At 31.2% G+C, this 72,089-nt stretch overlaps 2 protein-coding genes and 1 long non-coding RNA gene across 3 annotated transcripts; 1 reads left to right on the top strand and 2 right to left on the bottom strand.

Annotated features, from left to right (window-relative positions):
- Positions 1–25,072: 25,072 nt before the first annotated feature.
- Positions 25,073–42,117, bottom strand: LOC115877092 (protein obstructor-E). The gene is made up of 4 exons (XM_030893174.1): positions 41,961–42,117; positions 34,837–35,058; positions 29,439–29,633; positions 25,073–25,573 (listed from the first exon to the last, which is right to left on the bottom strand). The coding sequence occupies exons 1-4, from the start codon at positions 42,004–42,006 to the stop codon at positions 25,344–25,346; spliced, it is 693 nt and encodes a 230-aa protein (XP_030749034.1). The 5' UTR covers positions 42,007–42,117; the 3' UTR covers positions 25,073–25,343.
- Positions 42,118–52,819: 10,702 nt separating this feature from the next.
- LOC115877077 (protein obstructor-E-like) lies at positions 52,820–68,828 on the bottom strand. Its single transcript, XM_030893155.1, has 8 exons — positions 68,490–68,828; positions 57,807–57,960; positions 57,704–57,750; positions 54,454–54,579; positions 54,157–54,267; positions 53,742–53,826; positions 53,026–53,121; positions 52,820–52,970 (listed from the first exon to the last, which is right to left on the bottom strand). Exons 1-8 carry the CDS (start codon positions 68,539–68,541, stop codon positions 52,943–52,945), a joined length of 699 nt encoding a protein of 232 aa, XP_030749015.1. The 5' UTR covers positions 68,542–68,828; the 3' UTR covers positions 52,820–52,942.
- Positions 62,087–62,886, top strand: LOC115877085. Its single transcript, XR_004049280.1, has 3 exons — positions 62,087–62,186; positions 62,236–62,492; positions 62,547–62,886. It is a non-coding gene; the product is annotated as an uncharacterized LOC115877085 (long non-coding RNA).
- Positions 68,829–72,089: the final 3,261 nt, after the last annotated feature.

Raw genomic sequence — 72,089 nt, 5'->3', positions numbered from 1 at the left:
TAAACACAGTAAACAGCTTTGGGGATATCGCGTCTAATAAAAACTACATAAAGCATCTTATTTCTCACATTTAATTTTCCTTTGATAATAATAATTTGTTACCAATATACAGAAATGTGTTTCTAAAGAGATTATAGTTTTGTTACTATTCTACCGCCAGAAGTACAAAAAATATAAATATTACTACATGAATACCAAAAGTTTCAGTTTTACCTAATGTTTATTTTATCAACACTTGAACTTTTGATATATCGCGTTGTTATGAAATGTTTAAGAGACAGTAAGTATCGTCTTAAATGTTCTTCCTCTATATAAACTACTTCTATATAAATTGGATGTTTTTGACATCATTTCTGCCTGCGGTGAGTATGATTCTGTCATATGTAATAAAACTAGGTAGCAAACTAGTCTTAGGCAGAGATCGCTGTTTTACCCGTCACATCGCATTATATGGGCCTGAACATCAAATCACGAGTAGATAAATTGGTAGATTTTCGAATTAAGTGAGGATAAAGACTTATTTATTTGGTAACTTTGCTAATAGAGATGTTTCTATTTTTAAATTATTATTTATCAAACCAGTTAAAAAATAGGAGTCATATTGACATCAAAATCAAATTTCTCATGTCAAAAATCTCCCACACAAAATTTTTATACAAATATTGACGTTACTTCGGAAATTATTTCGAAAAAATCGTAATAAAAATGAAACTTCTACAACCTGTATTTCCAAAACTAAGCATTTTAGGACGTACATTTATACGAACATTTTTACTTATTTTTATCTGTAGAATATGCTGCCGAAGTTTCCGGAACACTGTACAGGGTGGGTCAAATTCGACGCTTTTAAATGGAAACACCCTTTTCTATAGGTTTCTACGAAAACTAATATAGGTGTCTGGAGCTCAATTTTCATCAAAAACATGATGGTGAAAACAGCACATCAATATCTGTTACCGTTTCGGAGTTACGGGGTGTTTCTCAAAAATGTGCATTTTTAACTAATCGCTGTAACTTTTTTGCTATGGAAATTTTGTATTTCTATGAAAACATTTCCAAAGCACCTTTTTACGTAGAATTTAATGGTTTAAGTATAATTTTTTTAAAATTAATAATTTAAGAGTTATCAACAGAAAAATTGATTTTTTATTTGGGACACCCTCTATATTTTTAATTAACTGAAAAGAATTTAAAATTACCTTTCCAAAAACATAGCACACTTGATATTTTGTTATAATCCCCTTCGAAATACAGAATTTTTAAATGTTCGCCACTTTTAACTAGTAGGCTTTGGGCCCTTTATTGATGATATGCCCTTAATGGAAATCATATTTTTCCAGCAAGACGACGCACCGCCTCTAAACGCTGAAGTTATCAGTAAATTTTTGCAGCCAATTTCAAGAATAACTAGATAGCTAACCAAGATCCTAGCTGTTGGCAGTCGAGGCCGCCTGACTTAGTGCCCATGGATCTAATCCTATGGATATATTTGCGAAAGAATAAAGGTTCCTTATTCGTTCGTACATTTCTTCTGTATAATCTAGACAAAATTAAAAATACTTAGCAGTTATGAGAGGGTATCTTTCACCCCCACTGAGTTAATGAATTCCGCGAGAAATGTCCAAAAACTGCCCCGTCTGTCCATAACAGAAGACGGTCGATATGTCGAACACTTGTAGCAAAATCTCATGTCTTGGTTTGCTATTTATTTTTATTGTTATTAGATATAGTTTAAATGTGTTGATGTTAGTTAAATATATTTTAAATTGTTATAAAATTCTGCATCTCTCATAGCAAATATTATTTTCGTTTTAATTCATGGTCACAGCTTGGATTTTTTTTGCATTACAGCCGGTGCCGTTCAAAGCCTACTTATTTAAAGCGGGCGGACTTTTCTATACTCTATATCTCGAAGAGGAATCGAGCAAAATATCAAGTATGTTATATTTTTGGAAAGGTAATTTTAAATTATTTTCAATAAATTAAAAATATACAGGGTGTCCCAAATAAAAAATCAATTTTTCTGTTGATAACTCTTAAATTATTAATTTTAAAAAAATTATACTTAAACCATTAAATTCTACGTAAAAAGGTGCTTTGGAAATGTTTTCATAGAAATACAAAATTTTCCATAGCAAAAAAGTTACAGCGATTAGTTAAAAATGCACATTTTTGAAAAACACCCCGTAACTCCGAAACGGTAACAGATATCGATATACGGTTTTCACCATCATGTTTTTGACAAAAATTGAGCTCCAGACACCAGTATTAGTTTTTGTTTATCTCCTATAGAAAAGGGTGTTTCCATTTAAAAGCGTCGAATTTGACCCACCCTGTACAGACCACCCTGTATAAATACTTGAATTTTGTCAACCATTATAAATACGTCACTCAATCTTTACGAAATGTGCATTAGAAGTATATCATTATCTGAACAGACCGGTGGCCAGATTTAGCTTTGCCGCCCCGGGTCCCCGACAAGCTTAGTCCGCCACTGTCTTTGCCTTCACTACCTAAGTCCATTTCTTTTTGGCTATAAATATTAAATAATTACACAAAATTTATAAATTAAATTAAAATTTCACCCAAACTTCCAATTTTTGCTTCAATTCTCCCACATAAATGACACTGATTGACAAGTTAAAGCAGAAGAAAACAGCCTTCCCGCGCTGGGTAGTTCGGTGTCAATTATGATAGATATTTTGCACAGGAACCGTGTTCAGTAATAATAAAACTTTCAGAAAAATCTAAATATTTTGATTTCGAAGTGTGTTTAAATGGTGTTATTCCTAGAGGATTAGAAAAGATAATATCAATCCCGAGTTCATAAATATTGTTTTGTCATATGCGGAGAGTATACTCGTAATAGTCTATATTTGCATAAAGGGTAAATTAGGATCAATATAAGGAGCATATGGCAGATGTTGTTCGGGAATATCCAGTGTATAACGATCTATATTAAGGTTTTCATTATTTATCAGCTTTAAGTCTATGCAGGACACGGGACGAACATACTAAAAATGACAGTGACCGCTACCCCCTCTCATATGAAAATGGTTTAAAGAGATGTTTTAAGAATTCAGGTAATTCCGAATTATACGAATATTATTCTGAATATCCAAAATCTACTATCAAAAAATAAGTGTAATAATACTTTTTTTTTTAATACGAAAACAAGTATTAAGAAAAATTAAACTAACTCTTTTATCATTATCCAACAAAATTGATTGAAAAAATTTTTAAACAGAGAATTCATAAATTTTATGACACATTAACAACAAAAAAAAAAGAGAGACACCACCTAACACAAAATTTATAGCTATGCCTTATAGAGAAGGGTTATCAAAAAAAACAATACACTTTAAAAAAATACAACATCCAAATGGCCCACAAATCACATAGAACATTATCAAGCGTATTTACACCATTAAAAAGTAAAATACCTAACAACAAACGATCTAATATAGTCTATGGAATTCCATGTCTAAATTGCGAAAAAATATATATTGGGAAAACATCCCAATATATTCGAATAAAATTAATGGACACAGATACAACAAAAACGCCCCTACAGCCCTACACAAACACCAACCACGAGTTCGACTTTAAAAATTTCAAAATATTAGATCAAGAAAGGCATCATAACAAATTAAACATCAAGGAAATTATTCATATAGAAAGAAACAAAAACGCAGTAAATGACAGACAGGACATTCAAAACCTGAGTAAAATATACGTAAACTTTATAAACTAGCGCAACATTCATAAATCCAATATTTTTCAACCGACCCTCATGTCGCAATGCAAAAAGAAACGAATACAGACAAAAAATAAAATATAACACAAAAAACCACAATACCACGATTAATATAAGAATTCACCGGCCGAAACAACATCTGGTACGTGCTCTGCTACAATAATTTTTAATAGATTTTATAACTTCAAATTTTCCCATATTTTCCATATTTATATTTTTAATTTTTATGTATTGTTTTGTAAGTTTTTTTAACTGACTATGTTTTTATGTATTAATATTGACTCTATATACACATGTTGGTCATATATTTAAAAAAAATTGTATTCGTATTTTAATGTTTTTTTAAATATTTTAGATGTCTTGAAAAAGATTTACAAAAAAATATCGAAACGTCGGCAATAGGCAATAAATGACTTAAAACACCCAGAAATAATTTAATTTAAAAAAAAACTCTATCCAATAAAATCGCAATTAAAATATTATTCTGAATTACAAAATTTAGAATATTTGAATTCTATATAATAGCATATTTAGTAGGTTTCGTCTTATTTCCTTAAATATAGCATAGAACAACAAACCAAAATATACAAACTTGCTCTATTATTTATTATTAGAGCAGCAATTGTCTATATCTGCAAAATTGGTATAAAATCCAGATCAAAATTCCAAATTTACCTTTACATTATTCGAGTGCTTCAAGCTACAGAGCTATATAACTCGTAAAACAAATATTGTGATTTCAGCTGCTAGAGATTATAATTGTTAATAATTAAAATGCTTGATTTAACCCGTTGCAAGTTCATTGCAGTTTTTAACAATACATAATTAACAATTTGGTATTATTTTACTATGTAGCAGAATTAAAAAAAAAACAATGTTTTTTTAAACACAATTTTCTTTGGGCTCAATAGTTTTCGTTCCATAAACAGTTGTAAAAATAAAATGCCAAGAAATGTCACTGGATACATTTGTGCTGGGTAATAAAATCAGATTTTATTAATATTTTTCAAATTTTATTTTTAGAAATGTGGTAGGTGTTTAATAGGTCGAATGGAAATAAATCACCTCTTTCAATAACATACATTTTCTTCTTCATCAATGGTTTACAAAGTGTCCATTTTATTTATGAATAGATACAAACTGAAAAAATTATAAGTAATTTTACAAAAAAATATAGATACATTATAGTATTTTTAACCAAAAACTTATGAAAATTATATATTTTAGCGTATTTTCACAAAAAAAATGTAATTTTGCAAAACGGTTTTTTAATGATTATTACTAAACGATATTAACCCTTTATAGGTTGATGGTTGCTATCACGGCTAGGACACGACGCCAAAGGCGGAGTGTCCCATCACTTCGAACAAAATAAAATCACTTTTAGCACACATATCATACACTATTTTTTCTACAAACAAGTTTATGCTCGTATATATCAAGGTATTATTACTTTTTACGTTAATGAATAATTCATAATATGTCATTCTAAAATCAAATTAATTATGAAGTTTATGGTTGCTAGGGTAATTGAAAGATTATAAACATTCGATCATTTGTTGTCAACTAATGTCAAATTTGTGCCTCAACCATAGACAAACAAATAAAAAGAGACTCACAAATCCCATGGTAAAGAGTGGGACCGCGTTCCCGTAGCGCAACTCAGAATAACAATTTTGAAACCAATTAGCAGGACCATGGCAGGATGTACGTCTTTATTGCTATCTTTCTTTATTATGGGTACTTTATATGAAAAAGAAAGAGATAGGTATAAAACTTATCGTAAGACATTATCGCACATTCTGGCTGGCGGAAAATTTAAATTAGCCATTATTAGTAGTATTCTTTCATTCTGAAACTGAACATTTTCACTTAAACTGATTTATTCCCAATACCACGTAAAAGGAACGTGGTGTAGGGAATAAATCAGTTTAAGTGAAAATTTGCAGTTTGTTTCAGAACGAAAGAATACTACTATTATAAGGGAAATTATAAAAAAAAGCAAAAATTGTACTGTTTTGTAAACATATTTATTTATACATAAAAATAAATAAACTTTTTATAATAGAATAACAAAAAATAACAGTGTTTATTCCACCCACCTACCAACTTTAAATGCAGAAGAACTGACTGTTGCAGGAAACGATCGGCCAATTTTTTTAAAGGGCATTAAAAATCTCATTTTCGAAAAAACTGCCTAATTGCAATAACAAAGTGAATATCCAAGCAAAGAAGACTTTACGAGAATCATGATCCTGAACCATTTTCAAGTCCAGTTTTAATCCTAAAACAAAAGTAAAATAGGTATATTAATAAAGTTTGGTTTGGTTTGGTTACTATAAACCAGCTTAAACTACCTACTCAAAAAATGAAAAAAATTAATTGTATTAATTTGTTATGTTAAGAGAGGTTCGAAATATTTTTGACACTACTACTTCTACTTTTTTCTTAATAAGATGATAAATATAACTACTTACGTTTATTTTACCGGATGTCTTTAACATATCTCTCAGAGAAAGGGGGCACCAATACATACAGAAAATAGATGATACTGGCTCCTGCAGCAAATAAAATAACAAATAGTATAACCTAAAATTATAAGTAACAAAATATAAATACCTATATGGAACAAAGGAATTTGTTCCCTATCCATATTCATAAGTCAATAAAATGGATAGTTAGTTATAGAAAAAAAGGTAAATCACCAAAAGAAAAATTAACAAACATGACGAATTGTCATGATGTTGTCATCTTGGTTGTCATGATGACGAAAACGGAAGACGATTGTTCTAATTTATATTTAGAAATTACGTTTTATATGGCTGCTTCTTTCTCTCTTGTTATATTAGAATGAGATAGTGGACCCAATAAACGCAATGCGCAGATCAACATAAATAGAATTTTGAATAATAAAATTTTGCGTTCTGAGTTGCGCTACGGGAACGTTGTCCCTCTCTTTGCCATTTAATTTGCCAGTCTCTTTTTATTTGTTTGTCTATGGCCTCAACTCTTGCAAAATGATGGAAAGTGATCAAGAAACTGAGTGTTTCCCAGCAGAAATTGAAGAAGCGGCTAATATAATTACTTTTGATTTATTACCCAGCAAGTCCAAGGATCAGTACGAGTTTTCATATAATCGACATAGAATAACTTATTCCAATTGTAATTTCACTAATTGTACATTTAATTTGAGTAAATAATTATTTTACGTTGACTTGACTTTTTTCCTTTTTTTTCAATTATCGCTTCAGTGTTAAAAGTAAATCACGTGACTTACTTCTAGCACCAGTGCTAAAAGTAAATGACTTATACCATCAGTGACATAATGTCACATTTTAGGCACTGACAGCATGCGTTAAAAATTACATTTTTACTGACGTTTGTAAAAAAACAAAATTTTAATTTACTACTTTTTCAATATTTTAAACTACACTTTTGCAAGCATGTTCTTCAAAAAGGGATTTCGAAAAAAAACCTTATTAAACTCTCATTTCAAAAAATGGAATTAAATGTTTGAATCAGCTCGTAGAAAGCTTAAAAATCCTAGAACGCCTATTATTTCAATTCGAAAGCTTTTCAAAGGATTTTCTTTCAAAACAAGGAAGAAAAGGAAAAAAAAACAAAAAAATATGTTACCTTCCCGTTAGAATTTTCCGGAATTTCGTTTTAATTTCTGCGATTGGTTTGTCGAAAACACCGGAAATAAATAAAAATGGCTTCTTCCGTTTTAACCGTTTTTGATACCTTTGTGTAAAAAAGTTGGTACTGAATAATGGCATGGAAAAGGACAAAAAAAAAACAATTTCTAGTAAGCAGGAAGCAGAATTGATACTTTTTACGTTTTATTGGAGAGAAACGTTAAATTTCAAAAATTACTATACACAATCAAATCGAAAATACTCGGATATACTCGGAAATGACATTTCCTTTTGTAGATATATAAATAGCATTAATTAAAATGTCTATATTAAATATCCGATTTCCTTTAGCGCTCCAATTTATAATTAATATGTAATTATAAATAATTATTATATATTTGCATAAAATGATGTTAATTTATAGAGATAAGTTTCTTATGCATATTAAAAAATAGTATATTGCTTTATTAAGAGTAAAAAATGACACTTTTTGTGGCGCGGCTCAAAAAGTCATTTTTACTCCGAATAGAACATGCTATTTTTTTCAAACGCCACAAATAATTTTTTAAATAATTTCAAACGTCCCAAATAACATAAAAAGATTTAAAATTAATACATTGTAAGTCATTATATATCGAGAAACTATGGTTACGCTCGTTGAATCTGACACTTAATAGTTATTTTTCTACAAACGTCAGTAAAAATGCGATTTTTAACGCATGCTGTCAGTGCCTAAAATGTGACATTATGTCACTGATGGTAAATGACTGATGGCATTATGACTGATGGTAAAAGTTATTTACTTCTAACACTGGTGCTAAAAGTAAGTCACGTGATTTACTTTTAAGACTGAAGCGATAATATTACCATAGCAACCATAAACTTCATAATTAATTTGATTTCAGAATGACATATTATGAATTATTCATTAACATCAAAGATTAACATAAAAAGTAATAATACCTTGATATATACGAGCATAAACTTGTTTGTAAAAAAAATAGTGTATGATGTGTTCGAAGGAATGGGCGTTACATGTCCTTATATTCTTTAGTCATTGATAATATATCTTCCATGGTAGCCAACCGATTTGCTTAATTTAAATAAAGCCACTGATACCAGGTGTTACGCAAAAGTGGTAAATATACAGGGTGGTCCGAACTGTATTCCGGAAAATTCGGCGGCATATTCTGCAGATAAAAATAATTAAAAAAGTTCATATAAATTTATGTCCTAAAATGCTGAGTTTTGGAGATACAGGGTGTAGAAGTTTCATTTTTATTTCGATTTTTTTCAAATAATTACTGAAGTAACGTTAATATTTAGGTGAAAATTGGTATCTGGGAGTTTTTTGACCTGAGAAATTTGACTTTGGATGTCAATATGACTCCTATTTGTAGGGGGCGCCACCTACATGTGTTTTAACTGTTTTGAAGAGTAATAACTTTTCGTCCGTACCTGTATAAAATTACTAAATGAAAAAATATTCATTTTCGTGATTTTTTATGTAAAAAATGTCTCTTGGTAGAAATCTCTACAACCATTCTCAAGATATTTAGAATGAAAATAGTCAATACATGTCATTATTGACAAAATATAAACATGTCGAGTAAATAGTTATTTGACTGAAATTAGAAATTTGGGAACTTTTTATTTTTTTTTAATTAATCATTCTTCGATGATTAATAGGGAAGTGTCCCATCACTTCGAACAAAATAAAATCACTTTTAGCACACATATCATACACTATTTTTTCTACAAACAAGTTTATGCTCGTATATATCAAGGTCGAGATCAAGGTATTATTAGTTTTTACGTTAATGAATAATTCATAATATGTCATTCTGAAATCAAATTAATAATGAATTTTATGGTTGCTAGGGTAATTGAAAGATTCCAAACATTCGATCATTTGTTCAGTGTTAAAAGTAAATCACGTGGCTTACTTTTACCATCAGTGACATAATGTCACATTTTAGGCACTGACAGCATGGGTTAAAAATTACATTTTTACTGACGTTTGTAGAAAATAATATATATTTATATATAATATAAATAATAATACATTTTATATGTCAGTTTAATAATATATTTTCGAACTTTTATGGTTAAGCGTAAAAATGCTTTACTTTTAATCCTAGACGTTAAAATAACTTTCTTTCCATAGCAACTGTTAAAATTGCCTTATATCTATCAAAAATAGTAGATAAAATAGTACTTTAACCGCAAAGGTAGATTAAATAATGATACTTTAAAAGCGAGGATAGGTTAAAAACTTTATTTCTTCTGGCACGTTTTTTTAATTGCTTCCATTTTTGAAAATTTTTGTATTCTTTTCATAAGTTATTCGGGATTTAAATGGAAGTAGTTTGGATATGGCGTTTGTCGCCTCAGTCTGAATATCTGTTGGTAATTTACTTATTTTGTTTTGAGCCATTTCTGACCCCAATTCAATCAGCAATCGACACGAAAGAGAATTAAAAAATTTTGACTCAAAACTGACAACTAAAGAGACAGCTTTATTTATTTGTCAAATTACATAGAAACCAAGGCCAACCCAGCACAATATTTTTTCTACTCGTAATAAATTCCTTGAAACAATAATTTCTGAATATTTTTTAAAACGTAACTCGTTATGGAAAAAAATATTGTTTTATACACGACAATAAAATTGCATTATCGTCTCCCGAAATTAATTCACTCACGATTTCATCGCTCGTGAATTAATCTTTCCGGTCGACGATAAAATACCATTTTATCGTCTTGTATAAAAAATAACTATTTTATATTCATGTCGCAAAAACTAATACGTTTGTGACGTCTGAAAAACAAAAGTTTTTAAACAATTTCAAACGTCCCAAAAAATACTTAATATAAAAATATTGAAAAGTAATTTCTTGGTAAGTATTTATATATCGAGAAACTATGGTTATGCTCGTTGAATTTGACACTTTATGTCAGTTTAATCAGAGATTTAAGAATATACCATATGATCGAGAAAAAACGGCGTCAGCGATGGCTATGAAATGAAGATCGCTGTTATTTTATATGTAAAATTATATGGGGAATGTCATCGATGTTCATTTCCAAGCCAACTGGACGCCGTTTTTATTCGATCATACGGTATTTTCGTACTTTTATGTCTAGGCCTACGTGTTAAAATTACTCTTTTATATCATGCTTTTATATTGTCAATCACGTCGTAAAAATTAATACTTTTGTGACATTTGAAAAAAAAACACGTTTTATACTATAAGTAATTTAATTATTATAGTTCAATATACTATTATACTTCAATATTGTAAATATAATATTATGTAGTATTTTTCTATTCAAAATTGTACTCTTTCGGATGGATTATAACATTTTTTTTTCAATTGACTCTTAAAAATTATACTATTGTCTAAGAGACTCCTGCTAAAATTACTCTTACTTATTTTTCGAACATCTCTCGTTTAATCCCTACCATTCACCATCTATCTTTACGGTCAATCAAAATGTGCTTGCCCCTTGTCGGACGGTGTCACTAAGATGGTGATGATGGTGATATCGCAGTTTAAATCTCGAAAAGAGTCTGGCAGACTCAATTACAGTGGAAGTGTAAATATTTCGATTTTTCCGGAATTGTAAATTGTCGTTTTTGTTCTAGATTTTTTATTGCTTAAAATATTCTTAAAATGATTTACGAAGTACATCAAAAACTATTAATATTTATGACAAAAATTAGGAGGAAATTATTTTGCAATGTTATAACGATCAAGATAACGTGAGTGATATTGATGATGCTCAGATATTGATGATGCTCAGTAGTAATGGTGCTACTGAACAGCGCCACTTTTATGGTGACAATTTTAAAAGGGCTGTAACTCCCACATTTAAAAATCAACTTAAGTTGGGTTTGCAGTTCTTACTATACAGTATGTCTCCGGATTGTCTTTACAAGAAGAAAAACTTTTTTAATGTTTACATTTTAAGAAAAATGCATTCTTCATTTCTTTCAATTCTTTTATGCTTTTTTTAGAGACAATTTAAAAAAACATATAAACATAAAAATAGAATATCCGAGAGAATATCCTAGCAACAGCTTGCAATAGTAGGTTGTATCCATAGAGAAAGTATCAACTTTTGATTTGACTAACAACAATTTCTTTTGGCGGATGATAATCAATGGCCAAAATGAAATTCCTCGCAAATTTTGAAGTATAATTAGTAGAAAAGTTAAAAGATTGTTAACTTTTTCCACTAATTATAGATTACTACATGATTACTACCACTAATTTTGACGTTGTGAATGCTTACATTGATATTAGAGGAACAATCTTCTACGCTAATTGAAACCATTGATTCATTCCACTAATTTTAAGAAAAAATTCAACTATATTTTCATGTTTCTTTTAAATTTTCTCTAAAACGATATGGAAATTTGGAGAAGTATAAACGGAATTAACCATTTTGAAACAAGCAATTTTTTTATGAAGAATGCATTTTTCTAAAAATGTCAATAATGAAAAAGTTTTCCCTCTTGTAAAGAAAATCCGGGGACATACTGTATATTAAATTATAATATTTTTTACTACTTCTTGTGTTAAATAGTATGTATAGTTAATTATTTTTAAGACATTTTTTGTATTAATTTACCTTCTTACTTTGACAATAAGAAACAATAGCAACAATGCGAATTTTTTTTTCAATAAATAGTTATATTTTAAATATTTAAGTTGTATTATTGTTAATTATGTTTCATGACGCCATGAACATAATCAATAAATATTTAAATAAAAAATTAGGTACCAGTTGTTTTTCTTTCAATACGGCTTTTTTGAAAATGGAGTACAGTAGACCCACTATAGTAATAATGTAAAAACGAACGATTTTAAGTGATTCAGAGTGATTTTTTCCTATTACTTATTAAATATAAATCAGTTATTTTTATTCATTATGTATCAATATTTTTCTTTCAGAACTTTATCGCCAACCAAAAAAATAAGAACCACATTAACTTCTATAACCTTCGCTCATCCCATTTAAGACGAACTTATACCGAAAAATTACATATTTATATTTTCACCACGAGACAAGATAAAAAGCAAACACCTGTTACACTATTTTCACATATTCTTCACACACCACATATACATCAAATCAGTTTATCGATAAATTTACCGACCATACACCATTAAATTTTCATATATCCACATTTATTTTAACCGGCTCTATAAATTTAAAAATTCGAATTTTTTCGCCACGCACGCTCTCCTCTTCGATCATCCGAGTTCGCGTCGTCGTCGGAGCACACCCTGTATATAGGACGGCGGCATGTTAGCGTCGCGACGCCGAGCGGCAGACTGAATTTTCAGCTGATTTTCCGGAAAACGCGCGCGTCTGTCGTGCCTCGGCCAGCTCAGATCGGACGGGCCGCTTTTTCGGGGGGATGCCCTCCGGGGGAAGAATCTGTTGCTTCCCAGTTCGAGGTCGGACGTTGCCCGAAAATGGTCGTTTTTGGGGTTGTAGCTCGAGGAGTATTAGTCAAGCATCCCCAATTTTTTAGGTGTTTTAGATTATCCTTACATGCATTCATATAAAAGAAATATTATATAGGACATTGATGAGGTTATTAGTTAAAATCAGTATTTGTAGCGACTTTCAAATATAATATATGTAGAATGTAGAATGTTTAGGAGGGGAGTTAATCACCGCGACCTTATAGATCTATTGTGTGTTCCCCTTTCTTGAGTTATAACGAGTTATAACTCATCATACAGTCTCAGGGCTTTAAGAAAAGCCAGTATCTGAGACGGCTCCACAGAGGCCAGCTCTCCATCCTCGACATCAGACGTACCAAGGTTCATGGCACGAATGGTCGTCGTCTCAGCGCACTAAGTTCTAAGGAACTTTTTCGAGTGTCTTAGACCGTTGGAGGACACCCATTCCAAGTTACGGATGGAGTCTTCCAGATTCTTCAGTTTCGCTTTCAGTTGGTTCCCGTTTGGAAAACAGAACGGTTCTGGTCCAGTTAGTGGAGTGTTCGCTCCTTTTCTAGCTAAATTATTTGCTTTTTCATTGCCTTCTATCCCTTAGTGAGCAGGCACCCAGGGTAGGAGGACTTTATTTTCTTTGCCTAATTTGTTGAGCTTCTCTAGGCATTCTTTGACCAACTTCGAATTGATGGTTACTGAGTTGATCGCGTTAAGTGCTGCTTGACTATCGGATAGGATGGCAATTTCCTGTTTTCGATAGTTCCTATCTAAGATAAATTGTACGCATCTTTCGATAGCACAAATTTCTGCCTGAAGGATACTGGGGTAGGTGCCCACTGGTTCGGAGTATTCAGTTTTCGGCCCAAATACTCCTATCTCTGTCCCTGCTTTGGTTTTGGAAGCATCAGTATACCACGTGATGGTATGGTCTTTTATATGCTGAGTAAGCGTTTCTTTCTTCCCAATCCTTTTTATTACTCAATACTACAGTTAGGTGTTTCTCAAAGTTGTAAATTCTTGGTATGTCATCCACTGGGAGTTGGAGAAGTGGAATTTTCTTTTTGAGGGTGTTACAAGCCCCTGACCTGAAAATTCTCCCAGTACTGTTTCCGTCAGTAACCATTCTAATCATTGTCGCATTGGCACAACTACCGACGACAATGTGCAGTGGTGTTAGGTCTAGAATGACCTCCATTGCTGCTGCTGGACATGTTCTAATGGCACCTGTGACGCAGATACATGCCAGTCTCTGTACTTTGCACATATAACATATAATATAATATATACCGGATGCGTCTAAAAAGTGGCTCACCCCTATAACTTTCGTTATTTTTTAGGATAATAAAACGAGATTTGGAATGTCAATATATGACATAAATTAGGACTGATTGACGTATTCAATTCTTTTCGGTCACTTCCTGTTTCACCGGAAATTACTACAACTTTTGACTTTCAAATGACACCCTCGATATTTTTTACTGTATTCGTCAGAAAATGACTCTCTAAATAGAATGACATACGATATGTCAACTTTTGACATTTTCGTATATGGTTAATTTGAAATTGTAACATGCGGTTCCTAACGAAAATTTGACTCGAAGTAACAAGTGTGTGATACCAAATTATTCGTAAAAAAAATATTTTTCCAAATATGCTGACACACCCATATTCCATTGGAAAAAAATAATTAAAGACGAGCGAGGTTCCCGACTACCATATCTGTACCAAGACATAAAGGAGGAACTATAATTCTGGGGAGGTATCATGCTGGATGCTATCTCTTCTGGGGAGGTATCATGCTGCAAGCAAAAACTCCATTGTCACCACTTCAACAAAGTTTAACGGGTCGGAGGTATGTTGATTTAATGCTAGAACAAATCATTAGGCTTTGTAGAGCTGCAATTGGGGATAAATTTAACTTCATGCACGATAGTACACCTCCCCATACCAGCAGAGTGGTTAGAGAATGTCTTGAAACCGAAGGTATCATATTTTTGGACCGGCCTGCATGTTCACCAGATCTAAACCCTATCAAACACTTGTGGGACCTGCTCAAAAGAATAAAGCTCGTCAAAACAATCCAGGAAATATCGTACCACTTATTAATACAACATTAGCAGAATGGGAATACATACGCCAAGACAACGTTGATCATGTAATAAGAAGCATGCTGGCGCGGATAGCAGCTTGCATAAGGGCTAGAGATGGGGCAACACGGATTATTAAAAATATCAATTTCCTTTTTGTTTTTGCTTTTTGATGCATTAAAAATTTAAATCTCATTTTGTTTCAGAAACAAAAAAAATATCATTGTGTTTATTTTGGGAAATTATTTCTATTGCTATATGGATTATTTTTCGTTAAAATTCTTTGGTATGGACTGAGTTTTATTCATAAACACAAAATTTTGATACGTCTCAAAAATTATGAAAAATAATAGATGATTCCATATAAGTTTGGTTGTGTTTATACCCATCAGGGTAGTATTTAAAAATCAAAACTTGTAGTCATTTCCGGTGAAATAGGAAGTGACCAATCCTAATTTATGTCATATACTAATATACCATTTTTTTTTATTTGTAAAAATAAAAAATATAAAGGTGAGCCAATTTCGAGAGGAACCCGGTATATAATATAATATACAGGGTGGTCCGAACTGTATTCCGGAAACTTCGGCAGCATATTCTGCAGATCAAAATAAGTAAAAAAGTTCGTATAAATGTATGTCCTAAAATGCTTAGTTTCGGATACACAGGGTGTAGAAATTTCATTTTTATTTCGATTTTTTCTAAATAATTTCTGCAGTAACGTCAATATGTCGATGAAAATTGGTATCTGGGAGTTTTTTGACATGAGAAATTTGATTTTGATGTCAATATGACTCCTACTAGTAGAGTGCGCCACCTACATATTTTTTAACTGGTTTGAAGAGTAATAACTTTTCGCCCGTACCTGTATAAAACTACTGAGCAAAAAAATATACATTTACGACGTTTTTTACGTAAAAAATGTCTCTTGGTAAAAATCGCTACGAGTATTGATTTTCGAGATATTTGGAATCGAAATTATCAATATCTGTCATAATTGACATATATTAAACATGTTGATTAAATAGTTATTAGACTGAGATCATAAATTTGAAAGTTTTTGTGTCAAAAATTCAACTAAAACTGTTTTATCATCATTTTTTTGAAGAAAAATTTTTTTGAAGAAAAATTAATTTAAAAAAATTAAAATTTCCCAAATTTATTATTTCAGCGAAATAACTATTTACTCAACGTGTTCGTTTTTCGTCAATAGTGACATGTACTGACTATTTCCATTCTAAATATCTTGAGAACGGTTGCTCGTAGCGATTTTTACAAAGAGATATTTTTTGCGTAAAAAGTCGCAGAGATGTATATGTTTACCCTCTGTAGTTTTATACAGGTACGAACAAAAAGGTATTACGCTTCATAACAGTTAAAACATATGTAGGTGGCGCCCTCTACCAGTAGGAGTCATATTGACATCAAAATCAAGTTTCTCATGTCAAAAAACTCCTAGACACCAATTTTCATCCAAATATTGACGTTACTTCAGAAATTATTTGGAAAAAATCGAAATAAAAATGAAACTTCTACACCCTGTATTTCCGAGACTAAGCATTTTAGGACACACATTTATACGAACTTTTTTACTTGTTTTTATGTGCAGAATATGCTGCCGAAGTTTCCGGAATACAATTCGGACTACCCTGTATATGGCAATGAAATATTGTTTTATATAGAAAAAACTCGTAACAGTTAAAAACCAGAAGCAAGTTAGAAAATGTTAGAAGTGCACATGATCATGCAGTTGACATAAAAATGGTGTTTTCTTTTAATTCGGGTGACTGATATAATGCTGCAAAATTAATAAAAGATCACTTAGATCCTCTACTGCTTACTTCAGAATCTAGACAAATCAGATATTGTTGTGTTTTGTAACCAGAAAATAAGATAATGGTTATATTATCAATCACAATAGCAGGAAAAAAATATATTTTAAATAGTGTGTTAAAAATTTAGGTTTTGCACATCGACTCTAATCTTATTATAAAACTAATTATACTAACTAATTTAAAAGTCACGTTTCTCAAACAGAAAACAATAATGTCTTAAATTTGGTAATTTAAAAAAGCGTCCATTATTCCCACAGAGACCTGGTTTATTAATCCAAAAGAAGCAAAGAGCAGCGAGACCGAGACTTTGAGGTTTTTTGCTTCTTTTGGATTTTTTGCTTCTTTTGGTAAAATTTAGTATACGAATATCTTCAAACTTATTTACTTGATTTTAGAATGCGTATTCTCATTTTGAGCAAAAATTATCCAATTACAAATGTTTCTAAATTTAAACGCAATGTTCCATTTTCGCAAGAAATATATTTATTTTAAGTTAATAATTTTAGTTTGATGAAATTATAAGTTTCCATTTAAAAATTGTATTACTTCCGATTGATTAGAACAGGAAATTTTTCTTTTAATATTAACTTAGTTTGGCATAAAATTATGGAATCTTAAAATCAAATAATGATTTACTCATTTGTACTCGTATACAGTGGTGTATACGTTTACGAGTTTGTTAAGGGCTATGCCGATAATTTTTCCTTCTTTTTTTGTATATTTTCCCTCGCTATGTCAATCTTTATTTTGTATTGTACTTTGTAAAAAATTATTGCCCTAAGCTATCTCCTAAGCTGTCCTGGACGAAGCCCACTATCCTGAGTGACTCTGAATCTAGGCTGCAAATTGGGGCTTTAGGCTCCCGTTTGCTTTTTTTTCTTTTTTTTTCTTCATCCCCTAGATTGTAAACGGTGCCTCATGCATCATATGCTTCCCGGTTTCTGTTTTTAGGATCGACTTATATTACCCTACTGATGAAGCTGGAAAACAGTTACACTAGTGTACAGGGTGGTCGCAATTGGTCTGTTTTAACAGAGAAAACTTATTTCCTGACTAGATAGAGCAAAACCGACATTTAATTTTTTAAAAACCGACACGTTTAATGGCGTAAACCGCCGTTGATATTTTCACTGCCAACTGAGATACGGGGTCTTTTTAAATTTTTTACCATAGCACTTAAATTTCGGAACACTTAAATTTCGGAACTGCCCATAACTTTTGTATTTCGCGGAATAATAAAATGCTGTAAAAACGTTCTTAAGGCACTTTTTAAGCACAATCCAGTGGCGTAGTCAGTTTTTTTATACATGCTCTTTTTGTCAGAAATAATAAAAAATATAATTTTTTAAATGGAAATCATGTAGCATTTTCATTTTCCAAATGCTACTTTGTTTTATTATAGACGGTATTTTATTATTGTATCGATATCCTTTTTACATTCCTACAACACTTAAATTTCGGAACGCTCTCTATCGAAAATATTGGATCGTACCCTCGGATTTGGCCGTTTTCACCGTGCCATTTTTGAGAAAATTTTATTTGACTGGTATTTTTCACAATATGGGAAAAATATTGTTATTTTGTTGGTCCATAGATGGATGTAGATCCCATATAGTTTTTGATTGTTGAGATATTAATGGATCTATAGTTTTGGTAAGATGTTCTTTGACATTCCATTCGGTAGAAGAAACCTTCACATGCCTTTCTTTTAGATTCCAGTTTTTTTTTATGAGAAGTGTCCAGCCCTTATTTGAGAAGGAATGTTAAATAATTATTGATTGTGTGCCTTCACAATGAGGTAAATTAATACTGTCGTAAATTTTTCAAGTTTTTTAAATGTAAGGTTAACTTATACCGTGCATTTCTTTTTAGTTTTTTCTACAGATTTTTCTCAACGTTTTTCTACGTATTTTTCTCAGCATTTTTCCACGTATTTTTCTTCAAGTATTTCTAGACGTTTTTCTGCAAGTTGTTCTGCATATTTTTCTAGAAGTTTGTGCCAAGTTTTTCGACAAGTTTTTTTTCGAGTTTTTCAATCACCGAGGTAATCAGTAGCAGCCTGTTGGTATACAAGGCCAGTATATTTTTTTATAGTAAACTAAAATTTTATTAATTTGATTTTAAATAATCATTAGTGTGTTAAGAAATTAACTATTCTTAACATTTTACATTTAACCGGTTAAGTACTTGCCTTCAGCATTGCTTAAATTTTACTTGTATGTGATTATTAAAGTAACCATGTTATATTGATTGATTATTCGGATTTAACATCTATTTATATCATTACGATCTTTGACCTGTAAAGGCAATCTTGAGTACAGATTTTAAACTTTTCCCCTTAACTATATATAATTTTTTTTTTATTTTTAGAATTTAGAATGAGTGGGAGGGGGGTTAATTACTTCGACCTTACAGATCCATTGTGTCCCCCTTTCTTGAATCATAACTCATCATACAGTCCCAGGGCTTTGACAAAAGCCAGTATCTGGGACGGTTTTATAGAGGGTAGTTCTCCATCTCCAATATCAGTCGTACCAAAATTCATGGCACGAATGGTTGTCGTCTCGGCGCACTCAGTGATGAGGTGTACTGGTGTTTCCCCATCTTCCCCACAGAATCTGCATTCGCCGTTTCTTCTTAGTTTCAATCTACTGAGGTATTCATTGAGGAGACAGTGTCCTGTTAAAAACCCCGTGACAATCCGAAGATTGTTCTTACTCAGACCCAGGAAGATCTGTGATTTTTCTTGATCATAAGCCCTCAGAAACTTCTTCGAGTGTCTTAGACCATTGCAAGATTTCCATTCCAGGTTGCGGATGGAATCTTCCAAGTTCTTGAGTTCCGCCTTGAGTTGGTTACCACTTGGATAACTATATATAAACAAAAAGGTTCATGAATCTTCGTAATAAGTCAAGTCAAATTTAAATAGTTATTATTTGAATATAACCAAGACCGTCTCTAAAAGTATTCTTTTTATATTATAATCGTTTAAATAATATTTGAAAATATATAATTTGATTTTAAACAAGTTTTAAGATACAGTTTCTTAAATATAATTCTTGTATATTAATGTATATAACTGCTGTGCCGAATAGGTACCGAATAATTTCTAACAAGAAATAAATCTTATTTTTTGGGCAGTTGAATTGTTTCATTGGTTGATCCATTCTCTCAAAATATTTAATAGCTATACTAATTTTAGTTCCTATTCAATTAATACACTTGTACAAATTTTCTTATTTCAGTTTGTACTATCCTTTGTAAGTATTAGCATCTTTTTGAAATAAGTGGCGCCCTTTGGTATGCAGTGTAAGATATAGGTGGGTATCATATTTTTAGTCAAGTGCAGAAGTGAAAGCTTGTTCCCACTGCCTCCGATATAAGAATAGCCGTTCGCAATATTTTGACTTAAATTTTCAATAAAAGGAAAGTTTTTTGTCACAATCATAGTTGGCTATGAACTTAAAAAATGCTAGCCTTTCCAACGATATAAAGTTATGTGTATTTATTTCTAAGAATGAGAAAAATATTAGGTTTTTATCTTTGTATCGAAGCGGGCCTTGATTTTATGTTGACCTAGTTGCCTAATTATTTTTTATCACAATTTAATATTCTATATTATTATTTATCTGCATAATTAGAAACTTTTGAAAAGGTTGATTTACCTTCTATATTAGTATTACCAATTACAATTAAAACGCTAGGGTTTCAAGTGAACTATTAAACGGAGAATTTAAAGAGTATTGTGTTAAAACAAGTGGCCCATATCTTGGCCTGCTAGATTCTGTGATTTAACTCCTTTCGGCTTTTTTATGGGTTAAATTAAAAGACCTTATATATAAGGGAAGAAACATTGGGACGACAGGAGAATTGCAGAGGGCTACTATGCAAGCTTTTAGATTTATTATTAAACCAGTTCGCCTAATAAATCGTTGTAACTCTGTGCGCAAAAGATGTTGGAGGCACACAAGGAGGTGCTCAATTTGAGCATCTTTGATTTTTTTAGAAAACTACCGTATGATCGAAAAAAAAACGGCGTTCAGTTGTCTGGGAAATGAACATCAATGATATTTCCCATATAAATTTACATATAAAATGACAGCGATCTTCATTCCATAGCCATCGCTGACGCCGTTTTTTCTCGATCATACGGTATATTGGTCACTCATAAAATACGTTTTTTAGTTTTGTTCTTTGTTTATTGTATCGATTTCAGTTGTAATTACTAAAACTAATAATTACTATTACTAATAATAATAGAATGTTAATTTACCTTTTCAAAAGTCTTTAATTATGCAGATAAATAATAATATAGAATATTAAATTGTGATAAAAAATAATTAGGCAAATAGGTCAACTCAAAATCCAAAGCCCGCTTCGATATAAAGATAAAAACCCTAATATTTCTCTCATTCTTAGAAATAGATACCCATAACTTTATATCGTTGGATAGGGTTAAACGCCAGCATTTTTTAAGTTCATAGCCAACTACGATTTCCATTTAAAAATCATATTTTTTATTATTTCTGACAAAAAGAGCAAGCATAAAAAAAAACTGACTACGCCACTGGATTGTACTTCAAAAAGTGCCTTAAGAACGTTTCTACAGAATTTTATTATTCTGAGAAATAAAAAAGTTATAATTATCAACAGGCGGTTTTGCCATTAAACTTATCTCAGATATCGAGCCCATGACATCTATATCGGTTTTGCTCTATCTAGTCAGGAAATAGGTTTTCTCTGTTAAAACAGACTAATTTCGACCACCCTGTACACTGGTGTAGCAGTTAACACTAACAGCTTTCATATTTGTTTGATATTTTTTATAATTGAATTTTTAATAAAGTCTTATTTTTACAATTTTTTTGTATTCTTATTATACTTGATATACTTATTAGGGCTTATAGTTACATTTATAATACCACATCATGTTAACAGCGAAGCTTCCATTTATGCGGGTGATGCGCCGCATCTCTTCAAAATATTGTAATACGTTTTTATTGGAAAAAGTCACTGAGATCTCCTATAATAAATTTAAATTTGCAGTAAATTTATTCAAATAATTAAATTCAATTTCAATTATGCAATGTGTGTATTTGTCGAGCAAAATAAAAGTATTTCGACAGCGTGATGAGCCGAGGTTAGCGAACTTTCCGGCTGCGATTACCTCTCCCGTTTGCTGTTTTAGTCGGTGGATGATGCGGTTTCTGAAACACATCGCGGTATAAAATAAAAACGCGATAACCGATTCTGAATGCGGCTGTAAAATAGATATAAATTTGGAATCATCCTTCAGTTCTATTGTGAATTCAGACAAAATAAAAACTATTGAAGAAGGACCTCCAAAGCATATTTTAAAAATTAATACTAAATTAAAATCGTGTATTCGTCATTTTAGTGAAAATGTTTATAATAGTGAAAACTGGTTATGTGGGTGTAAGGCACTCAACTTTTTTGTTGGCCTTGTCTACTATTTTTCTAGGAGAAAAATGTATGGAATACTACCGGCTACGATAATTTATGATGAACATTGAAAGTTCATTATTAGGGAGTATGCGTTATTCTCCTTTTATTCGAAGAACATGTAATAAAAGTTTCGCAAATATGCATACTAGAAGAATTAATCTTAATTTAAAAGTTAACAGATATATTTTATTTTTGTAACTTCAAAATTAAAGACTTTAATAAAAAAAAATATGTTGTTGGTAAAATGTTAATTGCAGTTATTTATTACATCCCCTTGTATTGGCGCTACGCTACGCCGTTGCATTATATTGTCCTAACAATTTTTTTAGCGGCGCAACTTCACTTTTAAAATAAAATATAAAACAAATTATCTTGCAGTATTAATCTTTGCATTCCAATAAAATATCAATACGGTGCTACATTGATTAAACTCTTTTAAGGTTTCTCATTGCTAATTTTAATGTATTATTTACACGATATTAGTAAAGAAAGAAATTCAGTTGTAAATAATTTTACAGAATATTAAACACGTGTAGTTTTTTACAGCATTTAATAATATTCCAACTTTTAATTGCTACACGCTTATTTTTCCGTAAATATCCACATGTTCACTTTTAATTGAAAAAGTTTTAATGAAAATCCTGTATTACTATACTCGGATATTTTGATTATACTCCTAGTGCCATCTATGGGAAAGAAACAAAACAGTCTGCTCCTGCAGTTTACTATTACATTTATGTAAATTTATCAAAACAATCGAAGTAATAAAGGGTAATACTTCAATAGTATAAAGGTAGCTTTCAATATAAGAAAGTATTTATTTTCATCAAATACCTAATAGGTTCAATTTCATCAAAAGAAGTTTTTAAAGAATCTACATAAAATATACATAAGCTAAATATCTGTTTTATACCAAGACAAATTTGTAGTATCCAATTTGTTTTGTTTATAATATATAAAGTTATTACAACTAAGTGTTATCAATACAAAATTTGCCCCAAGAAATATACAGGGTCAGGCAAAAGTGCGTCGGGCTTCATTAGCTCCTAGAATAAAAAATCTTGGGAATTTTGTGTAAGTGCAAAACTAAAGTACCTACTAGAATGTATTTCAGAAAAATATTTTAACTTCTATAGAGTGGCTCAAAAAAGTGTGAGTGGATCAGGATAACTTTTTTTAAATGAAACACCTCGTATATTATTGCATTTTTGGCTTCCTTTCAGATCACTTTACATAATCCTAAGATATGAGTTAATATATTTCGATAGTTTGAGAGATATTAATAAATAAATAAAAAATATATAGGTTCCAGGTTTTCTTAAAGAAAATAGTAAAAATACCTGTCCTGAAATCAAAACTATATTAGGTATTTACTTTAGATGGTCTGTACTTAAATATGCTATAAATATGGTAATCGTACGACGGTAAAATCTACGACAAACTTTTTAAAATGTAAAATATGTTTTCTTTGTTTTTTTTAATGGATCAACCTGTATGTGATTTTTTCAATAGATGGAAAATTAAACAATGAATACTCTGTTTTATGTTTAGAGTATTTCAAAATTTTTAACGGTTTCGCAGATATTCGCGTTTTTCTATTTCATATGGCATTTTCTACAGTAAATCTTTATCAAATCCACCCAATGTATTTTTCTCGTGTATTTTGCCAGGGTTGCCAACCGTCCTCTATTTCAGAGGACAATCCTCTTTTTGATCGTACTGTCCTCTTTTCTCTAGCGCTTCGAAAAAGTCCTCTTTATTACACACCAAACTCAAAATCTAGAAATTATCGTTTATCGCAACAATACTTAATAAAATTGCTAATTTGACAACAGCATGTCTTTTGGTAGCTCCACTCCTTCATACAGAAAAGAAATATTTATTTACATACAAGATATATTGGTTTGGATGCGTTAAGAAAATAGAAAAGACCATTATCCTTATAACGTTTACATAACTTTTGAATAAATTCTTGACATTTAAGCGAGGTTTAAACATTTTTTCGCCTGTCCCGTTTCTTTTTGCACTCGCGTCCTCTATTTTTAATTTTGAAAGTTGGCAACCCTAATTTTACCGTTAAGGGCCATATGAAATAATTCTGCGTATCTGCGTAACCATTAGAAATGTTGAAATACCTTAAATACAAAAAATGTTTATTTTTTAATTTTCCATCTTTGAAAAAATAATATACAGGATGTTCCATTTAAAAAATGAAGAAAAATGATTTTATAATTTCGAAAGTCTGGCGTAGAATTTTGAACACCCTGTATGATTTAAGGTTACGATATTTATAGCAAAGTAAGTATAGACCATTTAAAGTACGAGTCGTATATACCTAATATCCGGTCTAATATAGTGTTGATTTCAGGACAGTTCATGTATTTGTAATATTTTATTTAAGTAAGATTAAAAAATCTATATTTTTTTTATTTATTTATTAACATCTCTGAAATTATCGAAATATATTTACTTATATCTTAGGATTATATAAAGTGATCTGAAAGGAAGCCAAAAATGCAATAATATACAGGGTGTTCCACTAAAAATCATCCCGATCCACTCACACTTTTTTGAGCGACCCTATAGAAGTTTTATTAGAAGTTTTCAAATATTTTCCTGAAGTACATCCTCGTACATACTTTAGGTTTGCACTTAAACAAAATTCCTAGGGTTTTTATTTTAGGAGCTACAGATGCGCAAGGCAGTACTGCCGTAAAATATATTTTACATAGTGCAATAATTGTTTTAAATACCAGATGTTCTCTAGTTTATAAATGGCAAAAAGGTCAAAATAATTAAATAAAGTAATTGGATTTAAGTAATTTTTATATTTTATTTTACAAATAGTATTCTGTACAAAAGCGTTTATTATTACAATGAACTTTAATATCTATTTACAAAATGATTCATGACAATTGCCTAATTTTGAGATACGAAGATGTTATTAAAAGAGATATTATGTTGAACTAAAAACTAAAATTGGTAACATTAAATTCAAAGTTATTTATAAGTTATAACAAATTTAAACAATTTATTTTGAAATTCATAATGTGTATGATGTTGAAAAATGAACGTTCAATTTTTTATTTTCTCAAAGCATTGGCACAGTGAGGTACGTGCTCTGGCTCCTCACAGGTGAGGGTACTCTCATCTAAAACTTTTCCGTCTCCGCAAGAGATCAATCTTGGATGACCGTTCACGCAGGTGATCAATCTGTGACAATCTCCAGGTACAGCAAATCTGGGGTAGGGCCAGAATCTAGCAGCTGGGCTACCGGAAGGTACTTTGGTAGGGCATTTGAAACCTACCACAGCTGAAAAAGGAATAAATATGTTACGATTAAAATGAATACTTGGCTAGTTTTAAAACTAACCAGCTATTTTACAAAGTAACTAAAAGAGCTGTTATTTTAAAAGAATCCTGTTTTTGCAAAAACAAACTAGTTTACAAGCTAGATGGTTAGTTTGCAAATGTGCGTTATTGTTGTTTTAATATTAACCAGTTATTTTAGTTAATTTGTATAATAGCCATTTTAGGCCAGTAAGCGAGGATAAAAATAGGGTATTACCTCCGAACTCTTGACACCCTTACCGATTGTCGTGAAATTTTAACGTAAATAGAGATATATGTAAGAAACAAAATTTACCTAGTAGTGATGTGCGCTTTCACCCTGGGAGTAAGTGCCACCGTTTCTCGGAAGTGAAAAATAAATCACCAATTTTAATTGCAAAAATCAATAAAGGGATGAATTCTAAGCAAAAAATGTTCTTTAATATTTTTTCAGTAAATTAATATTTTCCGAGTTATTTAGGATTGAAAATGTTGATTTTTCATCTAAAAACTGCATATTTTTCTGCCATTTTTATAAATAACTCGAAAACCTTGCGTTTTATCGCAAAACTCAGCAAAAATGAAGCTTTTGGAATAACGAATCGATTTATTTTCTGTTGATTACCGTAGGTGCAGTAATAGCCGAGTTATCACTCTGTAAATGTGATTTCTTATTTTTCGAAAAACACATTTTTCGAAGAAAATGAATATGACCGTTTTTAAAGTGATTGAAAATACCTTTTAAATGCTTTTTTAAAAGGTCTTTCCATGCAAGTTCGTAGCTCGAAAACTCGCGGAGTTATACAAATAAAATGGTTACCTCATTTTTTCCGAAAAAAATTAACAAAAAAATCTATAACTAAAATTACAAAAATAAAAACTATCAATCTGTTTGAAATTACACGAGCTACGAATTAACCTCTATAGTTGAACAGTCTTAAACTCTTCATTTTTACGAGATTTTTGGGTTTTAAGAGCTCAAAGAAGGTGGTCCTTACACGCAAGTCAAACTAAAAAACGTAATATCTACGAAATAAAGACATCTATAGAAAAATTGAAAAAAGCCAAAAAATGGCAAAAAGACCTTCAATTTTGCTCTGTTCCATTTTTTACATATCTTGCTTAGTTTTTGAGATATGTTAAAAAAATTAAAATTTAAAAATTATTTTTTTCGTTATTTACAATTTTTTTCCAAATTTAGACATTCTAAACCATTCTAAACTTGCAAAGCCCAATGTTAGTACCTAAACATAGCCAACTGTACATGTATTAGGCTTAGTTTTTATAATATTGGTAATTTTCAATATTGGTAAACTCTGTCACAAATAGTAGGAAACCGGATAGTAAATAATTATTCAATTATTCAGGCTAATCTTCGTATGGAAGAGTTTAATAAGTTGACATGTGTTTTAAAAATTGAGTTTTAAAATGACACAAACAGGTTTATTTCATCGGCGTGACCATTATAAGTATTATTGAGTTGTAGAAATTTCAATGTTACTCATACATAGTTGTTTCATTAATTTCGATGTAGAAGGTGCACGTTAAATTGATACATTAAAATAAAAATATCAGTTCCTTATAAATCAAATTATAGATGTTAAGTTAGTCTCTTTAACTAGGTTAAACTATTTATTGTTATAAAAAATAACTAGTTTACAGGCAAGTTCTAGAAAAAAAAATTACACAACATTTAAGATATATACAGGGTTGTTCACCACATACGACACGGAATATTGTAGCTAAACGATTAGATTTTTACAAATTGTAAGTTTTGGGTTCGTTGAAGGACTATTAAAGCTACAATTTAAAAATATTTTTACAAGATACAGAGTGTCCCAAATAAGTAAAAAATATCAAAGTTGTATTTTTTTAAACGGAACGCCCTGTATATTATTACATTTTTAGTTTCTACGATTAAAATAAAGGTAAATTTGATTAAGATTTATTATACTTAAACCTTACCGTTTTTGAAATATTTTCAATTTTGTGAAATTGCAGTAAAAATTTTAAGGCTTCATTTCTCCAAGGGTATCAAAGTTTTTAATACTAAATATTTACTGAAGTTTATTTACTGATCAGTTATTGTGAACCTTATACAGAGTGTCTAAAAATTTATTTTAAATAATTATTAGCTTCAAACGGCAATAACTTGTTTAATTTAAATGGAACACCCTGTATATTTTACGAGAATCAGATGCACAATTTAATTGTCTATCAAATTATATCATACCATTTTTTACCTATCTCTTTAAGTTTCCGTAGAAAATGTATTTTCTTGTAATTTAGAACTTATTTATCAATATACCCATGGACTATTGACATTTTAGATTATTTTTAAAGATGAACCAAATTTTTAAAGAGTACAGATACTAATATTGTCGATATAATTAGTTTATTTCATTAAAAAATAAGAAAAATTGTTTAAATATTTATTAAAGAGGATCAATTAATATGATTCCAGTATTCAAACTACATTAACAGACTATTTGCGTTGATTAATAATAATTGCTCCAAATACTAAAAAACTGAATTTTGTATGGGCATTAGACAGTGTGATAAAAAGTAACACCTTAAAAATGATATTTCATTTTTTAATAAATGCTTATTTATAACTACAGAGACTTTAATTTGATAACTTATTATTATATTGATTTCTGACTCAAATCCACATTTATTTATAATAATTTAATAACGAACACAATTAAGTATGTAATTAATTAGTATATGGGCGCAAATAATGGTGTTATATTTAATTAATGGTATACTCTTTTATAAAGATTTAAATAGTTTTCTTTTTGCATACAAATGGGCTAGTAATATTATCGTTTTGCTAAAAACGATAATATTACTAGTCTGTACATTTTGTACATTTGTTGCTTTAAAAACAATCTAAAATGTCAATATTCCATAGATATATTGATAAATGAGGTCTAAATTATAAGAAAATGCATTTTCTACGAAAACTTGAAGGGATAAGTAAAAAATGGTATAATACAATTTGATAGACAATTTAATTGTGCATCTGATTCTCCTAAAATATACAGGGCATTCCATTTAAATTAAAGAAGTTATTGCCGTTTGAAGCTAATAATTATTTAAAATAAATTTTTAGACACTCTCTATAAGATAGTATTATTTTTATTATTGCAACACAATAACCGATCAATAAATAAACTTCATTAAATATTTAGTATTAAAAACATTGATACCCTTGGAGAAATGAAGCTTTAAAATTTTTACTGCAATTTCACAAAATTGAAAATATTTCAATAACGGTAAGGTTTAAGTATAATAAACCTTAATCAAATTTACCTTTATTTTAATCGTAGAAACTAAAAATGTAATAATATACAGGGTGTTCCATTTAAAAAAATACAACTTTGATATTTTTTATTTATTTGGGACACTCTGTATCTTGTAAAAATATTTTTAAATTGTAGCTCTAATAGTCCTTCAACGAACCCCAAACTTATAATTTGTAAAAATCTCATCGTTTAGCTACAATACTCCGTGACGTATGTGGTGAACAACCCTGTATATAGCAAGTTTTCTACTGCACCTAATACACGTTATGTTTATCACTGAAATGCGTTTTGCTAACCATGTTCAGGAGATGATTAACAGTGTTTTACTTATCTGTTGATGCTGCTAACATAGTGTACGTATTGTGTTGAACTAGTGTGTTATTGTGCTAAGGTTCCAATTTCTACTGTATTGCAACTAATATTGTACAATAAAAGTGATGAAATATTTTTATGGGGATTATTTAGTATTTATACCAAAATTGCCCATTAATAAATTTATTCAAATTTATTGTAAAATATACAAATGATATCAATATTTACCTTCAGGATTACATGTTTCCAAAAGAAGATCAGGCCAGTTGCAACTATGGATCTTCTCATCGTAAACAAGTCCAGGTTCGCAAGCTTCGGGATGAGGTTCTCCGTGAACGCACTTGATGTAGTTAGTTGAGCAAGTGTGGGCTTCTGGATAAATGCCAAACTGATATTCACATCCAGGAGTACTGATAGGTGTCACTAAAAGAGTTTTATTGTTTATAATTTATTACATACTTTTTTTTCGTTCCAACCAACTACTTTAACGTGCAAGAACGGCACTTTTCCATCTTTGAAAATAAAAAAGTACCATTCTTGCATATTAAGGTAAGCTAAATTCCAAATATGATGCACCAGAAATCCCAAAAAAGCAGGGCCGGATCTACCTAAGGGCTCTTTGGACTGCAGCCCGGGGCCCCGAGGTTACAAGGGGCCCCCAGACCCCGCTAAAAACAATACGCGATAATTTGAATTAAAAAAAACTACAATAAGGTTGGCAATAATGGCAATTTTGAGATCAATCAACCAATGTATGTACGCGTCTATGGAACGGAACGGGGATTTCTCTGTAGTTAGTTTTTGATCTGTATATTTATCTACTCTTAAGGCAGGCGGCCACTGCGAGCGTAATTAAACTAAGCTAAGAATATGAAAACAAACAGTAATTAAATGGGAACTCCACTGGGAACGATTTTCGCTCAGTAGCCAGCTAAGTTAGCTGCGTTTTCGTATTGTATCTCTGCTATCATAGAACTAATCGCTGCGAAAAATTCGCTGGAACCTGTCACGAACTAAAACGAGCGAAACTAAACTGCGATTCGAATCTTCGTTCATATATTTTCGTTTTGTTTCGGTCAAGTAGCCGCTGACGCATTAAAAAGTATGGAAGCTGATTTTTACAAATCTTATCTTCGCTTAGTTTAGTTTCGCTTGCAGTGGCCGCCTGCCCTTACTAGGGACTTTCCGCTGCGCTGCTTAACGTAACGTCTGATATGATTTTGTTTTTTTTTCGCACTTCTGTTCTCGTCATGAAAGTGACACACTGACTGTGTTAATTGTTAGAACTGTGTTTAATGAGTGAGTTTACTAATAAGTGATAACTTAAAAGTTATATCTAAATAAGTAAAATTTATTATAGAGACGCATTACTCCAAAATTATCAGATAAGTCTACAGGTGAATTGTCAGTATACGGCGCAAAAAGATTTAAAAGAGACACGTTAAACATTGCGTTGGATAAGCTGATTATGGATTTAAATAAAAGAAGCTAAGTCTATGAGCCATATAGCAAAAAATTCAAATTTTTAATGGATTTGCAAGGCAAAAATATCGAAAACATAGATTTGGAAAGTGCACGTCATATTATTGATTACTATCCAGATGACGTAGACGAACATTTAATGAATGAGTGCATTCAATTAAAACCCAACTTACTCCAATCTAAGCCAGACTCTTACACCTCTTGCAGTGACATTTTTATGATGTAATTTTTTCCATGTATGAAAATAAACTTATTGATGTGTTCCCTAACTGCTATACCATTTTAAAGATCTTTTTAACTTTGCCAATCACTAGCTGTGAAGCAGAACGCTTTTTCTCCAAGATGTCCTATGTAAAAAATAAATATAGGACAACAATGTGGAACCATCTACTAAATAATTTATCATTTCTTTTCATAAATTGTGATCTAACAAAAGACTTGCAATGTGACCAAATAAAAGAATTTGCAGCACAAAAATGCAGAAAGGTTGATTTATAAATTATAATTTATATAACATAATTGTCACACACATAACCTGTCAATTTCTTTTCCTCCTCCTCCTCCTAGATTCTCTGTTGAGGTTGGCGATTAATATGGCGTATGACCCTCTGTCCAGAGCTTGGTGAATAAGAGTGTTTCCGTCGGTGTGGGTCCGATCTCTTATATTACGTAGCCATGATTTCTTTTTCCTCCCTATGCTACGTTTTCCATCGATTTTTGCTTCTATTATGAGCTGTATTTCTTCATATTCTGAGTGCCGCATTATATGTCCAAGGTAGGAAGTCTTTTTGATTTTAATTGTGCCTGTTAGGTGTGGACGAGTTTTCATTCTGTCTAAAACTTCACAATTGGTTGTTCTGGAGGTCCAACTTATCCTCAGCATCCGACGATACATCCACATTTCAAAAGCATTAAGGCGTTTGATGTCTTCTTGTTTTAGCGTCCAAGTTTCGCATCCATATTGAAGTAGGGGCCATATATAACATTTTAATGTTCTTAGCCTCGTTGGTATACCTATTCTGGGATGACACAAAAACTTCCGCATGTTGAGGAAACCAGCCCTAGCTATTTCTATTCTTCTTCTGATTTCTTTAGAGTTGTCTAGCTGGCTGTTTAATTTCCTGCCCAAGTAAATATAACTCCGCGTGGTTTCTAGATGGACGCCGTTTACCAATATGTCGGTATTTTCATTGTCTTGCGGATGTCTGTCGAAAATCATAGTTTTTGTCTTGACGGTGTTAATCTCTAAATTCATCCTGATACTTTCTTCTGTCAGTTTGTCCATTAGGGTTTGCAGCTGGTCTTCGGATTCTGCTAATACCACGGTGTCGTCTGCATATCTTATATTGTTTATAATTTTTCCATTTATTTTAGCCCCTTCTTGACAATTTTGAAGAGATTTTCGGATTATATATTCCGCATAAACGTTAAACAATAATGGTGACAATATGCATCCCTGTCTAACACCTCTTTGTATGTCTACGTATCTTGTATTTCCTTTTTCTGTTCTGACACAATCTTTGTGATTCCAGTATGTGTTCCTTATAATGATAATATCTCTCTCATCCAAGCCTACTTCAGTGAGAACTTCTACTAATTTTTCGTGCTGTATTCGATCGAAGGCTTTTTTGTAGTAAACGTAACAAACGTACAGCTTCCTTTGGACTTCCATGTACCTCTCTGCAATTAACGTTAAACTCAGGATTGTTTCTCTTGTTCCTGTCCCCCTTCTAAAACCGTATTTTGATCTAGTAAGGAAATCATCACATTTGCTGTATACTCTATTGAATATTATTCTCATAAAGATTTTCGCTGCGTGGCTCATCAGACATATTGTTCTGTGCATTTCTCCGCTTTATTCTTTTTGGGTAAGGCTATGAAGGTAGATGTTACCCAGTCTTCGGGGATTGTTCCAGTTTCATATACTTTATTGAAAAATTGGGTCAGAATTTTGATGGCATTATCGCTTATGTTTGAAGTGCTCTATTTGATCTTCGCCTTTCCCGGTGCCTTATTGCTTTTCGTTTCTCTGATTGCTTTGATGACTTCATCTTTCAATATGGGTAGATGGTCTGCTTTCTCTATTTTTGGATATTCCTGTTTTCTTCTCGCATCTCCGAACAATTCTTTCAAATAGTTCTCCCATATAACCTGTTGTTTACTGGGGTTTAATTTCTCTTACTAATTCATAATAAATAAATAAAATTATTTTATTGTTTTTTTTTATATTCTTACATATAGCACTATTTCGGTTTCTCTCTCACGCAAAAGTTGTCTGGAAGAGATTGCTTGTTACAGCAACACGGTCGTTTTTTGTACAACTAATATTTGCGTAGATTTAAGTAACATTTATGTTTTTATTTTTTGCGTAGATTTAAGTAACATTTTTATTTTTTTTGTGCAATAAAGAATATATAATAATAATATATCATTATAGAAACAGTTTTTTGACATGGCTATTAGTTGAGTACTTAGGTAGGCCCCTAAGTAGTTTCAGCCCAGGGCCCCACAAATTCACGATCCGCCCCTGCAAAAAAGCAGTTTTTTGAGTTGTACCGATATTACATAAGAACATCGGTATATCAATGTAAGGCATTCATAACATAAAAATTAGTGGAAGTACCTATTTACATATATATAAGCTTAGTAAAAAAATGTATAACTGTTTCTACTAATTATAATTGAAAAGGCTTTATTAGGGGGCCTTTTTTGTGATTCTAAATAATTTTTAAGGCGTTAACGTTGAAATTAAGCGTGGAAGTCATTTCGAAAATTTTGGCGTTTGGTCGCCACATTAAATTATGCCATCAGAAAAGAAAATAAAGGTGAATAAAGAATGCAGAAAATAAAAAAATCCCAAGTTTGGAAAATGGTTTTAAATGATTTCTCTACTCTTGGGCTGATATGTGTCAAAAGATAGACGATGAGCTCGAGGAGAGGGGAGGGGTTAAATGTCACTTTTATCACTTTTTAGCTTATATCTGGGAAAATATGATACCTATGAAAAAATACCGAATACAGAAAATTGAAGTTCAAAAAATTCTCTACAAAATTGGTCGAATGCATTTATTTTTCATAGGTCTAACCTTTTAAGAGTACAGGGTTGAGACAAAATTAACACTATTTCTCGTATTGTAGTTTCGCATTTAAAATCCAATTATAGTCTAAATTTCACCTTTTTTCACAACCTGTCATGTTTTTATTGCATCGTGACTTTTTGTCTTCCGTTGGAGAGCACTAGTGCAGACAGGACTTAACAATAACGGTAAATTAAAAATTAAAGCATGCCGGCTTTACGGTAAAAAAGTATACTACAGCATTTAGCAAATGTAAATACCGCTACTAATGTACAAAGTATACGAAAACCAAGAATTATGGTTTTATGGTTCTTGATTGCTCAGAGTTGAAGATTTCTATCCCCGCTTGCAGTGGATTTTTCTAAGCAGCACGAAGCATATGAGGCATGAGACATTAGCATTTGAGGTCTGGTTTAATTCTTTTAAATACACAAAAATATACAGCAAAATAAATGAACAGAAACCACTATTCATGTTAACAAATAACTTGCGCAGTCAAGGAGTGATTTGTGTGAACGCATCACGCATCTAAAATTTAAAAATCACAGTTTTTATTAAAACTTATACTTAATACTTAAAAAAAATCATGATATGGTTCTTCTTCACTCCTTTGAACAAAAAACATGCAATAAAAAGAAGTGGATTTGTACGGATTTGAAATATGCTAATTTGATTTAGTATCCAAATTTATGAAGGGCATAGTTCAGAAAGCATAAGTCCGGGAACAAGAAGTATAGAGTCATTTTTATAGAGAATTTTGTCAGCTTTATTTTTATATAGAGAAAGTTTTTTGGTAGATGTCTTAGTTTTTTCCGAGATATAAGCAAAAAAGTGAAAAAATTGACATTTAACTCTTCCCCACTCCTCGAGTTCATCGCCTATCTTCGCGGACTTTTGACACATATCAGTTTAAGTCTAGAGGAATCGTTTAAAACATTTTCAAAACTGTGGGAATTTTTCCCACCGATGGACCTTTTTTAAGTAATTTTTAATTTGTACTTAACAATCATATCTCTTTTTACATATCAATAAATGTCTTCAAATAGTATCCAAATAGAATTACTTACAGTCAGCTTTTCTTTCGCCACAGTGCACAGCCCAGTTATAATTGCAGTGGTTGTGAACGGCTCCTTTTCCGTCAAAAAGCAATCCATTCTCGCAAGTTTCTACGGTCAAGGTGCCGTTGGTGCAAAGGAAGAATATGTTACAGGATTCTGGATGGGCGTAAGCCTGGACACCGTGTTGTTCTGGACATTGTGGGGCGTCTTGAACCAGGATGCCTGCCTGGGCTGTAGGAAAATAAAAAAAAACATCAATATAAATTAAAACTACTTAAAGTCTTATCTAAATTACATTTCTATGGCTTTTATACTGAAACTTTTGAATCTCGTTCTTAATAAAGTCTTATAGTCTAAGATCCGGCTGCAGTCTAACGACCAGTTCTATATTATAAAAAATACTTAAATTTTTATTCAGACATTTTTCAAATAGATTTTTTTTATTCAAACAGATTTGATTGTCTAATGTTCTTCGTGTCTTGGCCGGTTAAAAGATGCCCAAATCGTATTTTAAATCATATATCTCATTTTTTTCAAATGGAACGAGGGTGGCTCATTAACATATTTGGTAAAATCATTTTTTACGAATAATTTGGTACGACACAGTTGGTATTTCGGGTCAATTTGTTGTTACATTTATGGCCATGGCACTCTAAATTAAAATTAAAAATGCTATTTTTTTTATTTCTAAATGTCAAAAGTCCACATATGCAATGTCATTCTATTCAGAATGTTATTTTCTATCAAATAATGTAAAAAAATACCAAGGGTGTCATTTAAAAATCAAAAGTTGTAGTCATTTCTGGTAAAACAGGAAGTGATCGAAAATAATTGAATACGTCAATCAATCCTAATTTATGTCGTATACTAAGATACCAAATCTCGTTTTTTTATCTGAAAAAGCAAAAAAGTGGGTGAGCCACTTTTGAGACCCGGTAATACTTATTAATTTAATTTTTGCACCCTGTTATCGATTTAAATTAATTGTTGTGAAATACAGGGTGTCCCAGAAATAAGTGCAAGTATTTTAAGGAGTGGTAGATCTCGATAAAAGAAACATATTTTCTCTTCATCGCCAAAAGTCGATGCTTTTATGTTGGCTGCTTTTATAAATACAAATTCCCAATCTATTGGTGCTGAATTACGAGGAAAAAAACAGAGAGGTATGTAACATTTATTCTTTGTAGTACTGAGGCATATTTAAGTATAAGTAAGTACCTATACTGTTACTAACTTTTATATAGTTATAAATATTAATGTTATAAACTTATTTTTCAGGTCAGGTAGGGAGACGTATGGAGATAATGCTGTAGGTTATATAGAAATGAAAAGAGACAAAAATATTTGTTTAGTACGTGTAAAAGTAACTCCAGAGCATAGCGTGAAAAAGAAAGTTTTTTTTTATATATTGACACCCCCTTACCTTTGTTATTTTTAAAGATTGTTTTTTTAAGAAATTATAGGAAATAAATTGTTTATCAGTAATGAAAATATTATACAAGGTGTCCCATAAGCAAACGCCAAAATTAAGTTACTTTTTTAAGTGAAACACCCTATATATTTTTGGATTCTTCGGAAGTTTCTAGATATTCTAGATATATTTCATGTATAATATCCTATACCTATCTTCAAATGTTTACGAAATATTGACAGTTGAAAAGCGAAAAATACCTACAATTTTCTGAACCACCTTTTTTGAGACACCCTGTATATCTAGAATTAATTTTAAAAGAGAGTATATGAAAAACCATGCAACTTTTTTATTTAATGTTTTCTTCTAAAACTTGCAGTTAAGGCTATATGTGGGTGTCAAAATATAATGAATAACCCTGTACATTCAAATTTCATATACCTATGTAAGACAATATACATAAATATATGAACTTACATCAAAATGATCTTCACAACAATAAATCGTAAAAATAGAGGATAATTTAACGTTTTTCTTTTCATCTCTTCTCATGACCTTGGACCATTTTTTTCTGTTTTCGCTCATCCATTACTATTTATAAATATCACTAATTACTAATTATGTATTAATTACCTTAAATAACTAAAATTTTGACTCGGATTCAACAGCGTTTAAAAGCAAACTGTGTAAAATAAACACGCGTCTGGCTCCACTCAACCAGAAGAACGGCGGGTGACGTCACAGCGGCAAGGTTTGCCAGGTCATTTAAATTAACAATATTTAATTATTTTATATTAGAGGTATTTCTTAACCGATATCAACGACTTTTTTTGTTCAATTTGTAATAATTATATAAACTATTTTTTAAAACCATTACTTAAAAACATGCATTTTCCTCATTGAATATCCGTTTTGTATGTGGATTGTAAATGCAACTTTAAATACATTTACTTTTCATATAATTCTTAAGTAACTTTTTTAGAAAGTCAGGCTAGTTTATTAAATCTTGAAAACTTAGGTAGCTATCTTGTACAGATAACATTGTACCTGTATTTTGACTAGTATTTGTAGAACACATTTTTAATTGATATTATGCAACAAGATTTTGAAGTTGTAGATGAAAAAAATACTCCCTTTTTGGTAATAATAATATTGTGTATCAATATATACAGGGTGTTTCAGAAAACATTTGTTTGAAAATCGTGGGGCGATCCTTATCTACACAATATAAAATGCTAATGTTTATATGTGTCGTCTCTACTGAAGTAACGACTTACTCTAGAAAGTTGCCTTTTTTACTAAAAGATAGGTAATTGGCTTTTCTAAAAACTGTCGTCGCCGGATTTTTTGTTTTTCATTTAATTAAAAAAAAATAAAAAGTATTTTTTTTTCTTGATGTCGTGGGGGATGCGCCAGGCTTCAACTAGTTTAAAATAAGATTTAGGGCTATTTTTTAGGGCTATCTAATTTCAATTCATAGTTGTATCTTGATATTTTGTCCTCCTCAAAGGGATAAACGCAATATTATTAATCACAATTTTATTAATAAAATTAAATTAAGTTATTTATTTAATTTAACTTATTACTTAATGTTTTTAAAATATATAACACTAATGTTACAGCAGTGGTACCTACAGCAAATTCCCCCAAAAAATAATGGTATTAAAAATAATAAAATTTGGACGTAGTTTTAATACGGCGTATTTTTAAAAAACAATGCATTTCCGCACCCATGTTTATAGGAACTTTTTTTCATATTTTTTTGATAAGGAATCAATGTACTTATTTAACATTTTGGCAAGTTAATTATATTAACGTTTTTTTTAAAGTTGCTATTAGAATTGGATAAAGGCAAATTAATTAAATTGCGTTTATCTCATCAAGGAGACGGAAATCGACAAAATATCAAGAGACAACTTCTAATCAGCATTTAATGGTCTACACAATTTTGCAAAAAAAAGGAAAAAAAGAGGTTTTTGGCGCACATATTTTTATATTTTGAAAAAAAAATTTCAGTGATAACCCACATGCGCGTCACTGAATATGTCAACACTATTTTAGCATTAAAATGTGGCGCACTTATAGTAACTTTTACTTATACTACTTTACTATATATAGTACCAAACCAAATCAAAATTTCATTCGAATCGTTAAAATCACTTGGAAGAAAATTATAATATATCGAAAATGGATGAAGACTTTAACCCCCTGTAGCTAAGAAACAAAACAGAATCGGACCTATGTTAATATGAAAAATAAATCTTATTTTTACGAGAGGAAACTCCCCACGAGAGATGGAACATGCTTTTGGAAACAACCTCTATAATAATTGGTTATAGAGAGATGTTTTAAGAGAATAAATAATAATAACCACAATTTGCCAACAAATCATTCACGGTTCATTAAATAAATTGTTAGAGGTATGAATATTTAATTATAGCTTTCGATAAAGAAAGATCTTTGTTTGTCTTTGATATTATGAAACGAAGTGTAAGAAAAATCCATGCGACACAGAAAATTAACTTTCAAATATTTGCAGAATAAACAAAAACTGTTAATAAACTGCTTTCCAATGTTTTATAAAATATAATGCGTAAACAATGTGAAAAATACTTAATTTATGTAGTCCTGTTTCTATTCAATATTCTTTTTTACTAGTTTTTTTTTAATTTACTAATTTCAACTTTTGGTTAAAAAGTGAAATTTTGTTATTTGTTCTATATTTCTGTTCCAGCTTACCTATAGAGTGATTTTTATATTTATTTTAAATACCGGTTTTTCTCCTTTTAGTTTCAACAATTCCGAATTTGCATTGAAATTGTTATACAAGCTGCAGAATAGATTTGAATATTAAACAGATTAAAAAGAGAAAAATGTTAAATTTAAATGGTATACAAATGCCATTATATTTGATTGTTTTAGGAAGTAATTACAGAACTAATATACGAGGTTTTTTAAAAATAATTAAAAAAAAAATAACCCTTTTCTGTATAATGCTTATAATAATTATATTCTTAATTTATGTTTATATAAAGTGTTGTAGCAATGATAAAATAATATTAATCTTTAAGAAAATTATTTTATTCACACTTTTTAATTTATGCAATCCATATGTAAAACACAGCATTTCAAAATAAAGTTTTGTGATCTTTATTTATAAAGAGTTACCCAATGTTACAATAAACTCCATTTTAAGTTTCATATTAATTTGTGATTCTCAATCAGTTTTTTTAATTTGCTGCCAAATAGTTACATTTTTTTATATACAGGGTGACTCAAAGTCATTTTACGAACAGGTTAGAATTTATTTAAACATAAATATTACTTTGTTCCTTTAATTATTACATTTACTATTAAAGTATGTTTCTAAAAATTTTGTCATATTAGTCAAGTGGTTTTTGAAGTGTATAACTATTTTAAAACTAAATCTTCAGCGCACATTTAGGATATTCGAATTAAAATTATTTTAAAATATAATTATCTTCTTAACTATGATTACACTAATAGTTTTGATATACCGGGTGCGTCTAAAAGTGGCGCATGCCTATAACTTTTTTATTTAATCAGATAAAAAAAACAGATTTGGTATGTTATTTATGATATAAATTAGGATTGATTGACGTATTCAATTGTTTTCGGTCACTTCCTGTTTCACCGGAAATGAAAAAAAATATATTTTAAATTTCAATCTAGGAGTCTTGGAATAATAGATTTGATCATCTAATGTTTTTAGTGTCTTGTCCTGGCCAGTGATGCGCAAATCGTATTTTTAATCATATCTCAATTTTTTTCAAATGGAACGAGAGTGGCTTATTAGCATATTTGAAAAAAGCATTTTTTACGAATAATTTGGTACCAGACACTTGACAGTTCGAGTCAAATTATTGTCGTTATGAACGGCATGTTACAATTTCAAATAAACCATATGCGAAAATGTCAAAAGTTGACATGATATGCCATTCTATTCAGAGTGTCCTTTTCTATCGAATAAATTGAAAAAAAAATACCAAGAGTGCCATTTAAAAATTAAAAGTTTTAGTCATTTCCGGTGAAACAGGAAGTTACCAGAAACAACTGAATACGTCAATCAATCCTCATTTATGTCATATGCTATATACTAACTATATACTGAATCTTTCAATTTTTTATGTGAAAAAATTAAAAAGTTATGAGGGTGAACCACTTTTGAGACGCACACGGTATACATGATGAGTCAAAACTAGATATATCAGTTTTTTAGTATTTTAATCGGAACATCCTGTATTTTATATTATCAATAAACAAAATTTTGATTGCATTATGCTGAACCAAAAATTATGTAGTAGGTACATACTAAACACAATATACCATATGATCGAATAAAAACGGCGTCAGCGATGGCTATGAAATGAAGATCGCTGTCATTTTATATGTAAATTTATATGGGAAATGTCATCGATCGTCATTTCCAAGCCAACTGGACGCCGTTTTTATTCGATCATACGGTATGTTTAAAGCATACATCAAATTTTTATCAGCATGAGTAATAAAATATTTCAAATCGCTTCATACATTTTTGGTAACCATATTAGCATCATCAGTAGATGAATAAAACTAGTTTTTTTTCAGTTTAGCATGGTTAGCGAACATTGGCGTAACTACAGGGGTGCCCGGGGGCCGGGCCCCCCTAGGTACTCCTGGGCACCCCCAGAGAAATCCTGAATTATGGCTCTTGGCTACGTATTAATTTTTATTTGCTAGTGATAAAAATGACATTTTCTAGTTTTCTTTAGTTAATATTATTTTGTTGTGTTCAAAAAATGTGTTAATTTTTATTTTTTTTAGAAAATTTGTAGGTATTTAAGTAATCTACGGGAACACGGTCTGGTACCAAGTCTATGAAATTTATTGATAGAGAAATTCATGTAAACGTTTTATCAAAAATATATGTATTTTAACACTTTTCTTCATTTTTTAAAAAAACAAAAGCCCTTAAGCCCCCCTGGCTCATCCTCAGCCCCCCCTCAGGATTCCTAGTTACGCTAATGTTAGCGAACCTAAATTATAGGCTAATTAATACGTATGCAGTATTTGGCGCCAGTGTCACTGGTGGTTGGCGCCAGCTCTGATATGGTGGTAGCAATATAAAAACACTTTTCTGTGCTAATCACTGATACGAAAATTGTGGATCTACACAGAAAGATTTTGTATGAATTTCACTCTATAGTCTATCTAGCAATCAAACGTATCTATGATTTTCACAAATGACATTCATGAAATTTAAGAAGAAACGATTTATGTGTATTTATTATTCTTATGTGACAGATAACTGTCACTAATGTCTTATATTTTAAACACATACATTCCAGCCTTAAATTAGCTTCCTTGTATATTGAATATGTAATGAGCAATTTCAATGACAAATAAGGAACTTTTACTTCTATCAATCAATCAGGTTTATATACGTAACTGTGTAGTATGTAAGACACTTATTTTTTCTCTCGTAATAAAATATATTCGAATATTTTTTTTAAAGTATATCCAACTATACAAAATATACCATATTTTTTTAGGTCAACACATCAAATAGATACCTAAATAAAATAATTATTTTAATATAGTCAACAAAAAATAGTTTATGGTCTAGTTATATGGTATCGGTTAATTTAATTCCAAGTGACTTGAATATTAATCAATCTCTGAAATAAGAAGGAGTTTTAGCTGAATTTTTTCTAGTACTCACCTGTGGCTAAAACGGCCAAACAAATCACAGTCACTTTCGCGTCCATATTGCGAACTGTACCGATGTTTTTCCTTGGGAACGAATTGTCGTGGTGGACACTTTCTACTTCTCTGGGACCGACAAAAGAGTAACTGGCATAACACACGGTCGATATACGTACGAGATTTTGTGGTTTCAATTTGCCGTGTTTACCATTCACCGTTGCAAGTGAGGGCCTTTACGAGGGGTATACGAAAATTATTTTATATTATCCTCAATTGGACGATAATTTAAGCTAATTAAAAACAATAATAAAATAAATCTTTTTAAAAAATACTGAATGAAGCAAATACAAGAGTTGTAATAATACTTATAGTAGAGGATCCGGCTGCAGGATTATTACGCTCATCGATTTTTGAATCAAAACCTAATTTTTACGTATATTTATGAATAGGAAACAGGGCGCCTATCAAAAAGTTGCCGCAGATAGGGGTTGCCACGGTTAATAGTTTTTCCTACGGGCCCGGCAACAATGCGTCAGGCATCTGTAACTGCTATAATAAAACACCTAGGAATTTTGTATAAGTGCCAATCTAAAATACTTTAGATTGGCAGAAGTTAATCACCAGACAGATCCTAATATATACATAAAGTAAGTATTTATTTATTATTATTTTATTTATATTTGTAAAGTGCCAACCTAGAGTATGTGTTAAATGTATTTTAGGAAAATATTTTAACTTCAACAGGTTGGCTCAAAAAGTGTGATTGAATCGGGATAATTTTTTTAAATGTAACACCCTGTATTGCATTTATGGCTTTCTTTCTGATCACTTTACATAATCCTAAGATATTATTAAATGTTTCGATAATTTCTAAAATATTAAGAAATAAATAAAAAAAGAAGTGTTTTCAGCGTTTTGTCTTGAAATCAAAACTCTACAATTTTTTTTCTATTGCTGGTCTGTCTGCACTTACTTGGCTGAAAATAAAGTAATATCGTTTTTAAATAGAAAACCCTTTGTATTGTTCCTTTGCTAGAGGAAGAATTAAAAAAATAAATTTGGAATTTAAAGTATTTCAAAATTTTTAACGGTTTTGCAAATATTCACGTTTTTATTACATATGGTTTTAAAAAAATAATCCCGATTCACTCACACTTTTTTGAGCCACCCTGTTGAAGTATTTTCCTGAAATACATCCTAATATATACTTTACATTGGCAGTTATACAAAATTCCTAGGTGTTTTATTATAGGAGAGCTACAGATGCCTGACGCACTGTTGCCGGGCCCGTAGAAAAAACTTTGAACCGTGGCAACCTCTATTTGCGGCAACTTTTTGATAGGCACCCTTATAACATCTTCTACAGAATAAAAATAGTTTTTATTTTACATGCAAATGATCAATAAAGTTTATGAGCGTAATGTCGTTTCCAAAAAATCACTTATTATTATTATTAATTACCCATAATTGCGGCAATTTTTTGATAGGCACCCTGTTGAAAATGTATTCTCCTATACAGGGTATCCCAGAAATAAGTGCAAATATTTTAACTGGTAGTATAGTTTAACCCCAGAAACACGCCTATGAGGTTTTCTTCGCGAAAAAAAAATTTTGAAAATTTTTTTGAAATTTTTTTAGTTTTTAGTTAAAAAACATAATTTCTTGATAATATGGCAACATAGGTATTAGATTAAATTTACATTAAAGAAAATCCAGAAAAGATCCAGTGGTTTTCAAAATTTTAGCAAAAAATCATTTTTTTTGGAAATTTTCAAAGTAAAATAACTCCGTTATTTTGGACTTATTTGAAAAACGATAAAGAGAAAATATGTTTCTTTTATCGAGATCTATCACCCCTTAAAATATTTGCACTTATTTCTGGGACACCCTGTATATACATAAATATACGTAAAAATTAAGTTTTGATTAAAAATACGATAAGCGAAAAACAATCCTGCAGCCAGATCTTAGTCTATTAAGTATGCTTCCAACCATATGTAGAGAGATGTAGGTTGTATGGGAGGAGAGAAGTTAATCACCACAACCTCATAGATCTGTTGTGTCCCCTTTTCTTGAGTTATAACGCATCATGCAATCTTAGAGTTTTGACAAAAACCAGTATCTGAGATCTGAGTTCTCCATCTTCGATTTCAGTGTATGTTACAGTGCCGTAATGCTCATGAAATGTTGCAGCCACGAGAGCGAATTCCGAAAATTTACACCTAGAAGAGAGTCTCTTCGGAGTCTCCCGTATCAATAGAATATCCGCAAGTTTAATCAGATAGACGATTTTAGCTCTGCAAGTTTAACCAGATAATCACTTTCCTGCCAAACAACTGATTTCACTAGAGGCGAAAATATTCTGTCAGTTGACTTGCAGAGATTATATGAAGACTAAAGTTTCCTGCTTTAATCTTTTTCATACAAGTCAAGTATCTACCGTAAGTATTTGGGGATCAACTGGTAAAATACAACTCTCACCCAAAATACTTTTGAGTAACATTGTATCGGTTCACTTTCAAACCAAGACGGCTGCAAAAATAAATACTAGAAATTTCATACTGCACAAGATCGCAGATAGCGGTTGAAGAGCAAACCCAGGATACTTAAAACGACTGCAATGCCCACACATATTCAGAGGCAGAGTATTGCTGTCCTGTCTGGATAAACAGAAATCATACTCGCCTTAACAGAGAATTATAACGAGCACTATCAGAAGTGCTCCGATGGCTCCCTTTATTTAAGAAGACAGGCGGCCCTAGTCAGGGAGTGGAAAAAGTGCACCAGCGATGTTCATCTTTCCATCCATGATGGTTGCAAAATTTTTCTTGCATCGCAAGTCCAGAAAACCGCCATGATTATTAGGCCAGCAGCTACTAAACTCAAACTTGCGAGTTGAAGACTGTTGGCGAGACGAATGGTCACAACAATCCTGACCTTTATCACTAGTTAACTGGCCCTAACAAGAAATACTCAATCTGTTCAGAACTATGGCAGAACCCGCTACTGGAGGCACAAATGGGAACTAACCGGCAGCCTTAACTGCGATTGCGGACATCCTGAATACGCTCCTTTTCATATCGCAACAAAGTGCCCATTAACAAAAGCGCATATAACGCTTAAGAAAGTACAATCATATATTATCACATTCCTTTAAAAATACTGGTTATTAGTTAAATTTGCAGAAAAGATCACATCACCTCTCTTTTATATAGGGAGGACCTTTAGGAAGGACTGTTTAATATGTAAAATTAAAAATATGAAAAATAATAAAAAAATAATTTCCAGATCTGTGAAACACGCAATTAATCTTCGACATCAAAAATTGTATAAAATTCCTAAACTCACATTTAATAAATTATATTAATTAAACAGTCAGGTTTCGAAGCTCTTTTACATACACACACAGTGCTGTAAATTTATATTACTCAATTCCATCTGCAATAAACTACTTTGTGTCAACATTGATGACACCCCGTATACTATCAGAAATTTGCTTATTAATATCCCGAGTAAGTTTCATTAAGCTATTTTACTGTTCATCTTAGTATTATTAATATTTCTTTACAACTTTCAATCGTCATAATTAAAATTGTTCTTCTTAATTTTCTAGTTGTTAATTAAACTGCTGTTAATATAATTAACTAATTTCTTTTATATTCTACAGGGTCCGGCAATAGTGCGTCGGGCATCTGTAGCTCCTAAAATAATAAACTTGGGAATTTTGTTTAAGTGCAAACCTAAAGTATGTACTAGGATGTATTTCAGGAAAATATTTTGACTTCTATAGAGTGGCTCAAAAAAGTGTGAGTGGATCGGGGTGCATTTTTTTAAATGGAACACCCTGTATATTATTGCATTTTTGGCTTCCTTTCAGATCACTTTACATAAACCTAAGACATGAGTAAATATTTCGATAATTTCAGATAATAAATAAATAAAAATTATATATTTTCAAAAAATTAATAATAATACATGTTATATATATATATTAATCTGTACTTTGCTATAAATATGAAATCGTAAATCATGCAGGATGTTTAAAATTCTACGCCAAACTTTCTTAAATATAAAATAATTTTTCTTTGTTTTTTTTTTAAATAGAAACACCTGTATATTATTTTTTCAATAGATGGAAAATTAAAAAATTAACATTTTTTGCAGTTAGAGTATTTCAAAATTTTTAACGGTTTCACAGATATTCCCGGTTTTGCATTTCATATGGCCATTTTCCACAGCAAATTTTTATCAAAGCCACCCAATGATTTTTCTCTCGTATTTTACCATTGAAAGCACCATATGAAATAATACTGCGTGTATCCGGAAAACTACTAAAAATTTTGAAATACTTTAAATACAAAAAATGTTCATTTTTTAATTCTCCATCAAATAAGAAAATAATATAGAGGGTGTTCCATTTAAAAAAACGAAGAAAAATTATTTTATATTTCTAGTAATAGTAATATAAAAAAACTTATAATAGTAATATAAAGTTTGGCGTAAAATATTGAACATCCTGTATGATTTACGATTACCATATTTATAGCAAAGTAAGAACAGGCCATCTAAAGTAAATATCTAATATAGTTTTGATTTCAGAACAGTTCTTGTATTTTTAATATTTTTTTTAAGAAGGGTTGAAGAATATATATTTATGATTTATTTTTTAATATCTCTGAAACTATCGAAATAGATATACTGATATCTTAAAATTATGTAAAGTGATCTGAAAGGAAGTCAAATATGCAATAATATACCGGGTGTTCCATTTAAAAAAAATCATCCGGATCCACTCACACTTTTTTGAGCCACCCTACAGAAGTTAAAATATTTTCCGGAAATACATCCTAGTACATACTTTAAGTTTTCACTTAAACAAAATTCTCAAGTTTTTTATTCTAGGAGCTACAGATGCCCGACGAACTATTGCCGGACCCTGTATATGATTATAATTTAACTTATAATAATTAAAGTTTTTCTCATTTTTCGATTTTTAATTTTTTTAAAAAATGTGGCGGATTCGTCTCTCCAAAAAAATCCTTTATGGGTATTTCGCCACTGCACTGCAAGAAAATGCTAATTTTAATAATTTTAATTTTTTTGTTGTAATAACTTTTATTGCCGCCATTGATATAAACTTTTTAAAGCATATAGGTACCAGAAGGTCTTAAATCCTGATATATTATCTTTCAGATAAAATAATAATAATTATTTTACCTGAAGAAGGTCTGACTTTTTAAATTTTGCTAAAACCTTTATTCGTATCTCGGGATTAAAATTAGGTATTTATTCAGATATTATGTTAATGCATAAATAAAATTATCTTTTTTATGTTCTTTTAAAACGCAATTGAAATCGCATGTCCCAAACATTTCAGATTATTTATTGTTTAGTTAAAAACAATAGTATTTTGATAAAGTAAATTGACAGATAATTCAGAAATGTTGTTGCTGAAAATGTGGTTTATTGTTAAATTGCTTATTTTAGAATTTGTAAATGGAGGCAGAGAAAGAATTTTACAACAAATGTAAAAAATAATTTTCATTGAATGAAATTGGGATTAACTAACATATTTTCTTACACATATATTATTAATTCTTCTGGTTTTAATTATTTTATCATGCTTAAACAAACTAATTTTAAACTGTGAAAAATGTATTTTAGCCTATATTTATCAAATGGAATTATTTACTAAATATAAACCGAGATATAAACAATTTAATTTTTGGAGACATCAACAGCTGAGTAAGAAATGAACCCTTTGATTTGTCGAATATTAAAGCAAAACACTCACTAGAGAGCACGTTGAGCAACAAGCTTTGCCAACATGTTAGCAAATTAAAAAAACCAACATATTGCCTAACAAATACACAGCTTATTCGACTTGTAAAGAAAATCAAAAATTACCTGTATTAAACTTTTAATTTTTGTAAGATGCGTCAAATCCAAATAATGTCACTGTTTTGATACCGTGAGAGATACAGTCTTGGTAGGTAGGTTCTTTGGTTACAGCATTTTGTGAGATAAAACTTGTAACTGTGGGGAAGTCTCAGGTGGCATAACTCATTTTTTTATTTTTCAGTTTTTTATCTATGCACTAATGTATTTATCAAAATACGACTTAACAGTACCCTGACTTTACAAAATCTCTAGAGCGATTCTTTTTCAGATATGTAAATACCGACCCAAAACCCTCTATTGCCGATCATGTATATAAAAAAAATCGTATTATTGAGTAATTAAGACAGGCAGATATTTAATGAAAGACGATTATTTATAACAGTACAACTCTGTTAACATGTGAACACACTTGTTAAAACTGTCTGTACAAATGTATTAATGTTTATTATACTACTTTTAATAACTCTTATTTTATCACTAGTCCTCGTATAACACATAGCATATCCTATCAACAATAATTATTATCCGTAGCAAATTACAAGTTGCAAGACAAAAAATATTAGCAGCTCGATTAGGTAATATCAACAAGAAACACATTTAAATCTAGAGCAGTAGCATAGAATACAGAGTGTACAATTCAAACAATTTCAATAGTATATTACTTTGAAAGACATATCAATGTCACTTATCAATTCCATCTACTTATACAGATTTTATTTTATAGATTTTTTGATATAAGCTTATGTGTTTTGCAATTTTGTGTACTTTTTTATCTTGTTCGACGTTAATTTGGGATTTATTGACCTGCGACCTACTATTAAGACCGACCGCTACCGAAATATCGCCACAATTGATCTGAAGTGAAAGTACCAGACTGTTCATGGTAAGTCTGGTACAATACTGCTTTTTAAAATGGCGATCTTTTGATAAAACCTTGTAGGGGGTCCGGCAAGGTCCAGTTGATATCTAATCTACAAATATATAATTAAAAAATAACGTGTTTAATTTTCTTGGCTCTAATTTTACATACCATTCATCTAAAAATTTATTTCTTTTACGTATACAGACTGATCAAATTAAAATATCTAAGTGTAAGCCATAAATAAAAATTCAGTTCGTTTTTACGTTATTTATCTCTGAATTTATATTCAGTGACAACTATTCGGGAGCTTTTGTTACAACACTAAAACTATAATATAAAAATATATAATTTATCTAACAAGAGAATGTATGTTCTATCAATTCTCTGCAATTTTAGTACAAAATAAATTGTATATTTCTGTCAATTTTTGGATGTTGTCTGTCGAAATTATCCTCTGTGTAGCTACATGGTCAAACTTCCAATAAATCCGAGAATCAAGCGATCAAAAAATTGTCAAAGTAGCCATTGAAATAACAATCCATAAAATAGTCTGTCCAACGACAAAATCCTTGACAGTGATAGATATGTCTGTCATTTTAAATTCAAGGTAGTTTATTTTATTCTATAATGAAATAGGATGGTACAATTGGAACGCATAGCAAGAAATTGATATATTTAAAATTTGAGTGAGAAAATATAGTATTTTATTTTATTTTTTTACTTAATGATTACTTCAAAATATTGTGAAAAAAACTGTATGACACTGAAAAAATCTAATCGAGTTATTTTATTTCAAAAAAATACGGCATGTGCTAATGCAAAAGAAACATGGTTGTATTTTAAACAAAACATTATATACCAAAAAACATAAAAAAGAATTATTTCTTACTTTAAAGCGTCAAGAAACTTCCTGCACTTATTATTATATTTATCAATATAACTTATGTACAAATAAAAAAACTTTAATATTAAACAGGAATGAATAAAACACAACATAAATAAAACGAAATAATTTATTAATTATAACACTTACTGAATTTTATACCTTAAAAGTTGATCAACTAACTTTAATCTTAATTTTTGCAGTACTAGAATCTATTATTTACCTATCGTGTGATGCCTTTATTTTACAGCTACTCCTGTTTTTAGTATCATATACGAGATGGTATACAAACTTTACTGATAGTAACAACTTTCTTGGTGTATAAAGCTGTGTTTGGGCATCGAATACTAATTATAAACTCTGCTCTGGGTCTAGAGTCCATTTTTCCTCAATTTTTTCTCCACTTAACTTCAAAAAACACAAAACACACGTAATAACACGAACCAAAATGCAAAAATAATTCGCAAATGTTTATAATCTTCTAAAACGCAAGTTACTTCACATGATTTGACATTGTTTGACACAAATTTATAACCTTTAATTTAGCACGACTTTGATAAGCCCCAAAAATTTTGCGTTCATCGTTGCGTCACTCCAATAATATTGAAATATGATCTGTCATTTTTGAAATAAGCCAATAAAACTGGTTAAAACAACAAGAGACGAGGCACGACTGATTTATATAAATGTAAAGAAGAATAGAAATAAATAGATTAGTATGGACCTCATCTGCTTTTTTTCTGTCATCGTCTGTCGAAATCTTACCTGAGAGAAAAACAGAGTATAGGTAAGCTTTTATGTCATTCATTTAAAATAATGTATTGACACAGCTATCACTATCATGCACCTTCTTGTTGGAGAGACTATAGCATATTAGATTGATTATATTATCTGTTATCCTCTCTCAAACCAAATATTTTCTAGCATAATATCATAATCAATATTCTTACTATAAATAAAAATAATTTAAAACACTAACTATTAATAATAGATAAGAAGGCACGTCAAACAAATGATATTTTAAATTTAAACGATTTAAAAAATATATTTAGTTGTTAAAAATATGAAAGAAATAAAATAACAAAGCAACTAAGTAAAAGTATTTATTTATTAAATTGAAAGTCTAAGTTATTAAGGAAGAAAAAGGTGTGTATTTATTTATGTTAAATAATTAATTACACAATTGATACAAGAAGTAATAATGTTGCAAATGTAATTGAACAAGTAAGTATCTGTACTATTTGTATGAATTATGTTTGGTGAAAATACAAAAGAAACAAAATGATGTTAAATACAACTGCAAAACAAAGATGCTTTAATTGTTTATAATATAATATATATAATTTAATATTTTTAAGTCTGAGATTACTCTAAGAAGTGTCCTAAACTTTTAACTTTTTCAACTAATTACACTTTAAAATTTGGGAGTAATGTTATTTTGGCCTTTGATTATCATCCGACAAGCTTCCTCTAGGAGATGCAAGACCTTGTCGTTAGTGGGGAAGCTCCTGGTCAGGTGCTGGGGGGAATCCCCCCTAGCACTTGGCTTGGTCTAAGAAGCATCTCACTCATCGTCTTGTCCCTGACTGTAGTATCGTGGCCAGGGAATTGCACCAAGACATATAACGATACCGGGCGGGGCTACGGACAGCCTCAACCTTGGGGCACCGAGGGGCACCCCAATTTATTTTACCCCTTACTTCTACATGCGGGGCTCTGTAGAAGTGGACCGACTGTCCCTAGCGACTCATAGGAACACTATGAGATCTGGTAATAACAGTAATAAAAACATCACCAGTGAAGCTGTGGGGAAACCCCCTAGCGACACTGAGAACAGTAACAATGAAAGATCCAAGGGGCCAAACCCCAAGAGAACTACAGGAGAGGTGGCTGACACTTGCGTGAGACCATCCTCCGCAAGTGGCATACAAGCTACCACCTCCTCCAAGGGTCGGGAGCCTACCTCCTACCTCTAAACCCAACAGGCGACACAAGCTACCGTTTCGACTACCCGACCTGGGTCGTAGCTCCTCGACTGTGAGGGACACGGGTCTCCGTAGGAAGTCGTGGGACTGTATGATGAGTTATAACTCAAGAAAGGGGGACACAATAGATCTCTAAGGTTGCAGAGATTAACCCCCCCCCTCCCACTTATTCTAAAAGTCTATCATCCGACAAGAGCAAATTATTGTAGTTAGAACGAAGAAAAATATTGTTTTATAAGCTAATTTGAGCTAAATTAATTAGGCTTTTTAAGAGCTAAGTTAATTAGGCTAATTATATTAGGCTTTCTCTATGGCTACAACTGAGCTTCCGGTAGAGCTGTTGCTAGGATATTCTATTAATTTTGATGTATTTTTAGACATTTAAAATTAATAGAATATCTTAACGACAGCTTGTGGTAGTCAGCGAAAAAAGCTAATAATTAGCTTGAAACAATAAACTTTTCATTTCTAACAACAATTTCTCAGTCACAAGTATAAGTAGAAAAAATCAAAGTTTTTAACATTTATCTGCCAATTGAAAATTACTTCATTTAATTGTGACGTCGTGAATGCTTACATTAAAATTGGAGAAACAAACTTCGACGCTAATTGAAACAACTAATTTATTTCACTAATTTTTAGCTTCTGTGTAAAACTTTACGTATAATCGAAACCACTAATTTATTTCACTAATTTGGAGGTTCTGAATGAAGCTTAACTCCTGTTTATTAAAGTAACAAGCTTCAAAAAATGGATTTATTTTACTTTAAGAAATATGAAATGTGAAGGACATAATTAATGTTTTAATGATTTAAAAAAATGTATAAGCACAAACAAGAATTTTTCTTATAAACATTTTTTGCATTTTTTAAAGCAATTCGGAACTCATTTTTCTCGAGAATAATAAGAAACTACGAAAAAATTCAGACTAAAGTTTAAAGAATAATCTGATTGATTTTGCAACTTATTTTCTTTGTTCTAATAATAAATTCTCGGCATTTGTTTTTACTTCATTATTCTCGTTACTTCTCGGGGAATGTTCTCCAAAAATAAATTCTCGAGCATTTTACACTAGATATAACACAGGAAAATTTATTAAATTAACAAATAATCAATCTATTAGATTATTTTAATCAAAAAGTGTAATGTGAATGTGTGAGAAATAATTAAAATACTTATGACATAACTATTATTTATTTATTTCTACTACAGATACTTACAAAACTTTACTAAATTTAATTATTTAAATAATTATTTGTTTCAAATTTAAATTTACTTAAAAATAAATATATATATAGTTAAAAAATATATATTTAAAGCAATACTTTCTGATAAATACTTCTCACTGAAAATATAAGGTTTTGTTCCTAGCTCTTTCCATTGAAGAAATTTTCACTAAAAATAAACATATATCATTTAAAAATAATTCATTTTTTATTTCTAGTATTACCAGCCCGGTACATTTGCTGGATCGTCACACATAAAGGATTCTTCATTGTAAACTTTTTTAGGTGGACATGATCCCTTCTGTGGTTGAACGCCATTCCTATAATAAAATTGTAAAAAAGTATATATATAATAAGAAAATAAATAAAAAATATTAAAAAAAATGAGAAAATATAAAGAAAAAAAATGATAAAATGTAAGTAACTAATTCCTGATTTCGCTAATGCTAAAATCGAAATCAATGCATCGGAACTTTTAAACAATATCTTGGCGTTTAAAAAAACGTCCATTGTTTTGAACTAAACGACGATCACCTTTTTTACATAAAAAAAAGTCCTAGCTGTAATTTTCATTTAGTGAAATTACTATATCTACAAGGATAAAAGAATTACCATCAGTGGTACTAAATCTAATCTAATTCTTTTATCCTTGTAGAGTACATTCGCTTTTAAAGTACCAAAAGTAAGAGTACCAAATTTCAAGAAAAACAGTTTACCAATGTTCTTAAAAATAAACAAAATAGATTAATTTAATTTAACCTTTCTAGGGCTGTAATTTCTTCGGGAAGAATTTTAGGGCATATATTCATTGGAACTTTTTGTTTTATTTTTATTTGTAGAATCATCCACCGAAGTTATATACACTATTTTTTGACAGCCCGTATACTCAATAATTTTTATTTATTTTTTTATTTAAATTTTTGAAATTGATTATTCTTACCTGCATATATAAAATTTCTGGCAATCTTCTGGATGAGCGAATGTAGGATGAGGTAGAGTCCGACCACCTGGCCCTTGGACGTTCCCTATAATAATTATAAATAGTTCTTAAGGTAGTATTACTTACAAATTAGCTTATATATTAATTATCAATTATAATATACCATATGATCGAAATAAATGTTTTGGAAATTATGATTAATGACATTCCCTATAAAATTTTACATATAAAAAGAAAGATTTCTTCTTTCCAAGCCAACTCTGACTGATTTTTCTCAGTTGGTATGGTATTTTTTTTTATTTTGTTGATTTGTAATCTAATATTATTTTTTACTTTTTTTGGTTTTGATTTTTAATACAGATATATATTTAAAAGTTTTAGTTTTATTTATTTTCGTTTAACATTTTGTTTGTACCTTCTGGACAAGAAAACCCATCATCAAGTACATCTCTCTTTGAGTTGGTACATTTTCTTTTACTAGCTTCTGGCCATGCACATGTACTGCTAATATCATCGTAAATAAGACCTGTAAAAAATTATAATTTATTAACCTCCACCATCTAGTCAAGAAAATGTGTACAAAATAGATAAATAATATTCCTTATTATAGAGTCATGACGCAAAGTGTCGTTATTACTGTAGTTATAAGTTTAATTTTAGAAGTAGTATTATAAATAACGTTTAGTTTAATAGCTACAGTATATATTTATACCTGGAGGACATGGTAATTCAATTGGAACACCATCTACACAGTTGTAGAATTTATCACAGACTTGTTCATCTTCGTGCCTATAATATCCGTTTGCTCTTGGACAACCTTTGCTTGGTTTTGGTTCCTCTGAAATTATTTGTATTTAGTAAAAATTATATTATGTTGAAGATTTCCACAATTATTTTTTGCAAAAGGGCCAAAAAGTGAAATAATTTAGCTTCAAATTGCTTAAAAATCATCAAAACTACTAACCACGAAATATCATACATCATACTAACCACAAAATATGTGATTCGAACTGTATTCCGGAAACTTTGACAGCATATTTTGAGACAAAAATAAATAAAAAAGTTCGCATAAATGTATGTCCTAAAATGCGTAGTTTTTGAGATACAGGGTGTCAAAGTTTTATTTTTATTTCGATTTTTTCAAAATCATTTTTGTAAGTAACATCAATATTTGGATGAAGATTGGTGTCTGGAAGTTTTTTGACATGGGAAATTGCATTTTGATGCCAATATGACTCCTACTTGTAGAGGGCGCCACCTATATATTTTTCAACGGGTTTGAAGTGTAATTACTTTTTGTCCGTACCTATATAGAACTGCTGTGTAAAAAAATATACATTTATATATACGTTTTTTGCGTAAAAAATGTCTTTTGGTAAAAAACGCTACGAGTAATGGTTCTCGAGATATTTGGAATTGAAATTATCAATACCTGTCATCATTGACATAAATAAAACATACATGTTGACTAAATAGATATTAGACTGAAATCGTAAATTTGAAATGTTTTTGTGTCAAAAGTTCAACAGAAACTATTTTATCATCATTTTTTCGAAGAAAAATTTATAACTAATATAAAAAAATAAAAAGTTCTCAAATTTATAATTTCAGTCTAATAAACTATCTACTCAACATGTTTATTTCTTGTCAATAATGACATGTATTGACTATTTCCATTCTAAATATCTTGAGAACGGTGGCTCGTAGCGATTTTTACCAAGAGACATTTATTACTTAAAAAATCACGGAAATGTATATTTTTTCACTCAGTAATTTTATACAGGTACGGACGAAAAGTTATTAACCTTCAAAACAGTTAAAACACATATAGGGGGCGCCACCTACAAATAGTTGTATTGAAATAAAAATAAAACTTCTACACCCTGTATCTCCAAAACTAAGCATTTTAGGACATATATTTATACGAAGTTTGCTTATTTTTATCTGCAGAATATGCTGCCGAAATTTCCGGAATAAAGTTTAGACCACCCTGTATTGGATTTTAAAATGGTAATGAACACTGACATTTTAGGTTTTTTAATTTTTTTTTCAATTTTTTACTTTCGAAAAATTAATTTATTGGTTTTCAAAAAACTATCTATTGAACGAGACAATTTTCACAGTTTGCAAAATTGTAACCCATATAGCACGTCCAAATGAAATTACGTTTCTACAAGGGAGACACATGAGAAACAACATATGTTAAAGTGAACCTAAGTGTTCATCTAGTTCTAACATATACATATGAGATACACGCAGGTTTATATTGATATAATTGTGTGATACAGTGTTTACTAGTTGTATACCGTATGCACTCAAGATTCTAAAGAGTTTTTTGTAACGTAACAAATAATTATTAAAATGATGAAATCTGACGTCGGTATATTATGAGACATACAATGTATAAGTCATATGTATGTGTGATACTTCGTATCATAGTTGTGCCTATAGTACACACCTTGTAAAAACGTGACGTATACACATACTATAAATATCTATATAGACACTTTGTAATAGTGTACTGTTGTGTCTACATTCTAGCATGAAATGAAGGTGTGCACATGCGCGGATAGCCTCAGCGTAGATACACCGACCAAGTGTATCTTATGTGTCCCTCTCCTTTCTCCTTTTTAGGAGTGGTATGTGTTAGCAGCCATTATTGTTTTATCATTCGAAAGCTTTATATAAATGTTCTGTTTGTGTATAGTTTAAAAGAGATTTGACGGTAAGTACAAGTTTTTAATTACCTTGTTACACCTTCCTAAGAGTATTATTAATATTATAGGAGCGACTCTTCCCTTGCTCAATACCCAATTTACCAAATTTTGACTCCAATGAATGAAAACTCCAAATATTCTCGTATAATGATAAAGAGGTTAGCTGAGTTAGCTCTGCAATATATTTTTTTTAATTTGGAAATAATAAAAATCTAAATGGACCAGAGAAAGAAAGATTTAAACACTTCAAAGAACTTCTTACACTGATATTCGGTAAGTTATTGATGGATCGATATACAGATATGTTTAATATTCAATAATCAGTTTCATATAAAATTTAAGGGTGAGACTGTTAATCTGGAAATAAAATACAACAAAGTCCAACAGAGTGCTCGATGAATGAGTATGCTAATAAACCAACTGCTTGGAGGGAAAAGAGGAGGAAAAAATTACTAAACGAGGTCCACCAAATCGTGGCGATATAACAGTGTTTACCATTTTAGTATGTTGTTATACTAGGTACTTATATTTTTAATACATTTTGCTACAATTCTGTTTTAAAGTGTTTTCTTACTTCTGGTTTCTGCAGTGTAAATAATAATTATTATTGTGTTATTTGCGCTATTGCGTTCCGTGGTATAAAGAAATATAAGAATTATATTTTTTAACCACTTAATCCATTTTATGGAAGAAAAATGGTACATTTAATACAAAACAAAAATGGAACAATTTTAAGGTTACTTCTCTTGAACTTACGATCGAGATACTTTTGGAAAATAAAAAGTTTTGCATTCCTAATTTTCGTTCTAAAAAGATATAATTGGTATCATTGAATAAATATTTCTTAAAAAGAATGAAAAGTTAGGCATCAAAACTTGTATTATTTCCTAAATTCGTTCATTAGAAGCAGTTTTATCTAGCACAAGATGTATATACGAAGCAAAATACATACGTATACACGCGGTAGTCACAACTGCAATGTGTAAACATAGTTTAAACGTAATACACAAGCACTGTGTATCCTACGGCACACTGTGTATCCCTTACTTTGTGTATACGTAAATGCTATACTGTGGCTACATTGTGAGGCGGACGTTTAACCTTTGTGCATACGTGTTGAACTACAATGTGTAAACGTAGCATATTTACATCGGGGGAATTGTGTCACCCTGTGTCTACATCTAATAATGTAAACAATTCGTAAATGTGATTTGATATGCTGTATGGGAAGTTTTTAGTACTTACGTAGAGCAGTCCTTTGGCCACACTCCACATTTGCAGGAATATCACATCTAAAACATAGTGAGATTAATATTAAAAAGCCTTTAATCGGTAACGGTATCCATGCCTTTCGTGGTTCGGATCAGAATCGTCAAACACTAGGCCGTCAGGACACAATTTCTCTTCATATTGTCCTTTGGAACATTCGTAGTAAAAATCGCACTGTTGGGCATCTGGAAAGTAACCGGTTCCTTGAGGACACTTAAACTGAGCTGTTACTCCTGAAAAAAAAACATATTTTATTTATTTTTTGAAAAATAAACATACAGGATTCTACAACTATGTCTCGGGCATGCAAAAAAACTTAGGAATTGTATCTAATTGCAGGCTAGAAAAGACGAAATAGTGTGACGGATAAGGGTATTTTTTTCAGGTTTATTTCCTGATCATCCTGATAATTCTAGGTTATTATTAAATTTCTAAAAGTAGTAGCCTAGAATTATGTAAAGTGATTAGAAAGGAACCTAAAAATGTAATAATATATAGGGTGTTTAATAAACAAAATCATTCTTAGACATACATATTCCCTAATATTTAAGACGCCATGCAAAAGTATTATTTTCTTAAAATCGTCTTATTACACACTTTCAGCTTCGTACAAACCTGAATGTTGCAACGAACAACAAACGGAATGGCAAAAAAAGACGAAAAATTAAAAACTTATTTTTAGCGAACCGAACAGCAAGCGAAACATATTTTTGCATTCCCAGTAATGTTTCAAATATGAATGCTAGAGTAGCATATATCTTCATACATTATGCGTTAATCAACAAAAAGGGGAGAAAATCAAGAGGATAGTGGAAAATACATTTATACACCCAAAACATCTTATCTGTTTTAGCTTGCCACAGTAATTGGTGTTTTTGGTATAATCTAATTAAATAAAATCATTTCTCTTCCGATCACTACATTATGTTTAGCGAAATTCTAAATAGTTGTATTAAATAAGCCTTCGCCGCTTTGTTTTTGTTCTCGTCCAAACTTGCAAACGCATTCGCTTGCATTTCCTTTGATGTCAGACTCAAAACCGACAACAGAGGATCGACGGCGAAGCGAACAAGAACGTAAATGCGAACAGCCAAGATTTGCAATCCTGTTTGCAAACACGTTCGTAGCTCGTCCAAACTAGCATTTCATTTGCCGGTCGGTTCGTTGTCGTCCAAACTAGCATTTCATTTGCCGGTCGGTTCGTTGTTGCGTTTGTTGTTCGGCGTAACATTCAGGTCCGTATGAGGCTTTAGATCTGCTCTTAAACGAAAGTGCTTTATTAAGCCTCATACAGACCTGAACGTGGTGCCGAACAACAAACGGAATATCGAACCGAACGGCAAATGAAACACCAGTTTGAACGGGCTATACGAACGTGTTTGCAAAGTGAATTGCAAATCTTGGCTCTTCGGAGTGACGTTCTCGTTTGCTTCGCCGTCGATCCATTTGTTGTCGGTTTTTAGTCTAACATCAAAGGAAATGCGTGCGAATGCGTTTGTAGGTTAGTACGGGAACAAAAACAAAACGGCGAATGCAGCAAAGGCTTATTTAATAAAACTATTTAGAATTTCGCTACGCATAAACGAGTAGTGAGAAGAGAACTGTCTTGATTTAATTAGATCGTACCAAAAACAGAAGTTATTATATTATATAACAAGATGCATGGAAGGATATTGCTCAACAAATTAATATAGATCCAGATGAGTGTAAAGAGAAAATGAGCTCGTTTCTTTCGGCGTAAAAATGCTAAAATGATCAAGAGCTGAGGAATGGGTTCGGGTAGGTACATCAACTAGTGCAGCATCGATATTTGAAAAATTACTAGGAATGCAAAAATATGCTTCGTTTGCTGTTCGGTTCGCTGAAAATAAGTTTTCAATTTTTCGTCTTCATTTGCCATTCCGTTTGTTGTTCGGTACAACATTCAGGTCTGTATGAAGCTTTATAGTAGTTATAGATTCTGAAGAATAACAGTTAAACAGCAAAACTAAATTTAAAAATAGCATTTGTAAATGTTATGTGAAATTTTAATATTCACTGGACAAGCTATCACTAAATATTAATTCTAATATACGGGGTGGTCCAAACTGTATTCCGGAAACTTCGACAGCATATTCCGCAAATAAAAATAAGTAAAAAAGTTCGCATAAATGTATATATTTCCTAAAATGCTTATTTTCCGAGATACAGGGTGTAGGTAAGTTTCATTTTTATTTCGATTTTTTCCAAATAATTTCTGAAGTAACTTCAATATTTGGATGAAAATTAGTGTCTTGGAGTTTTTTGACATGAGAAATTCGATTTTGATATCAATATGATTTTTGTAGGGGGCGCTACCTACATGTGTTTTAACTGTTTTGAGTAATAACTTTTGGTCCAAAACTGTATAAAACTACTGAGTAAAAAAATATACATTTTCGCGATTTTTTACCTAAAAAATGTCTCTTGGTAAAAATCGCAGCAACCGCTCTAAAGATATTTAGAATGGAAATAATCAATACATGCCATTATTGACAAAAAATAAACATGTTGAGTAAATAAGTATTTAACTCAAATGATAAATTTGGGAACTTTTTATTTATTTAAATTAATCATAAACTTAAAAAATGATGATAAAACAATTTCAAAATTGCAAAACCTCTAACGAGGGGTAGGGGACTCAAAACCTCATTCGTTTAGCTCAATTCGTTTAGATGATAGAACAGTTTTTTTGAACTTTTGGCACAAAGACATTTTAAATTTATGATTTTATATAGTCTAATAACTATTATGTTTAATTTATGTCAATGATGACAGGTATTGATAACTTCGATTCCAAATATTTCCAGAACCATTACTCGTAGCGATTTTTACCAAGAGACTTTTTTACGTAAAAAATGTCGTAAATGTATATTTTTTACTCAGTAGTTTTAAACGGATGCAAACGAAAACTTATTACTCTTTAAACCAGTTAAAAATATATCGGTGGTATACAAGTAAAAATCATATTGACATCAAAATCAAATTTTTCATGTCAAAAAACTCCCAGACACCAATTTCCATCCAAATATTGACGTTACTGCAGAAATTATTTGATTTTTTTTAAAAAATCGAAAAAAAAATGAAACTTATACACCCTGTATCTCAGAAACTAACCATTTTAGGACATACATTTATGCGAACTCTTTTACTTATTGTTATCTGCATAATATGCTGCCGAAGTTTCCGAATTACAGTTCGGACAACCCTGTATATCGTTAAAGACAATTATGTCTTTCTGTGCAAGAATTCAGTATCTAAAAATATTTTTTGTCCAATTTATATAGCAAATTATTGCAGTACATTATTAATTTTAATTGTGTTACTAATGCAAAACCATTGAGAGGTATACACATTCTATAAAATAAGTTACTAAGTTATTAAAATCGTGATAGATTAAATTAAGTACAATAATGAAGAGATTAGTAAATTACAAATTAATGAAGCCATTAAATGAAATATTTCACTCGACATTCTTTTTCGGGTAATAGAAATATTTCACAAAAATGTTATAGATTGGCAACAAATTTAAGACAACCAATATTAAATTAGAAAACCACTTTTGTGGTATTTGGTTTTAATCGTAATACATATTTACTGAGAATTTTTCTGGTGGATTCTCGATATAAAAAATTTATATTTTAATTTATAAGTTTTTTATTTGCCCAGAATATTGCTCAATTACCCAATTAATTATCTTGAGATTTTATATTGTTACTCAATTTTTGAAGTAAAATTATTCTTCCACAGCCTATTCATAGTAATCTTTAAAACTTACGATCACTTGCACGAAACTGCGTGTCTACATAGACATTCGATATCTTATACCCCGCTGGCAAGCGAACCTTTGAGTCGGCGTTTACATGTATAGGAGTGAGTCGTTATGGCAATCTAGTAAGTCGGAGTGAGCAAAAATACGAAGTATTCATTACATAACTACTTAATCTGACGCTAGATTCCATGCGCTTGGGAAAATACTGCCCTTCTGTCATTATTCAGTACATCTTATTTTACTAAGCGTGTTGACCGTACTCTTCGTACACATGAAAACCGGCATCCAAGACCAAAAATGCCGACCCTTAGTATGTAATATACTCAGTATACGCTGATGCGTCGATTTGATTCGTCCATGCGTTCATGTATGCATAGTGAATATGTCGCGGTTCGTCGATACGATAGGATACATTAAAATACGCAACCAACCGTCATTGAACCGTCCAATCAGATCAAAGGAGTAATCGTCGTAGATCGTGCGTTATCGATAATGTTCGGTGCCTGGAGAAATTTGACAATTGACAAGAGAATTGTTTATTATTTTTGACTTTTTAGTTCGTTTAATTTAATAATTACTAAAACCAGTAGTTCGAAAGATATATTTAAAAATAAAAGATAAAAATCCAAAAAATTAATTATCTATTAATGTGGATTTGGACGACAATAGGTAAGAACACTAAATTTATTTCTATATTCGATATAAACTTGTTTATTAGGTTTTTAGTTTGTGATGTTTCATGTGATGATCATTTTCATGTTCATCGTCTTTGAATTGACATGAGGATATCTATGGAAAAGTAACTAATCTGAAAGTAAGCCAACATATCGTTTGTCCATTGTGTGCTAAAGAAAAGATTTTCTTTTCGTATCATGAGGAAGTATTACATCAATTAAAAAATGTTAGGAAGTTGATTACTTGTCATGGAAAAGTATACCAATGGAAATTATTTGTTAAAGAAGTATAATTCTAAGGGTAAATTTTATTATAATTAGTAACCTGTCTATTTTTTATACGTAGATGTTTCAGGTTTTAAGAATAAATTGGTTGAACCCAAAATCTGGAGGAAGTACCTATATCCATACACAGAATATGCCCATTAAAAATACTAGTCCAAATTTGCTTTAATGGTAGACAATTATTCAATACAAATTAACTTTTTAAGTGACTGAAATATTAAATAGTTTAGAATATGGTATAACAATGTAAAAAAATATTATTTTCAGGAACGATTAGGGCCCGATATATTTGAAACTCATGTTGGACATAGTATTGAGTTGGGTAGAATATTATTCTACGTTAAGTGAGGGTATCAGATACCTATTATTGTACTGTATTTTAATATATACATTAGAATTGTTGGTTTTTTCATATTTGTTTTATTTATTATTTTACTTACAAGTTATATAAAGTTAACACTAAAATCTACTTTTTGACTTATATAAGTTAGTCTGTGGTTTAATGCGTGATTACATCCACATGATTTCAAGTTTTTAAAATATAAATATTATAACTGGCTTTAAAAACTCCATTAAACTGTTAAAAGTGTAATTTATTTCAAAATAAATATACATATATAGGTATATATTAATATCGAAAAACATTTTTATTCCTTAACACCAATTTAATCATCACATACATATGTATAAACATTTATTTACGTTATTTCAAATGAAGACCACAGGAAAAACCAGCTTTGTTCATTTTAACTGGAGCCGAGAAAATGCAATTACGAGTGAACTACTCTGGTTTTTCTCCTGTAGGGCAAAATAACTAAGCTGTAATATCTCTGGGACTAAGCATATTATTATTGCTTTCTTTGATGGTGCCTCGAATAATGCACTTGCCTATAAAATTGTCTCGCTATCAATTTCTATGAAAATGTAACATATTATCTGGTTTTTTCCGTGTAGTCTTCAAATGATCTAAAAATTCAGCAGGAATGATCCATTATGCAGCAAACACACTGATGTTGAATCATTGGAAGCTTTTTTGTGGGCATTTCACAAATAAAATGAAATATCTGATCAAAAACTGAAAATGCAAATCAGATAGTAAGCTTTATAAATACATACATATATATAAATAATCATACCTACATCTATTTATGTCGTACAATCCAACCGATATTTTAATATCCTAGCCCAAGTAAATAATCAAAAATGCACTTTTTATATCAAAAGCAGTAATGTTATCAAGGGTTCCAATTAATATCCAGGATTTAAAAAAAAACACGATCCTAATTCTTATTATTTTTCTAAATACGTATTGTCTGATAGGCAATTACAAAATATAAATCTGATGTAAATAGAAAAATAAAGTAAAAACTGTAAAAACAGGTAAAAACAACAACAAAAATTCTAACCAAAGATTTAACCGTCATACGACATGAGCATCACGTGATTGCACAATACCCAACGATAGGGTACGTACCTCTTTCATCTGATTGGACGGTTGGTTGTGTATTTTAATGTATCCTACATGTCCTCGATACGATGCGTCGATGCGGTTCACCGATGCAATTTGCTGGTTCGTTTCGAAATTCGTTTATTTTGTTGTATATGCAGCGCAAAGCTAGTAAGTATCAGCTATAAAAATCTATATCAAAAAAGTAATATCAGAAACATATTATTATATGTTTCTGTATTAACTTTTTTCGTTCAGTTCATCAGTTTGTTGACAGTGGCCTTTCTAATAAAAATAAATAAACTATGCTAAACCGCGACATTAACGGTTGTAACAATATCAAAGCAATGGGAATGTCATCACGTAATTCAAGTTTCTATAAAAGCTTTTGTAGCTTTTTTTACAGAACCAGCCAGCTTGACATTTTCTAAGATTTCTTAACTACGGGGCATTGATTTTTCACGAACTCCATAAACGTTTCATTTAACAAAAGAGTAATAGCTATTTATGTAACTAGTACCTAAAATGATGTTTTTTAGGACGAATCATTACTGTTTGCGGACGAGGCGTTAGCCGAGTCCGAAATAGTAGATGAGTCCTAAAAAACATAATTTAGGTACGTGTTACATACACTATTTTTTGTCATACGCTTTTTACAGTTTTTTAGAACGCATATTTGCAAATTTTCCATATTTGAAATTATAATGTTTGAAAAAGTTGGCTTATAAATTCATATCTTAGTAACGAGTTTGTTTATTTCATCGCATTTTGACATGTCATTCGAAATTTGTCACAAAATCACACAAATTCATCAACAATTTAGACATTTTAGTCCATAAAGGTTGCCATGACGACCTTTACGGCCTAGGCCGAAAAAGAAACATTTTACGGACTGAAATGAGTCCGTAAAATAGCTGTTTTTGGGAGCGTATGACAAAAAAGTATTTATTTATAGCTCTAACAGAATTACCGTATTTTTTTTTTCAAATCAGAGTTAAAGGTCTTATAAACTGTTGTTATTAATTGAAAAGTAAAAGTATTTTAAGTTTACGTCTTCGTTTTTTCTGCCAGGGCTAATCTTGACTGGGTCGACTTTGTTTAGGCGGATTGCGAGCCCGCCGTTTCTCAGTCATGTAATAACTTACCGATTTAACTAGAATCTAAATCATACAAAAGGACTCCAACTCAAAAGATGTTCTATCCTATCCGGCGTCTAAAGCCCCATACTCATTATTCGCTCATTCGGTTCGTCGATGCGATCCGTTGGTTCGTTTGGAGATTCGTCCATTCTGTTCGTGATATTTCTTTTGCAGGTTCGGTTAAAAACCGACATTCTGTCGATGAACCGAATCGACATCGACAGGCCGAATCAGCGAATAGTGAGTCGTGTGTAGACGCTGGATAAAATCAAATATCTCGTGAGCAGAAGTCGTTTTATTTGATTTAGATTCTAGCTAAGCCGACGTGAATGTACTGTACGCCTCTTAGAGTCTTTAGTCTTGTTTTAAAACAGTATACGACAGAGTTTTTCAGATGTTTACCCGTTCAAATAGTCGCATTGTCTAATATCGCGTAACTTTTAGCCAGTACCTAACTTTTAAACAGTACTGGTAAAGTACTTGCTGTACTGTACTTGTAACAGTCATATCCAATAGTGACTTATGCAAATTAAGTATTTATTATTATGCTTATTATTATAGACAGTGTGAGTCTTAAATAAGTGCAAATATTTTTAGGGGTGGTATTTATCGACCCCAGGAACAGGAACACGTCTATGAGTTTTTTCGCTAAAAAAAGAAGTTGAAAATCGTGCATTTTCTTTTAAATTTCCCTGTATATTTTTCGAAAATTTTTTAGAACTGCCCGTTCACCGCAAATATTACCATAGTTACGGTTTTACTCTATGGTTACTGCAGAAAAAGGGATGGAAATACAGAAAAAATCCGGTGGCTCTCACAATTTTTTCAGAAAAAATCAATTTTTTTAAAATTTTCAAACTTAAATAACTCGGTTATTTTGGACTTCTCTGAAAAATGTTAAAGAGAAAATATGTTTTTTTTTTATCGAGACCTACCAGCCCTGAAAATATTTGCACTTATTTAGGACTCACCCTGTATATGCAGAATTGCTTACTTTTACTAAAATATATCAGGTCTCGAGTTTGAAAACTTATTTTTTTTATTTGAACGAGCAGATAACATTTCGATCAATATGATTACTATATGTATTACTAAGAAGCAAATATATGTATTATTTCTGCCAGTAATATACAGGGTGTCCCAATATTCCGCGGACATAGAAGTATTTTTGGAATCAAAGTTAGTTCATTGCACAAAGAGATAGCAGTCTACACAGATGCTTCTCAGAGGAACTAGACATCCGACGATCTTTAAGGCTATCGGATGGCTGTAATGTTTTACAAGCAGAGGTTTACGCCATAAAGGAAGCGACTAGTTGTATACGAGAGAAAATTGCTGATAGACCAATAAGGGATATAGTGATATACTCTGACAGCTTGGCCGCTTTAAGAAGCATCACCATGCAATCAGTGAGATCAAAAATCGTGATGGAATGCCGAGAAGCACTGTCCTGGTTTGGTTTGGTTTGGTTTGGGGCGGGGCTACTCTGTGCTGGGTGCCAGGCCACAGCAATGTGGTGGGCAATCAGGAAGCAAGCAGACTCGCCAAAGACGGGGCCAGGGTAGAGGCCGTGGCAGACGACCCACCACTTGTGAAGATCAACACACTGAAGGAGGCTATAGGAACTGCCATCAAAGCCAAGCAGCAAGAGACGTGGCAACACCGTGAGGACTGCGCTACAGCTCGAAGACTATGGCCAGGGGTAGATAGCAAAAAGACAAAACAACTACAAGAGCACAAAAAGGACCTAGTACGCATAACTGTAGGTGTCGTCACTGGAAACTGTCCCGCGGGGGAAACCTCGTGAGATGGAAAATTTCTGACGACGACTACTGCAGAGAATGCGGAGAGGAAGAAGAAACCATAGAGCCCTGCTGTGCCACTGTCCGGTACTGGAATACCGACGCTTTAAAACTTTAGGGCAAGGTTTTTTGGAGGGACTAGAGGAAGCAGCAGAAGCCAACATCAGCGACATCGGGAACTTTGCAAAGAGCAGGAAGTGCTTTAACTCAAAGAAAGAATGAGAGGAAGGTTTAGTAAAACAATACAAGGGTATCGCAATGGGTCGAGTGAGGAATCAAATATGATCCAAAACCCCAACAACCTAACCTAGTTCATTGGACACAATTTAGCTCTATACAAAAATACTTCGTTCGTCCGCTAGAGCGCATAAAACTTAAAAAAAAATTTTAATATCTTTTAAGAACCGTTATTCCGATTTTAATGAGATTTTGAGTCTCTACGTTTTGCTAAGTGCTTTAACAAGAGAATGTACGAGGGTGAAAAATACCCCCACCCCTACAAAAAAAAATAATAATAAATTTTAGTGTAAATATTCCTCAATAATAAAACATTTTTTGGAAATCAGCTTCGGGATTTTTTTTTCTCAAAAAGTATACGCGGTGGCATATTTTGACAAGAGACAAAAAATGTAGTAAATACTAGGACTATTTTCCAAAAAAAAAATCGGTTGAGTTGGAACATATTTATACTAAAATTGATGTAAGGTGGGGGCAGTGAAGAAGAAATAAAACTCAAAAGCGAATGCTTCTGAAACTAAATGTTTTAGACTTTAAAAAAATCGACACCTATTCAGATACGAGAACCCTGTCTAAAATTGTGACCTCTAACATAACGTTGGTTCAATTCACTTACAAATGCATCTTTTTATGTAAATAATGCATTTTAAGTATAAAATGTTCTTTTAAAAATAAGATTTAAAGTGCACAGTCCAGAACAATAATACAGTTAAGCACTTGAAGTCAGGGCGAATCTACGAGAGGGGTAATGGAATAATTACACTTTTTTGGTTTTTGTTTTTTGCTTCTGATAAGGACAGGCTTTGCTTGTTCGAAAATGGTTTATCCCGTTTATACTTTTTCAAATTTCCATACCGTTTTAGAGAAAATTACAAAAAACATGAAAATAAACATAAATTATTTCCTTTGAAGTCCTAAAAATTAAAAGGCGTTTTTATGGTTATACGGGTTAAGTTCGAGTTTATTTTTTGATAGGATGATAATAGTTATCGGAAAATGTGATACTTTAACAACAGCAAAAATATGACGTCGATCAAAATAAATAATAACTATCTATCAATGAAACGAAATTGTATTACGATAAAAACGCCTTTTAATTTTTAGGACTTAAAAATTCAAGCAATTTTTCATGCTTCTTGTAATTTTCTCTAAAATGGTATGGAAATTTAGAAAAGTGTTAACGGGATTAACCATTCTAGAACAAGTAAATTCTTTTATGAAGAATGCATTTTTCTCAAAATGTTAATAAGAAAAAAGTTTTTCCTCTTGTAAAGACAATCCAGGGACATACTGTAGAGCAAACTTGGACATTGGAAGCTATTCTATTATTTTTATTGATTAAGTATACACAATTCAGAGATCCACCACCCACACCTATTTCAACTTACCAGTCAACAACGTCGCAAGGACCGGAAAAATCAGCAACAGGAGACTTATCATCTTCAACTTCCCTTTCAAACTCTTTGCAGATTTCTGCTTTTACCTATTCGACACTTCGATTAAATGAAGATTCGTCCCCAAAACTGAAGGTTTGGCGAAAGAAAACTGAAAAAAAGAGCCGAAACCAGTCAGAAACACGTCGACGGTAACCGGTAGCGCGCCGCAAACTTATTCTATTACCTGAGATGCAGGTAAAAAGCAAAAGAGATAGACGAAATGATTATGAGGCGAATTATTAAGAACCGTAAAACAGCGACACGAACTGGATCGCAGAACGAGAAAAAGATAGGTATTACGCTAGAGAGAGAATAAAGAAAGTGGAACTGTGTAAATATGCATAGTGTACTGGTTTTTAAGGGGGTACAGCGAGAAATGTTGGGTAACGAAATTAGTAGGAGCAGTGATTTAATCTCCATTATAATATTTCTTCTGATTTTTCAAATAATTGCTAGTAATGAGGTACATCACAATATAGAATATCTTTACCATTCCGTTGTTCAGAATTTTATATTGTATCTACTTGTGACCACTAATAACTGATTATGCTAGATGTCCTATACTTTAGCAAAAGATACTATTACATATAGATAATTGACATAACATTTAAAAAATTGAAACATTCCAATGTACGAAACTAGAGCAAAATTAAATTTCTTTAACTTGATGCTCAAAAGAAAATACTATCGAAGTGCAACAGAACAATGCAAATTTATAACAGATTTTCAGACATTCCCACAAGCAAAGAAATGGAATTACAGTTGGTGGTTGAAACCTTTGGTGTTACAACCATCAAAATAAAACATTGCATCACATTACAGCAAAACACTTATCTAACCTAACCATGTTAGCATCCAGCGTTGTGCGTCCCGTGCAAAACTAAAGTGTTTATCAGATTCACAATTCAATCTGATTCACGATTGAGAAAGAGAAAAACTTCTGTCTATAATTTCTGGATGTTCTTGTCAGTGGAAGCAATGGATACATTATCACTTCTGAATATAGAAGACCCACACATATGGGACAATGTTTAAATTCTCAGTCGAACCATTCTGAAGCAATCAAAAAAGGGATAGTTAAGGCATTATGTCATAAAGCTAACGAGAGTCTCTAACCAAGAATCTCTATTCTGAACTAAGTAATATTAAAACCGATTTGCTTCAGAATAGTTACTCTAAAAAGTCCCTAGACAATATTATACCCAATTACAAGACTCATTGGTGCTTCAGCCTAAGGAGGATGCTTTCTTTCTCTTAACGGTTCCATATATGAAAGGAACATCAAAGAAGATCAGGCGAATATCCAAGCAATATTAAATTAAAACTGTTTTTAACTCTGGGACTGCATCTGTATCGCAGGTGCCATGAGAAAATGTCCAACAGCATCAATGAAGGTCATTTTAGACCTAACACCACTGCACATTGTCGTTGGTAGTTATGCCAATACGACAATGATTAGAATGGTCATTGACGGAAACAGTACTGGGAGAATTTTTAGGTCAGGGGCTTGGAACACCCTCAAAAAGAAAATTTCACTTCTCCAACTCCCATAACACCAAGAATTTACAACTTTGAGAAACATCTCACTGTAGTATTGAGTAATAAAAATGATTGGAAGGAAGAAACGCTTACTCAGCATATAAAAGACCATACCATAACGGTATACTGATGCTTCCACAACCAAACCAAAGCAAGGACAGGGATAGGAGTATTTGGGCCGAAAACCAAATACTCCGAACCAATGGGCACCTACCCCAGTATCCTTCAAGCAGAAATTTACGCTATCGAAAGATGTGTACAATTTATCTTAGATAGGAACTATTGAAAACAGAAAATTGCCATCCTATCCGATAGTCATGCAGCTCTAAACGCGATCAACTCAGTAACCATCGATTCGAAGTTGGTCAAAGAATGCCTAGAGAAGCTCAACAAGTTGGTCAAAGAAAATAAAGTCCTCCTACTCTGGGTGCCTGCTCACCAAGGGATAGAAGGCAATGAAAAAGCAAATGATCTAGCTAGGAAAGGAGCGAACACTCCACTAACTGGACCATCTGAAAGACTCCAACCGCAACTTTGAATGGGTGTCCTCCAATGGTCTAAGACACTCGAAAAAGTTCCTCAGAACCTACGACCGAGAAAAATCAAAGGTTTTCCTTGATTTAAGTAAAAACAATCTCCGGATTGTCACGGGGTTTCTAACAGGACACTGTCTCCTCAACGAACACCTCAGTAGGCTGAAGCTGAGAAACAACGGCTAATGCAGATTCTGTGGGGAATATGGGGAAACACCAGAACACCTCATCACTGAGTGCGCCGAGACGACGACCATTCATTCGTGCCATGAACTTTGGTATGGCTGATGTCAAGGATGGAGAGCTGGCCTCTGTGGAGCCGTCTCAGATACTGGCTTTTGTTAAAGCCTTGAGACTGTATGATGAGTTATAACTCGTTATAACTCAAGAAAGTGGAACACACAATAGATCTTTAAGGTCGCGGTGTCTAACTCCCTTCCTAAGCATTCTACATTCTACAAGTCTGGGACTACTCTAAGAAGTATCCTAACAAAAACAAAACCGGAATCATCAAACCAAGAAAAAGGGTGTATCTCCCAAGTACCTTGCGGGTACGGTGAGTCGTATATTGAAGAGACAAAACGTTCTACATATATATGTACGACTTGACGAACATAAAAACATACGCAAAGAGACAATGAAGTCGGGCATTGCAGGTCATGTGTGGTCCAAGCAATACGTCATGAAATGGTCGGAAGCCCAGGTTGTCCACAAAGAACCCTATTGAAAAAAGCACAAATTTAAAGAGGCCGTATTCATTTCTAACAATGCTAAAATCTTTAGCAATGCAAGTATGGAATTTTCCACAATATGGCAATCACTCATAAAACGCTCCAATGCATCCAACTGATTAACGGGTTCTAGTATATAAGGTCAGTAATTTAGGATTTAGATTAGTTCAGACTTGATAACGGTCAGTGATACTTCTGACTGAAACGTTGTGTAAGCAAAAGATATAAAGACAATGTAAGTTCGAAATTCTTTTAGTTTTAATACTGAATCATTGTCTACCACATTGTTGAAAACTGTCTAACATTTTATGGGTTCCGTTTTTTGTTAGTAATGAACTATGTAACTATTTCACGATACTAGGTTTATATATTAGGATTTCTAATTCTTGGTGTCGGTATGCTTTTCTTATGAATCAGTATTATATTTGTGATGTTCTGTTGTAGTCCTCCTGGTTGTAGGCAGTTGCTGTAAATCGCTGATACAATTCTTCACGCCTTGTTGCTTCTTTCAACATGTAGAATACAATCTTTCTCTGCAATTTTTCGATTATTTAGAGAATTACTTCCATTTCTACCTATTCTACGAGCATTTTTTGGATATGCTTTTATGAAGTATCAGTATTCAGTGTTGTTAACTCAATATATTAATTTGGTTACCGGATCTTACATCTTATCTACCTGTTATTCTAGTAATATTGTTGACAACTATTGTTACCGTTTTTAGTATTATCTAATATACAAATATTTAT

The sequence above is a fragment of the Sitophilus oryzae genome, unplaced genomic scaffold, assembly GCF_002938485.1.
Source record: "Sitophilus oryzae breed Bouriz unplaced genomic scaffold, Soryzae_2.0 scaffold_1059_pilon_pilon, whole genome shotgun sequence".
NCBI classification, from domain to species: Eukaryota; Metazoa; Arthropoda; class Insecta; order Coleoptera; family Curculionidae; genus Sitophilus; species Sitophilus oryzae.
The sequence above is the reverse complement of the archived record's forward strand: the minus strand, read 5'-3'. Positions and strand labels throughout refer to the sequence as shown.

Bases quoted from the DNA above. Each gene is read 5' to 3' on its own strand.
- LOC115877092 (XM_030893174.1), bottom strand. From the start codon at position 42,006: ATGGACGCGAAAGTGACTGTGATTTGTTTGGCCGTTTTAGCCACAG. The intron at 35,059-41,960 runs GTGAGTACTAGA...ATTTTCCTACAG, and splicing joins TTTGGCCGTTTTAGCCACAG to CCCAGGCAGGCATCCTGGTT. The intron at 25,574-29,438 runs GTAAATATTGAT...TTCCTTTTTCAG, and splicing joins GGAAACATGTAATCCTGAAG to CTGTGGTAGGTTTCAAATGC.
- LOC115877077 (XM_030893155.1), bottom strand. From the start codon at position 68,541: ATGATAAGTCTCCTGTTGCTGATTTTTCCGGTCCTTGCGACGTTGTTG. The intron at 57,961-68,489 runs GTAAGTTGAAAT...TTTTTTTTTCAG, and splicing joins CCTTGCGACGTTGTTGACTG to GAGTAACAGCTCAGTTTAAG. The intron at 57,751-57,806 runs GCATGGATACCG...ACTATGTTTTAG, and splicing joins TCTGATCCGAACCACGAAAG to ATGTGATATTCCTGCAAATG.